This window comes from Megascapheus bottae, chromosome 12, assembly GCF_031878675.1.
Source record: "Megascapheus bottae isolate mThoBot1 chromosome 12, mThoBot2.hap1, whole genome shotgun sequence".
Lineage (NCBI taxonomy): Eukaryota > Metazoa > Chordata > Mammalia > Rodentia > Geomyidae > Megascapheus > Megascapheus bottae.
The window spans coordinates 51,647,357-51,719,445 of record NC_143520.1 but is presented as its reverse complement, the minus strand read 5'-3'; positions in this window follow the sequence as shown (position 1 = coordinate 51,719,445).

The following is a 72,089-nucleotide window of genomic DNA, read 5'->3' as shown; positions in this document are numbered from 1 at the left end:
ATCAGATGAAGAATTACTCAAAGGAGGAAGTTAAAGTGGCATTCAAAATCAATTCTTAACATCAGACAAAGTAAAGACAGGTTGTGTTCTTGCTTAAAGCTCATAAACAACTCCTTAGGCAATGTCACCTTACATTTTATCATAGCTGTGGTGAGTTATTGGCTTTTACATGAATAGATGAATGTCTAAGAAGAGGTTCTAAGTGAGGAGGAACTTGAACCTGGAGTCATACAGTATTTAATCTATGTTTCAATTTATTTGTAATGTGATCCAAGGTAGTGATGTACATTTTCCAAGTCTGTTTCCATGATGATAGAATGTGTGATGTGTGTGTATTTGTGTTTGTGTGTGTGTTTTGGTATGATTAAGATGAGATGGGATACATAACATTTCATAATAATATGCATATTATAGGTTAGGCTTTGGTTATATGAGAATATTGGTTGCTGTCACTAATACACATGATAAGATATTCTTAAAATTAGTCTTATAGTCTAAAATTGTGACAGGTGTCTTTGAAGCTAAAATAGCCTTGGGGTTTACGTGGAACAGATCTTTACTTACTTTCATGAATTTTAATGAGACCCAGATTAACATGTTATATTGTTTTACTTTTACTAAATACTCTACCAAATGAAACTCATTAAAATAATTTTACAAGAACTCTCAAGCAAGAAAAAAATCAGCTTTTATATTCAGAGTTACTGTAATTTTATGAAAATTTAAATTATGTTCTGATGCTGTTTATCACAGGTGCACATAGTTTGTATCATTGTCTCATAGCACTAATCTTAATACCTTGTAAGTACTTCTATCATTAGGCACTTAACTGACTTTTACTTTATTACTGGTAACAACAATATCAGTATCACAGAATGACTTCTAATTCAATATTTGTAGACATATTTAAATATGTTATGTAAAAGGAAAACTATCATGTGTGTCAACCTCTTTGTCTGGGATTGTATTAGTTTCGGATACAGACTTGTATTGTTGAGACAAGTGAAAAAGCTAATGACCAAGTTCTTTTGTCATTATTTTGGAACAATTTTTGGTATGACTGATACCTTTCCCTGCAAAGGTTGATTTCAATGTGAAGAGTATACTCCCACATTTTCTATTTTCTGTCCCCTCTCTACATTTCTTTCATAGTTAGAGGTCCACTATGAGATCTAACTTAACCATTCTGATTAGCTCTAAAGATGTTTTCAACCTTGCTTTTTAAATCATCTATATTTTAACAATTATGATTATGGTTTTTCTGTTTCGCTAAACAAGCCCAATCATCAATTCTTTAAGTTTTTTTAAATGGGTTCCTAAAGTCTTTCTTGTCCTCTGAATTCCTTTAGACTGAAAATGAATGATTGAAAGATGACCTTGATTGGAATGCATGCATTCCTATATTGATGAGTGAATTGAAGCTTTGTTAATATACTTAAAGACTAAGAACAATATACTTAAAAAAACAAAAACAACACACACACACAAACAAAATATAATGCCAGGTATGATGGCTCACGCCTGTAATCCTAAATAGGATGCTGAGATCTGAGGATCGCAGTTCAAAGCTAGCCTGGGCACCAAAAAGTCCATGAGACTATTATTTTTAATTAATCACAGAAAACCAGAAGTGGCACTGTGGCTCAAGGGGTAGCCTTGAGCTGAAGAGCTCAGGGACAATGCCCAGGCCAATGGGTAGGACAATAACCTTGATTTGAAGAGCTCAGGGACAGCACCCAGGTCCAGAGTGCCACGACTGACCAAAAAAGGTGGATTTAACATAGGAATATGTGCTTTTATTTTATTGGAAAGAAAAATGAAGCAACATGGTAAACACAGATATTTTCTCCAAAGTATCAAAACATTGCACAAGAATGAAAAGGATAAGCACATTTTATTCTGTTACAATAGAGGAACACCAGAGACTTAGTTGTGGAACAATGTAAACAGCAGGACAAGGAACCCTAAGCTTCACTGCCATAAGAGCCATCAAAGTCTAGAAAAGTGGCCTACTGTGACTCCTCTCAATTCTGTCTATTCCTTATGCTCTAGGCTCTCTTCAACTCAAGTAGCACATCCCACCATCTAGGGAAACCTGTCTGAGGTTAGTAATAAACATCATGATAATTGACTGGACCAATCAAAGATTAGAAGTAAATAACCAGCCAAATCAGTATTGCATAAATGATTTTTCTTTAAACTCTTGAAACTGTTGCCTTTTCAAAACTGCCTCATCTAATTGCTTTATTTTTTTCTACTTTTCCACATTGTGATCTAGAATTAATTTCTAAAGGGATTAATTTTTCACAATACTTGAATTCATGGAATAAGCCTCTTGCCATGGTAGAAATATAATTTTGAGTCTTAAGGCCAAGAGAGTATTACTGTATGGACATTTTGTATGTTTTCTCCAATGTCAAAATATTCTGAACTAAATCCTCATTGTATAATTATGTTAAGTGTGATCAGGATAAACTATAGAACCATTGACATTTTGCAACAAAAGCAAATTAACTTGCTATTCTTTCACCATTATTGTAGCTCTGTCAAAAAAATGTTCTTTTCACAGGTAAATAGCATTGTTCTAAGAAGATTTTGTGCAACTAAAACAACCAACATCTAGCATATATATATACATATATACGTATATATATATGTATATATATATAATCTGGAAAATACTGCAAAGTTTCGATGTAAGAATTTTTGTACCAACTTATTTAACATTAGAATATAACCAAAGCAGTATTTGTTCTAAGCATAACCCTTTGACAGGCCTTGGAAAAATATAGACATGAAGCAATACATGAAGGATTTAGTACCTAGAACAATAAATCCTTGAAAACATTGATACTGATAAAAGATTCTATGTCTAGTAACTAAATTAGAGTCTTCTAAAGCAAAGCATACAGTCACAGTTTTCCACTTTATGGTGTGAAAAATTTAGCTTAGATTAAGAATTTTTTGGAACACGTCACATTATGAAACCAAATATTAAAAATCCAAATTTATCCATCACAAACAACTCTGAGGAATGATGTAAAGGATAGTGGTCATAGTTATGTTTGAAAATACGTGTTGCTGGAGAAACTAGGAATCCATGGCCCATTCCTCAATATAATAGAGACTGTGTTTAACAAATCCAAAGCTAGCATTATACTTAATGGAGAAAAGCTAAAGCCATTCCCTCTAAAATCAGGAACAAGACAAGGATGACCACTCTCTCCACTCCTCTTTAACATAGTATTAGAATTCCTAGCCAGAGCAATAAGGCAAGAAGCAAGCATAAAGGGGATCCAAATAGGAAAAGAGGAAGTGAAACTTTCCCTCTTTGCAGATGACATGATTCTGTATTTAAAGGACCCTATAGACTCCACTCCCAAGTTGCTTGAGCTGATCTGAAACTTTGGCAAGGTAGCACGATATAAAATTAACCCTGAAAAATTAACTGCTTTCCTGTTTGCCAACAACGTGAGAAATGAGGCAGAAATCGGGAAAGCAACTCCTTTTGTAATAGCCTCAAAGAAAATAAAATACTTAGGAATTATCTAAAAATGTAAAGGACATCTATGATGAAAACTTTAAAAACCTAAAAAAGGAAATTAAAGCAGAACTGAGGAAATGAAAATACCTCCCATGCTCCTGGATTGGAAGAATTAACATCACAAAATTGGGAATCTTGCCAAGGACTATCTACAAATTCAATGCAATATCCATAAATATCCCAATGTCATTCTTTAAGGAAATCGAAGAAGCAATCCAAAATTTCATATGGAAGAATAAAGGACCCCATCCATATAGCAAAAACAATTCTTAGCTGAAAGAACAGTGCTGGAGGAATATCAATGCCAAACTTCATTAGCAGCTTGGTATTGGCACAAGAACAGGCCTGAGCACAGTTACATTCACCAGATTATAGTCATGCTCACTGTTATATAATATTCTGATTTTTTTTTCAGGAAAAAATTTATTCTTCTGACAACATTGTCAAGTAACTTGTATCCCTATGCCGTTTCATGTTTTCTAGACATACTTCAAGCATCTTAATGAAAATGTCATATGAATTTCAAACACAAAATCAAACAGTGTTACAGCTTTTCAGCACATATTTTCTTTATTTTTTATTGTTCAGGTAATGTATACAGGGGTTACAGTTATATTCATGAGTAAGTAGTTATATTACTTCTCACACATTGATCCCCCTTCTCATGCTTTTGTCTCCATTTCCCTCTTCCCATCCCCCAATCATCTTGTTTCCTCCCCTTTCTTTTCCTATTTCTAATATACAAATAAACGTATGTACAATATATTAAGTAACAAATCAGGGAAAAAATGGGCATGAGTAAATCCAATGTATTATTTACAGCTATTATGAAGTGTACTAGTAAGAAATCAATAATACATACTGCCAAAAATAATATTAAAGCAAATAAAAATTATGCATATGAATATATGTATAAGAAATGGTAGTCAGAGAATAAAGGACTGAAAGTGGTGATATATGTATCATCTCAAGTAAAGAAACAGACATGAGATCCAATGAGAATGCGGGATGCTGACATGAATACAAACTTAGAGAAAAGCTTAGGGAGAAGAATGTGATTTTCCTTTCTTCTTCCCTGCAACAATATACAAGACATTATGAGCAAAGAGATTTCACATCACCATTGAAATTAGAAAAAGATGATATTGAGATGTCACTGCCTTTGACAAAGTACAGACTGATTTATTTATTTAATTTATATTTTATTCTTATTTTTTGTGGGTCATGGGCCTTGAACTTGGCCTAGGGCCTGTCCCTGAGCTCTTTAGCTCAAGGGTACTGCACTACCCTTGAGCCAAGCCCCAATCCTGTTTTCTAGAGCTTAATTGGTGAGAAGAATCTCAGGTCCTTTTGTGTCCAGGCTGGCTTTGAACCTTGATCCTCAGATCTCAGCCTCCTGAGTAGCTAGGATTACAGGCATGAGCCAAAACCACTCCTGGCCAGACTGATTTATTTTTTATATAAAGACAACTTGGTCTTGCAGGAGGTATTTTATATAAAGACAACTTGGTCTTGCAGGAGGTAGCCAAGAGAAATCCAGATTTCCACCAAATCTCTAAAATTTAACATGTATAAGTGTGGCTGAATTGCCTAGAGAACGTTCTCAGAGGGATCCACCTTGGATGCTCAGAGGCAGGTGCCTTTGTTTAGCAAGAAGGAACAGCTATGGATTTGGAAGGAGAAAATATGATATATTGTTGTCCTTCATATATCAGGCGACTATATTAGAAATTACTAGGAAAATGCAAGAAAATAATCCCTGAAAACTTAATAATTCATACCATATAATAGTCATGTGTGGGATCATTCAACATGATTCTGTACATTCCAGAAGGGAATCTGTAAACATGGTATCTAGGGTAAAAAATGTGAAAAGTTTCCAGAAGTTTACAGTAACAAGGACCTCTTAACATTTATCATCTCTTTCATGTTTTTTCCTAATGTATTCCCAAGGAACTGATTCTGGGCTCCTTTTCAGGGCACTGACTCAGCTACATATTAAAACCCAGAAGATATCTTAATGTAAGTGCAAAAGATCAAGGAAACTTATCTTTAGTTTATTTTAGAAATAGACATTAAATTTCACTGTTGCAAAAGTTTAAAAGAAAAGGGAATGAAACAAGACTATTAAATGCAAGGAAATCTATTTTCTTAAAAACAGAAGAAAACAATCAAAGGCAAATATGCATAGTTTTTAACAAATTCACTGCAGAGAAAAAGAGCAAAGTTTAAAAGGCATTTGTTGTGATCTTAGTCAAATTTATAGAGCATAGACTATATGAAATGGGAGATAAGAGAAAATGACAATATGAGGTGAAAAGTTAATTGAGAAGCAAGCAGAAGTTAAAAACAACAAAGCCAGATAACACAAAGGAAGACAATTATAAAACCAAAATATGCATTAACATAATTACAAGCAATACACATTATACTAAAGAAAATGCGAATACAATTCCAAAACCGCACTAGTGCTAGAATGGGCATTTCTGTGTGCATACATTTAGTTTGTTTTGTCAAAAAGTAGCCTTAAAATCTGAGGGTCTCTCAAACTTTGGAGACAAAGTGCTGCTTCTATTTTTTCATTTTTAACAACTATTAGAAGCATTCTGCAAAAGGTTGGCCAAGTGGCTAGCAAAATACATAACTTGAACATAGAAATGATGTTTCATTGGAAAGGGAGAGGATTTAGGATGTATTTCTCATGTATGCAACACTGAGCTGGGTGGCAATGAGGATTCTGAAGAGCTGGTTGGTCCATAAAAACATAGCCAAATGGTAGCCAGTAGTGCCAAAGGTGAGGCAGGTGAGTGTCCTGTTAGAGCAATTCTCACCTAGATTTTCTTGCCTGCAGTGTCCCTGTTCTTCCCAATTGGCATGTTGCTCCATTCTTTCCTTCAGGGGGCGATTTAAATATTGGATTACGGTATCCATCGATTTATTTTCTATTTAATTCTGTAAAGAAAATTACACTGGCTTCTAAAACCAAGGAATTGGACAAAATCAAATCATTTAAAGATGATACTTCCATTGAAAGGCCACTGACATTACATTCTGAAGAAATAGGAGAAAAGGGAAAATAATAATTTGATAAGAGTTTTAGAATGTAAAGTGGTAAAGAAATTTTCTTGTGGAAAAGCTTTATGAGGTATCATGAAAAAAAAATAAAACTGCTTATAAGGTCCAAATGTTTCTTTGTTTAAACCCCTAAAACATGCTTAGTTTCTACCATAGGTATGACCCCAAAGTGAGTGGAAACTTGTGCTTGAATAGTTAAACAAGGTTTAAAAACTTTGAAAGAAGCAAAATTTGTCAGGTTTTTTTGAAAAGAATCTCCCTGGAACTTGAAGAAGTCATGTTTGTGCATGGTAGTATTTCATGAACTGCATTCTGCCTGTCACTTTATTGGACCAGATTCTTCAAATACACTTTTTGAGGATATTGTTTCGCCAATACATGAGCAAGTAGTAAAGCAAACATATCCTTGTACTTCCCATACCCTTGTACTTCCATGATAGTACTTGGTACAGAATCATTTATAAGGCAGTAATTAAGCCATTTGTGAATTTTAAGAGAAAACTGTATTTGAGAGTTTTAAAAATGTTCTCCTTATTCAAGTTACCTAAGGACATTCTTAGATTTGAATGTCTTTTTTTTTTTTTTTTTGCCAGTCCTGGGCTTGAGCTCAGGGACTGAGCACTGTCCTTGGACTTTCTCAAGGCTAGAGCTCTACCACTTGAGCCTCAGCACCACTTCCGGCTTTTTTTCTATGTATGTGGTACCAAGGAATCGAACCCAGATCTTCATGCATGCTAGGCAAGCACTTTAACCACTAGGCCAAACTCCCGGCCCCGATTTGAATGTCTTTTGTAAATGTATCCAACAACAGCTCGTTCTTGAAAATCAAAGAAAGTTTCTGTATAATTGAACAAAATTGTGATATGTTACAGGACCTAATGAACACCATTATAATAAGGAAATTAATAAATTTTTTGCTACATAAATAAAATCCTTTGTTGTTTCTCCTGTTTTATGGGACTTTTAAAAACTAGACATCATTCTGTTTATGTCATCATGAATAAAAAATGAAGAAAGTGACCAGTTGTGGTGCAACTTAGTTATAATCTCAGCTACTTGGGAGGTAGAGTTGAATGATCATGATTTGGGTCCACACTTGGTAAAAGTATAAGGCATTAACAGAAAATCGAATGGAAGCAAAAATGACTGAAAACATTGTTCAAGTAGTTACATACCAAGCAAGAGACCCTGAGAAAATACTCTAGTAACACCAAAACTAGAAATAAAATAAATAAAGGGAACATTAGGTATTATTCAGAGTTTGAGGGTAAATTTGAAGATCACTCAAATGCCTAAAAGAGGGACAGCACATAAGTATGCAGGGGGTTTACAGATGCTGAACATGTAAGTAAATCAAACTGGGAGCTAAGGGAAACGTGAAGCACGCTGAAGGCAATTCAGGGCTATTATCCTGAGATCTCCTTAAGTTTGGAGTGAATCAGAGTTTGCATGAAATCATAGTTTCCCATATTAACCATATTTTAAGCTATTTAAATATTAGAGGAAATGCATAAATTAATAAAATAACTAGCTTGCAAGCTGTGGGGTGTCAGTTGGTAAGCAGATGGATCAGGCATACATTGTAGGATGCTCTGCTTTCTAGCTAGCACTTGCTCTTAAAAAACTCCAGACCATATGCAGTGAACTCCCCCAACTCTGCTTTTATCTCCCTTTAACAAGATATGACAGCCATAACAGACTTGTTTATTCAAACTCCTCCAGAGTCAGATTGGTTGTAACGAGGTTAGGCAGAATTTGGTGCTCTCAACCAAATCGGTAGTTAACAATATCTGGCTCTAGATGATATAAGGTGTACATAAATAATTCCTTTTCTCTATCAGAGAGGTATTTAAATAGGTATTATACCTTTCTCTGACTTGTTAAAATGCAATATAAAATTCTTATCACTATGTGCCATGGGGATACAGTTTTTTTCTAAAACTGAGAGGAGTATTTCAATAGTCACATAAATATTGGACCTCATTATATAGGCATAATATTATATAGATCTGTGCATAATATCTATATGTGTGTATATAAATCCACATATGAAGACTAAAATGAAATTTATTTGATATATCTTATAATAAAAGTTCAATCATTAAAAAGAAAATAACATAGTGCCTAATGCTGATAGCATATGCCTGTACTCCTAGCCTGTTGAGATTAAGAGGATCAACGTTAAAGCCAAAAAAAGGAAGAAAAGTCCAACGAGACCCTGAATTCATATTATTCAGCAAAAAAGGCATAGTGGATGGTACAAGCTAAGTAAACTAAAGGTCTTGAATTAAAGCCCTTATACTGGAGAAAACCTCAGAAAAACATCAATACTGCTTTAGATAAAAATGTAAGTCAGTGCTTTACAGATTCCCCGGTAGAGGGAAAATGAAAGGGAGAAAATGGTAGAGACAGAGGGAGACAGAGTAGAAAGGGGAAAAGGAGATAGAAAGGAAAACAATGGAGACAGAGACCAAAAGAGATAGGGAGTAAGAAGGATGAAGCAGAGGAAAAGGAAAGGAAGAGAAGGAGAAGGGAATGAAGAAGATATGAAGGGATGAATGCAGAAAAATATTTAAGGATTAAAAGACATAAGGGGAAAAGAAAAGAAGAGGAAAAGATACAGAAGAAGAAAAGAAGGAAAAAAAGGAAGGGAGGGAGGGGGAGGAAAAGGAAGGGAAAGGAGGGAAGGAGGAAAGGAGGAAGGAAGGAAAGGGGGAAGGAAAAAAAGGAAGAAATATAGGAAGGAAGAAAGGAAGAAAAGAAGGAAGACAGGAAGGAAGACAAACAGGCAGCCTTCTGTTTCTATGGATTTCAAATTTTTCTGTAATGGTTTTATGCCTGCCCTATTCTTCAGAAGCCTCTTTCTTATTCATAAGTGCATGCACATATACCTTATTTTATGCAGCAGTTGTTCCTAAGAAATAGAATGTATATAAAATATTTCCTATACATTAAAATGTCAACTCTTCCCACTTGTCACCAACCAGTTGCCAGGTGGTAGAACATCTCAGAGGGTCTTTAAAACTTTAACTTTGCTGACAAGGTTTTTCATAAACAGAAGTCTATGTATTACATTACTTTATATTACACATGTCTATAGCTAACCATAAATTCCAGGAAAGGAGCCCAACATCTCTCCCAGAGCACAGTGTAGTTTTGAACTTGGTCTTCACCTCTCATGCTCTCCTTGTGCAAGATTCATCTATCTGGCTCCCTAGCACTACTTTCTGTCCATATATTCCTATTTATCTTTTTTTTTATAGCCATCATGTCAATGTTGTTGGCAACTACACTTGGGAGTATTTCTAGCATCTTGAAAATTCATTAATGAAAACATTTACATATTTATTTGTAATTGCACTTTTGTTCTTTATCATCGACCTCTAGCTTTATGCATGTTATACAAGGTAGCTACTGAAGTTTATTATATTCAAAGTTCCATAGGCTGTTTTGTTTAATCCATGAACTTATTTTCTACTGTGAGTGTCTACATTCCCTTGTACATTCCATTTGAAAACTTATTGATTAATTAATTACTTTTTTCATACTGGAGTGTTTAAACTCAGAACCTCATTATTTTAACTTTTTGTTGTCTTCAAATACTGTATAGGGTGTTTTACTTTGACAGGTCAGTTTATGTGAACAATGAATGCATCTTCAAAGAGATTAGCTAGACTTCATCTCAACCAACAAGTTGAGTGTGGTGGTTTCCAACTGAAATTCAAGCTATGTGAGAAGAGTAAGTAGGAAGGTAACCATCTGATGTTGGCCCCCATTTCAAGAAAGGAGTAGCCAAAGTCAAGATACATTATACTCAGAAATTAATTTGTTGAGTAGTGACATCTTTGTACAAGTACTTTAGAGATAACCATAATAAGAAAATAACTAAAGCATAAAAAAGCTGAGAATTAGAGCCAGGTGCAGTGGTTCACCCCTGCAATCCTAGCTATATGGGAAGCTGATATCTGAGGATTATAGTTCAAATCCAGCCCAGAAAACAAGGTCCATGTGACTCTTATCTTCAGTTAACCACTAGAAAACTGGAAGTGGTGCTTTGGCTCAAGGTGTAGAGCAGTAGAGTTGAGCTCAAGAGCTCAGGGAACACACCCAGGCTCAGAGTTCAAGTCTCATGACCGACCAAACAAAATGCTGAGAATGTGGTAAAATGTCACTTAGAAAGCACAAGGCAACCTAAGTGTTATAAACAAAAAAGAAGACAAATTCTTGGTATTGATCCATAGCAAGGACTAACATGTACATAAAATTTTGGAACTTTACATAAGGCTTTGACTTTTATTGTGGTTCTAGATTATTTAAGTATAAAGGATATATTGTTTTCTAAAAATTTGCATTATAACATGGAGAATACTGAGGAATAAAGTAATATTCAATACAAATACATAAAGCAAATGTGAGGTTGCTTCACTCATGATTTATAGCACTAGAAAATGTTCCTTACCATGTTGCAAGCTCTACCCACAAACATTTGATAAGACCCTATGTTTGAGGAGATGAATTTTTATTTAGCATGAATTAAAGTGTAACATTACACAGGAAATCAAACTATAAAAAGATTTCTGTGAAAATAGTGTTTGTGAATTATACAGTATTGAGTGTGACTCAAACAATTGAAAAGCTCCACTTTTATGTAATCAATTTTCTTTTCTTTTCTTTTCTTTTTTTTGCCAATCCTGGGGCTTGAACTCAGGCCCTTTCTCAAAGCTAGCACTCTGCCACTTTAGCCACAGCACCATTGCTGTTTTGTTTTGTTTTGTTTTCCATGTATGTGTTACCAAGGAATTAAACCCGGGTCTTCATGCATGTTTGGCAAGCAGTCTACCACTAGGCCATATTCCTGGCCCCTATATAATAAATTTTTATTGAATTAAGTTATTTCAATATAAATAATTTAAGATAGTAATGACAATGATAAAAACTTATTTTTTTAAAAAAAAGTAGAAGAATCTGGAGGCTGAAAGCTGAGAACAGCAGTTGAAAGACAGTCTGGACAAGAAATTTGAGATTCATCACCAATAAACCAACAAAAATCTCCACTAGATGTAAAACTGTGACTCAATGGAAAACTGCTAGCCTTGAGCACAAAATCTTAGGAACAAGTGCTCAGAATCTGAATTCAAGTCCCAGACTTGTGTGCGTGCACACACACACACTCACACACACACACACACACAAATGTTGAAAATCTCTGCTGAATGCCTGAGAGCATCAATCCAATAAATCTAGCTATTAAGGAGGCTAAGATATGGAGGATCACAGTTCAAAGTCATTCTAAGAAAAAAATAAAAGAAAATCAATCTACAATTAACCAGAATGCCAGACTGGAGGAGTGGTCTAAGTGATAGGGCACCAGTCCTGAGCAAGAAAGCCAAGCAAGAGCTCAAAAACCCAACTCCAATCCCTGGTATGGACACAGAACAAACCAACATATAGCACATAGAACTTCCCTATAGACCATCAATCCTATTCCTGGGGATTTACCCAAATAATCACACATGGCCACACTAATCCTACAAGCATAACTATGTTCACTGCAACAATATTTACCATAGATAATCCAGATGCCCTGCACTAGATGAATAGATAAAGAAAATGTAGTATATATACAAAATGGAATTCTGTTTCCATTACAAAGAATGGCATCAACTCATTTGTAAGGAAATAGAAAGATTTGAAAAAATCATATTGAATGAACTAAGCCAGACCTCCGAAAAATATACGCTGTATGGGTGCCCTTATTTGTAATGATTAGTACATACCAAGAATAGTTCTAAAGATCATATTATGCAAAAAGTAAATTAAAAATATATATTCACATGAAAAAGTATCAAGATCAGTATGAAAGCCCAAAAGTTGATGTCATAAATAGTCTATTGGATTAAACTATTGTTCATGGGAAATTCTCAAATATCCAGAAAACAATATTTAATTATTTTTGAGTAAGGAAAACCAAGATCACTGTATGCAAGATAATCCATGTCTTCCTTGAACCAGAAATTCTAGAAATCCAGGGGTTATTTGAATTTTCCCTCTATCAAACTGTTTTATTGTAATTAATAAAAGGGTTACATGATATTTTCCAGATAGAAGGTACATTTATTCCCATACATTGATACCCTTTCACACATCTTGGTCCCCGATACCCTCCCCCCAACCCCATCTTGTTTCCCCCCCTTCCCTATCCAATTTCAGTTAACCAAATACAAATATATCCAATATATCAGGTAACAAAGTGAGATACTGTAACAATATGAGATAACCAAGGGACAGCAAAAGAGATAAGAGATAACATAGTACCTTAAGAACAACAATCATTCATTATATGGCTTTTGTTTCAATATCCTAGAGGTCCTTTCATTTAGCATTATACTATATGGCCTTATGTATCTCGGTTTTGCTCTATTGCAAATCTCTGCTAGGAGAGCCTGAGGTTTATACTGATTATGACAAATGAGGGAAACCATTGAGCCTAAGTTCCTTTGAGTCTGGCTTACTTCACTCAATATGATTTTTTCTTTTTTTAAAATATTTGCTACTGTAATTAATAAAAGGGTTACATGATATTTGCCAGACAGAAGGTGCCTTTATTCACATACATTGATACCCTTTCACATGTCTTGGTCCCCATTACCCTCCCCCCCACCTCCCCATCTTGGTTTTCCCCCCTTCCCTATCCAATTTCAGTTAACCAAATACAAATATATCCAATATAACAGATAACAAAGTAAGATACTGTAACAATATGAGATAACCAAGGGACAGCAAAAGAGATGAGAGATAACATAGTACATTAAGGACAACAATCATTCATTATATGGCTTTTGATTCAATATCCTAGAGGTCCTTTCAATTAGCTTCATACTATATGGCCTTTTGTATCAAGGTTTTGCTCTATTGCAAATCTCTGCTAGTAGAGCCCAAGGTTTCTACTGATTATGACAAATGAGGGAAACCATTGAGCCTAAATTCCTTTGAGTCTGGCTTACTTCACTTAATATGATTTTTTCTAAGTCTTTCCATTTCCTAACAAATGGGGCCATGTCGTTCTTTCTGACAGCAGCATAGAATTCCATTGTGTATAAATGCCACATCTTGTTGATCCATTCATCAACTGAGGGACATCTAGGTTGGTTCCATATATTTGCTATGGTAAATAGTGCTGCAATGAACATTGTTGTGCTAGTGGATTTAGTATGTCCTTGTTTCTGGATGATTGGGTAAATGCCAAGGAGTGGAATTGCTGGGTCATAGGGGAGTTCTATGTTTAGCCTTTTGAGGAAATGCCATACTGCTTTCCATAGTGGTTGAACGAGTTTGCACTCCCACCAACAGTGTAGTAGTGATCCCTCCTGGCCACATCCCCTCCAGCATCTGTTGTTATTAGTTTTCCTGATCCTGGCCATTCTAACTGGAGTGAGGTGGAATCCTAGCACTGTTTTGATTTGCATTTCTTTTATGACCAGGTACGTTGAGCATTTCTTCATGTGGCTATAGGCCATTCTTATTTCTTCTTCAGAGAAGATTCTCTTTAAGTCTTTGCCCCATTTTTTAATGGGATGGTTGTTACTTTGGAGATTAGTTTTGGAGTGATTCAATTTTTTGAGCTGTTGATATATTTTAGATATGAAGCCTTTGTCCATTGTATGGTTAGTGAAGATCTTCTCCCACTCTGTAGGCTTCCTAATTAATTTACTAGCTATGTCCTTTGCCATACAAAAGCTCTGCAGTTTAATGCAGTCTCACTTATCCAGCCTTTCTCTCTCTATCAAACTTTCATCAATATGACTGCCTCCACTGGAAAATAGAATCAGTACTGTGAGTTCACCATACTTTGTAATATCAGAAAAGATGACACAAAATTAATCTAATAAATATTGTATTGGAGTGTAATGAATGAAGTCTTCTGCATTTTAGGTTATTCTCCTCTTCTTGTCCCACTAAAAACTGTAGGCAGTGAGAATTACTATATTGTTCTTTCAGCCACAATCCCCTCTCTCAACCTCATGGCTCAGCATTTCCTGAAACATGGCTTCCTCCTCTGCAACTACATTTTCCTGCTCCCTTTTACCTATCAAGACATCAATTACTTTGCAACTAGTTTCTGCTTGTGTTTTGTGAGCAGTAATGATATGTTACTGCCAGTCATGTCAGTAATTAATTTACTGCCTCTCAAAAACACATGAAGCCATTTTCACCTTCTTTGTCAAAACAGATTTGAGTGATATAAATATTTCTCCTGGTCTGTAGGACAATATCAGGTTTGTCAGTAGAAAGTGCATGAAGGACATAATGGGAACAAAAGGGCTTTATCCACAGGCTACTTGAGTTGTTCCTGTGCTGAATGCTAGCAAATATCCTTTGCTCCCCCTATGTTGTCAGCAGGTTCGTGGTTTTGCAGTTTTTCATGTCACCACTCTCTTCAGTTTTTTGTTGTTCTTTTTTTGTCAGTACTGTTTCTCTCTCCCCCCACCTCCCTCTCTCCCTCAGTGATAAATTGGAGAAAAGAATTTATTGAAGTTTCTTGTTCAACTGACTTCACCTGACTTCAAATTTTCATCCTTAGATCTCAGTCTCCTGAACAGGACTACAGATGTGAGTCAGCAGTGTTTGGCTCTCTCTGGGTTTTGAATGCCCCACATTATCCTAGTTATTTCACTAGATATTGTAGGATGACAACAATGCCTATCTTCTGAAGAGTTATTCCTCAATGTTTCTGTTCTTTCTCATGCTTTCTCAGGCAAGTTGAAGGGTCTTGCATGTTATGTCTGGTGTAACAAGAAAAAAATATTCCTTGTGATATTTTCCAACCATTGCTTGAAGACTAGATCAGATTTAGTTGTTGCATTTTCCTCTTGACTTAGTTCTTTTAGGTAACACAGTCGTAACAACTATGATGACAGCACAGCCTTTTTTTGCAAAGAAGCAAGCAAGCGTTTAGGAGTTATATCCAAGTATTGAATTTCAGAGGGAAAGGAGGAGACAAAGTGGGAGAGGTTCAAAATGATTAACAAAAAATGTTATTAATACGTAACTTCTGTAGCTATAATCCCTCTGTACATCATTTTTGCAATTGATTTTTAAAATAGTGAACATCAATGTGATTCTTGAGACTCCAAATATTTACAAATAGTGAAGAAGCTCGCATTTTATGTTGGAGAAAGCATGTGTCCATGTTATATGATGATAAATAAAATAAGTAATCAAATAAAAGTAAATAAGTAAAAAAATTTCCTCTAAGTTAATGTGAATTTTCTACCATTTTCTGGAGTGTTGCTTGCTGCATGTATTCAGAAACTGGGAAAAGAATCAAGGAAGGAAGCTGAATGCCATCTAGGACAGCTTGGATATGAAGTTGCGTCAAATCTATCTTAAAGCTCTACTTTCAGTTGTGAACAACAGTGGCAAGAATGCAGTGTTCTTGGGGGTACTGATTAATATTGTTTTGTTTTACTTTCTGTCACAATGATATACATCTGGGATAACCAGTTGACAAAGATAAATGGATCATTTTGACCCATTTTTGAAGGTTTCCGGGTATGACTTCTTGGCCCTGTTGCATATGTGCTGTGGTATGACAGCACATGTTGGAAAAACAATGCCCTTTTCATGGCGAGAGAGAGAGAGAGAGAGAGGGAGAGAGAGACAGAGAGAGACAGAGAGAGAGACAGAGAGAGAGACAGAGAGACAGAGACAGAGAGACAGACAGAGAGACAGAGAGAGACAGAGAGAGAGGGAGAGAGAGTGGGAGAGGCAGGTTCTCAGAACTCCCTTGGACTTTGGAAGGCACCCAGTCAATAATCTAAAAGACTTTCCACTAGGATCTACCTAGTAAATACTACACTAACTCCCAATGTCACTGTGCTGTGAACTAAGACTTCAACATGTGGGCTTTTGGAAGACACTTAAGCTCAAATATATAACAGGAGCAAAGAGGGACTATCCACTAATTACCAACAGCTCTACGTGTTGATTTTCTTCAGTGTACAATAATGAAAGTAAATAATTACCTGTTAATATTAATATTAGTAATAACAAATTGTTTGACTATTTCTTCTTCTATTTTTTGCCAGTCCTGGGGCTTGAACTCAGGGCCTGAGCACTTTATTTGGGCTTTCTCAAGGCTAGAGCTTGACCACTTAAGCTACAGCCCACTTCCAACTTTTTCTATGTATGTGGAACTGAGAAATCAAACTAGACAAACACTCTACCACTAGGCCAAACTCCTGGCTCATTTCTTCTTTAAAAGAAAGCTTGGAAGATTTACATTGTATGTGTAAGGACAGGGACCCCCTACTCCTGCAGTCAAGAGTATTTGAAATATTATAAAATTAAAAAAAAACCTAAGAAGATGTGATTCTTCCTTTTTGTGTGTGATGAATCCATCCACGGTTCCTGTTATTATACTGAACCTTTTCCTTTTATTGTAGGAAATACTTTCCTGTTTCATTCCTAGGTTCACTGTCATACAATTAGCAACTACTATGAATCCATAGTATCCATTCTGATAGATACTGTCTTTGCTAAACATTAAAACCATTCCTTTAATGCTCACACGCTGTCATTGGGACTCTACTTCTATGATATGTTATTCCCATTAAAAGCAGTATATTCATTAGTTCCTTAACCCCTGGCAAAGAAGGGAAAGACCCTACAGAGTTCCAAACATATTTATGAGCACTGAAGGTATTTTCAATGTTTCAATGAAGGAAACAGACTCTGAGCTATCTGGGTTATTCAACGACTCCATGTGCATGGGCTGGTGGATCCATACCTCTTGGTTTTTCAAAGGATGTCATCATAACTTCCCTTTATTATCAGTTATTATCAAGTAAAGACTTCAGTTAGCTAAACAATTAAGACAGTAGTACCATTTTTAGAATGCCAGGTAAGTGTACCCTTGTCATAAAATTTCTTGATATTGTGTTAGTCTATTACTTCTGGTTTAACACCCTTAGCGAGCATCTCACACATATTATTTTGCCTTTTGCTTGATTTATATCTTGCCTTTTTTATTTATTTATTTATTTTTGCCAGTCCTGGGCCATGAACTCAGGGCCTGTGCACTGTCCTTGGACTTTCTCAAGGCTAGAGCTCTACCACTTGAGTCTCAGCACCACTTCTGGCTTTTTCTGTGTATGTGGTACCAAGGAATTGAACCCGGGTCCTTGTGCATGCTAGGCAAGCACTCTACCACTAGGCTAAACTCCAGGCCCTATATCTTGCCTTTTTTTGATGGGCAAACTGTGTATTGCTTTCTTTTAAAATTATTTTAATTGACTCTGGGCTATACTACTTTCTCAGAGTTCAGTGACCCAAGGATTGTTTTGTTTCTCTAAGTGTATCAAAATAATCACAATAACTAATCCCATATCACATTGCTAATAATCACAGTCTCCAAAAACTGGAAGCAGAACCCAAGGGACCACTTCTCATTATTCTTACTATAATCAACTACAGATGAAATTTTGTTTAATTATGTTGTCATGCTGTTCCAGAGATTGAGTCAAGAGAAGAGGTGTATGGGGTGGGCATGAGGGGAGAATGCAGCTAAAGATTCAAAGTATTTTCCTATAAAATTTAAGAAAAATGAAAGAAGGAGTGGGCTGGGAGATATGGGTGAGAATGTTAAAAGAGATGAAGAAATGTTATACTCATGCACTGTTTGTTGAGTGACAACTCCTTAGTACAACTAAGGTGATTCTCTGGAGACACAGGGATCAACTTTTCAAAGGTAACAAAGGATGATCATATTTTTAAATGAGAGAGAAAAAGGAAAGAAGGAAGGAAGAAAGGAAGGAAGGAAGGAAGGAAGGAAGGAAGGAAGGAAGGAAGGAAGGAAGGAAGGGTGAGGGAGGCTGGAAGTGCAGGGAGGGAAGGAGAAAGAAAGAAAGAAAGAAAGAAAGAAAGAAAGAAAGAAAGAAAGAAAGAAAGAAAGAAAGAAAGAAAGAAAGAAAGAAAGAAAGAGAAAGAAAGAAAGAGAGAGAGAGAAAGAGAGAGAGAAAGAGAGAGAGAAAGAAAGAGAGAGAGAAAGAGAGAGAGAGAGAAAGAAAGAGAGAAAGAGAGAGAGAGAGAAAGAAAGAGAGAAAGAGAGAGAGAGAGAAAGAAAGAGAGAAAGAAAGATCCTACTGGGCAAAGACCCAGTACTGAATGCAACCACTGGGTTGCAATCTAGCCACTTCTGTCTAAACCCATGTTACAGGTTTATCTTCCTTTGATATTTCCTAAAATGAATTATGATGAAAATAAAAATTATAAGAGAAAGCATAATACACGTATTAACTAGTTATTAAATGAGGGAGTTAAGTGAAGAAGTCTAGAGAAAGAGTTGTTATCTTAGAGATAGTTACTAAGTTAAAGATAGTAACTTCAGAAAAAAATACTTAGAAGTGAAGGATCAAATAGAAAGGCGATATTTTGCAAATCTAACAACTTTTGGCAGAGACTGCAAATCCATTGTGCCATGAAACTCAGAACCATGGGCTATGGCTCTGTTCTGCTACTCTTTACATCTGTGAGGAATATGCACCCATGCTAGTTCTGCAAAAGTTACACAAACAGCACAGTGGATTTAGCATTCGTAAGAACAACTGTGGCTGCGTTAAGAACTTTTTCTACGGTACAGTCAGGAAAGAGCTTGTCTCTTGATTCCCTGTCTGCTGAACAGCTTCTCTCTTGTGCTGCTACTGTCAAGGACTAAAAGGATCCAGCTTGCAAGATAAGTATGATTTTCATACTGCCAGCATTAATATCAATAGGGTGGAGGGAGAATGTGTTTTTGGAAGTATAAAACCATTAAAAAAAAACCATTTCTCCATAATTAACCTAAGAAGAATAGAGTATATCCACTGTGAATTGTGTATCGTCAAGAGAGTAAGTGAACTGTCTGGAGAAGAGATAAGGAAACATGTCCTGAATAGTACTGAGATTATTTGATATATATAGGAAGTCGTTTGGAGGAGCTGTGCAGGTGGTGAAATACTTTGGAGATGTGGAGCTGAACATGCATCGATTTGGTGATTCTCTGGAGACACAGGGATCCACTTCTCAAAGGTAACAAAAGATGGTCATATTTTTAAATGAGCTGCCCAAGCAGATGGAAAATTTAACAGACATCCAAAGGCCCCATTTCAGGATATTGTTAAAGCAATTACTTTTGTGAATGTCATATTTAAAAACTCAATGGGTTTAATTTAGATACAGGGCTTTTTTTAGTAGCAGATGACTCTCGACATCCTACTCTATTCCACTGCTTGTTTGGAAGAACACTCACAGCTGGTAGGGATGGAAGTGTCCATTGTTCCTTACTTATAGCAGACCAATCAGACCTGATTGGACTGATATGTAAGGAGGCAAGCTTCTTTTGTGTTAACCCACTAAAATGTTGTTAGCACTGATAGCATTATCCTACCAAATTTAGAAATTTATTACACATGTGCTTCAATGAATGAAGTAATGTATGGTATTCAAAACACCAAGAACTTATTCAGGAGAAAAGTAAAAGAGATGTGGATAGAAATGTCCTACTTATATATGAATAGGCAATACAAAATAATCATGGGACCAGGGAAAGATCTTTATGAAAGGAAAAGAAAATGCGTACATGTTTCAGAGAAAATAGTTTTTGACAAAATTCACCTCTAGGAAATGAAATAACTCTAAGATATTTGTTTACTCAATAACTAAAATTAATTAAGCAATACATAAAGTTAGGTTGTTCAGAATTTATGCTAAGATTATGTATCTTTATGACCTAATACAATAATTTATTTATAATCAATGATTTGCATGATCACATCATTATAAATCATAAATATAGGCATGAAACTAGTGAAATACCTCTGGAAAGACAAATAGTGGCAAAATAAATGTATGAAGTTGTAGAATATTAGAAGATACTGAAATGAAAGAGATAATTTTCCAAGAGAAAAATAGGTGTAATCATTATACTAAAGCAATGTGTATATAAAACATGTTCTTGTAGGTCCCCAAGAAAGTTAGGAGTAATAGACATAAGTTTAATATTATTGAACATTTACTTACCTGTAAGCCTAATAAAATAACTCTTATAAACATTTGGACAAGGCCAAAGTACCAAATGGCAAAGTAGGTTATTTTAGAATTCTATACAGCATTACTGTTTCCATATTCCAGAAAAAATACAGCTGAATAAACAGAATGAAATGTGAATTGAATTTATTGGCATCTACTACATCATTTTGTCTTGTTACTACAAAGACGTTACAAATATGAAAAAAAATACATACTTGATCAGGCATGGTGGCTCACACTTGTAACTAGCTACTGAGAAGGCTGAGGTTTGAGAATCCCAACTCAAAGCCAGCCTGGGCACTAAAGCCCATGAGACTCTTATCTCCAATTAACCACTAGAAAAAAGGAAGTAGCACTTTGGCTCAAGGGGTAGGTTGGTAGCCTTGAGCTGAAGAGCTCAGAGACAGCACACAGGCCCAGAGTTCAAGCCCAATGACCCACAAAAAATTATATATATATTATGTGTGTATATATATATATACACACATAATATATATATGTGTGTGTATGAAAAAAATGGAGAAATAGACATTTTAAGTACAAATTAAAGAATAAAACCTATATGATGTTGGAGGGCATCAAGGGAGGGCGTAGATGAATGGCAAGACTAAATGGAGAACACAACATTAAATTCCATGTGTATGTATGAAAATGCAATCCCACAACTTGTGGGGTTGAGTTAGGAGGGAAAAAAATGGGAAAGATGGAACAGGTGACATCAATAAAGATGTATTAAAAAGATTTGTCTAATTGAAACCTCTTTGTCCTACTACTTACAGGTAATAATAATACTAGATAGAAAAAAATGGGATATTTTCACTTGGAAAAATATTCAAAAAAACCCTTTTCCATCTAAAAAAATGAAGTCACATTTCTATGAGACATTACAATATGCCATGCAAATGTTATTCCTAAAATAATTGTCATATGACCAAAATAATAATCATTGGGTTTTGGAAAAAACTCCATTTGATGCCAATAAAAGCAGCAGGTTTGGGGGTGGCTGGTGTGGGGGGGACTATAAATATGCTGACTTCCTCATCATCACGAGGGGGAGTAAACCACTATTATTCCATTTCTGAAACTGATAAATATGGAAGCATAAATTTAGAAACTTTTCATAAAATCATGGCTATCTTACTCTGGGGGAAATGAATTATAGTTATATACTTGGCAGAAGGGAGTAATACTGATGTCACATCTTTTAGGAATTAGTATACAAATGCAAGGAAAAATATTTCTTCTCAACTTTTTGATTTGGATAAGGTCAGTACATAAGAATGACCTTTATTATGTGTACATCATCCCAACAAATAAATAAATAAATAAATAAATAAATAAATAAATAAATAAATAAAAATGAGCTGTATTAATGGTAAGTTACCCTCTCCTTTCCTTTAACTGCTTCTCATACAAGTTCCCCCATACTAGAGCACTCTTGTCAGTCTGTGTGTAGGAAGATGGAAATACTGAAATCTTAAGATAGAACACATTTCATGTGAACATTTTTTCCCATTTTAGGGGTGATTTTGTTAAGAATACAAGGTGTTTTTGTTTGTTTATTCTTTTTCACACTGAACCTTTCAGAACGTGGATGTTTTATCATAGCTAGTAGGAAAAGGTTTATCAATACTATAATGCTGAATACCACACTTGGTTGCACTATTTTGGCTCTAGTATTTTAAAACAAGCTTAACAGTCTAACATCTTATCCTCGGTATCATATCAAAGTCTCAAAAAGTGCTTGTCTTCTGCACTTTTATCTTTATTTTCTGTTTTTGTTCAACAATTCACTTTTATCATTTTTTGCATTTGTTTCCATTGCTCGTTTGCTTTCTCTTGATTTCTCTGTGAGCAACTTGTGGTTTTTGCATGTTAGAATTTACACATTTTAAAAACATAGACTTTAGTAGTAGTTATTCTAAAAATTCCATTACTGCCCCAAATGGAAAGAAGGACAGAAGGAAGAAAAGAAAGAAGGAAGGAAAGAAGCAAGCAAGGAAGGAAGGAAGGATTGGAGGGTTGGAAGGTGATAGAACCAAAAGCCATGTAAAGGATTGGAGGGTTGGAAGATGATAGAAGCAAAAGCCATATAATGAGTGATTGTTGTCCTTAATGTACTATGTTATCTCTCATCTCTGTTGCTGTCCCTTGGTTACCACATATTGTTACAGTATTTTACCTTGTTATCCGATATATTGTATATATACTTATTTGGTTATTTGAAGGGAACGGGGAAAACACGATAAAGGGCAGGGGTGCGGGGAGGGAAATGTGGACCAAGACATGAGAAAGGGTATCAATATTTCTGAAGTAATGCACCCTCTATCTGGTGAATATAATGTAACCCTTCTATTAATTACAAAAAATATGAAAAAAGAAAAAGATAACGATAGGAAATGGAGAGGAGGCAAATTCTAAGAAATTTTGGTTTTTAGGTTTCCCAAATTTCATCTTTTCCTAAAATTATACAAGTATATATGCATATATAATATGTCACACATGTTTTGTGTGTGTGTGTGTGTGTGTGTGTGTGTGTGTGTGTGTGTGTACATGTGTATTAGTGCCAATCTTCATAAATCATTCTGGAAGGAGTAATGGCTAGTGTTTGGATTCCATGATTTTGTATCTTAGAGATGGGACTTATAAGTGCTAGTTCTACCTTTTATATGTTACAATGTAGGGAAATATGTATTCTTTAGCCAGAAGTTAACAGCTGTCAGACTAAGGTTCAAAACTTGGTCATAGATACACTACATGTAGTAAATAAGTTGTTTTCCTTTTTCTTTATTTAAAACTTTGGTTAAAATGTAAACAGTGACCCAAAATGTTTCTGATATATTACCATGATACTAGGAAAGTATTAGCATTTAGACCTCTCTTTCCAATATAAATATTTATATTCTTGTCACAGTATATGGTAAATAAATAAGTTTTTTTATTTCCTTCTTGCTCACCAATATTAAGTATATTAATATATTTTATCAAGTGTTATTTTAATGAGTTATCGCATTTGTTTTCTGTATTTTCAGAGATTTTAGTTTATATATTAGGGTACTGTCTTGACTCTGCTTGCTACTTTTGGATTTGGTATTTTTACTAATATTCAGAAGTTAGATTAGTTCTTAGTTCTCTTAGTGTGCCATCTTTATTCTATTTTTTTGGTTAATACAATCTGTTCATTGAGCTTCTTTCTCGTAAAATAGGAAATCACAGGGGAATTATAATTTCTCCTGAAAAATTTTAATGTTGGAAAACCCATAAGCTAACGTTTAACATTTAAAATAAACAACTCAGTTCATTTATTGCTATTTTGGTTTTGGACAGTATTCACTTCAATTTGTTTCAAAAATTAATTTTATCATGCCAAAAGAACCTTTATCCCATATGGCATTTATGAGCTTACATTAGGGAACATCTGGAAATCATGGTATATTTTATTCTCTGTACACTCTAAGTTATTGTGGACATTGTATATGAAGACATTGTAGACGATGATAACTTTAGTGTCTCACTATTTTCACTTAGCATGATATTTTGTGTGGTACATCTATATACTATAGCAGAATTTTTATTCTTCATGATATAATATTTTGTAGTATACACCACAATTTATTGATCATTGATAAAGTTTATGGATATTAGAGATGCTGCCATATTTTGACTATGAGTAGTGCTGGTGTGATCATGAGTCTACATACATATTTCTTTGAATCGAGTCTTCCATTTTAATTCTTTGGGATTCATAACTAAAAACTAGAATTGCTGGGAAACAAATAGTTCTGTGCTTAACTTTTTGAGAACTATGAATCTACTTACATTCCCACCAGAATTCTAATTTCTTCACATTTTCAGCAACCTTCTAAAAAGTTTTCTTTATGAAATGTTGGAATGGGAATGAGCTAATGACATGTTGTTTTGATTTTCACTTCCTATTGCCTTGTGTTTGTGGCTAATTTACATTTTTTTTTTTTTTGCCAGTCCTGGGCTTGAGCTCAGGGTCTGAGCACTGTCCTTGGACTTCATTTTGCTCAAGGCTAACACTCTACCACTTGAGCCTCAGCGCCACTTCCGACTTTTTTTTCTATGTATGTGGTACAGAGGAATCGAACCCCGGTCTTTGTGCATGGTAGGCAAGCACTCTACCACTAGGCCAAACTCCCAACCCCTGTGGTTAATTTATATATGTTCTTCGGGAAATATCTGTTGAAATCATTTTCATTTGAGCTCTTTTTTTTTCTGCTTTGTCAAGTTACAATAGAGTTCTTTATTTTGTTTTGTATGACAGTCCTCCTTTAGTCAGTTTGGTGTGTGATAAAAAAAGATCAGAAACTGGATGACATAAACAGTAAACAATTATTTTTCACAGTTTGTGATTCTGGGAGTATAAATCAACGTGGTGATATTTAGTGTCTGAGGAAGGAAGACCCCCCTTTCTGGTATACAAATAACTATCTTCATAATCTACCCTTGACATTGTAGTAGAGAGTAGGATCTACAATTGTTGTTCCATTCTGATGATTTCATCTAAACCTAATTCCATTACAAAGTCAGCACCTCCACTTGAGAAGTGGGGCATAAAATTTTAAGTGATGTACTCCTACATTGTAGAGTCTCTTTTCTCTTCTATTTAATATTTTTAATGATCAACATTGATTCTTTTTTCTGCTCAAAGCAGACCCTCAGGTACTAGAACAAGATCCTTAATTCCAATAGTAATGAGTTTTACAAATTTTCTTAAAAGGAAAATATAAATTAGCATCAATTGAGTGTACTTGAGCCACAATTGATTTATTAGTTAGACAGGACTCTAAAGTGAAAGGTATCCAATCGGTTGTACTCTGCATTGAAGGCTTTAAGCTCTCAGAGACAGGATATAGAAGAATTAACTTGATTATCTATGGGACATTCCTTGCCTTAGTTGGCTATCCCATTGACTTGTGCTTGGCTGAAATTCAACTGCTTGTGATGGACTAGGCACTGATTCGAACATTGTATAAAATCCCCTACATTTGTTTACATATTTGGTTAGGAAGCAATTCTGAGACATTTAAAGGATAGAGACATATTCATGCTGTTGTCAAGTCCTCTGCTTATTTAAATGAACATGTCTAATATATAGTGTTTTTTCCTTTAATTGTTTAGGCTTTTGGTGTGAAATTGAGCATACTATGGCCAAAATTGAACCTGTGAAGATACACTCTTTTGCATGTTTTCTTCTAATAATTTTCTTAATTTTATACTTCATGTTTATTGTTCACCATGAAGTTTGTTTATTTATCATCCTATTGTCCCTGAACCATTATTAGCATGCTTTTTATTTTTTCCTGTTAAACAAATTTGGTACACTTGTGAAAAATATAATCATAAATATGATTTTAAGTATTCACTTTGATTCCATTTTTCTACATTGGTTTCTTTAGGTCAGTGCTATACTACTGGAAACACTATAGTTATATAATATTTAAACTGAAAAAAAATGGTAAACTTTCAACCTCGCTCTCTGGCAAAATTTACTATCCAGAGCACTTTTCAGTTCCATTGTACATGTGAGGATAAGCTTTGTCCTTTGAGCATAACTACCCATTGGATTTCTAACAGAATTGCAGTGGATTTATAAATTGCTTTCAGATTTATTGTTATGAAAGAATATTGTCTTCCAACTCAGAAAAGTGTCATGAAGTTTGATTCACTATGTGTCTTTAAAATTTCCAAAAAGCAATGCATTATGGTTTTTACTGTACATATCTTTGACCATTATTAGTCCTTTAGTCTTACTTTAGTTTTTGCATGTAATTATAAATATAATTATTTTCTAATTTTCTCATTTTTGCTTCCTGTTAATTAGTGGTGTTTAAACACATCCTGTACTGTTTATATGTTGATTATAAAGCTTTCTGATGCCCTCTATAAGTTATAATCATCATTTTGTAGGTTAATTTAAGAACATCTATGCCGAGGTTCATGTTACATGAAAATAAAACATATATTTTTTTAAATAAAAAATACATATTGTTTGTCAGTTGTAAGACTTGAACTCTGGGCTCTTACAGCTCAAGACTACTACATTACCACTTGAACCATAGTGCCACTTCTGGCTTTCTGGAGGTTAATTGGAGATAAGAGTCTTGGGAGTTTAGTGCCTGGGATGGCTTTGAACCTCGATCCTCAGAACTCAGCCTCCTCAGTAGCTACGATTACAGGCATGAACCACTAAGCCCCGCAGTCTTTCCTGAGGCTTGAATTTGGCCTAGTTGCTGTCCCTGAGCTCTTCAGCTCAAAGCTAATGCTCTACCACTTTGAGCCACAGTGCCATGTCTAGTTTTCTGGTGGATTAATTGGAGGAAGGGGTGGTTAAGTGCCTCACAGACTTTCCTGCCCAGGCTGCCTTTGAACTGCAGTCCTCAGATCTCAGCCTCCTGATTAGCTAAATTACAGGCATGAGCCAGTGGTGCCAGGCTGATATTGATTTTTTTCTGTTGGCTAATTAATCTGAATCAGTCTTTCACTCATGGATTGATTCTAGGAATGATTCCAGACTAACACAAAATTTATCACAGTGAAGAAGGTAACACAAATATTGTAGTTTTCAATGCATTTAAAAGCTAAGTTTACAGAAAATAGTTATAAATCATTCATCAGCCACATATTTAAAAGAGTACATAATTTAGCTAAAAATTCTTTATTACTAATGAATGGCAATGATCACTGGAATAATTTAAAAATGTCATTGATTCGGATCCCCCCACTGTCGCTGCCATGTCTTCAGGGCCAGCGTCAGCACCCTGCAGCACCTGGTGGAGCAGCTCAAACTGGAGGCCGGCGTGGAGGCAGCTGCAGAACTTCAGCAATACTGCATACAGAATGCCTGCAAGGATGTCCTGCCGGTGGGAGTTTCAGCAGGAAGCAATCCCTTCTGGGAACCCAGGTCCTGTGCTTTATTTTAAAGACTGCAATGAAGAAATTCATTGAGGAATGCCTTCAAGTACAAAGTGACAAATGCCTCCAAGTCTCAAGAAATCACTTTTCTCTAGCCAAATGACTATTAGATAGTTCAGATCTTTTCTGTGTCCTGCTTACATAGCCAGAGTTATGTAGAAATTAATGGTTTTCTACTCAACTAAGGTACTGAGTCAAAGAATACAGTTATAAATAATAATGACCTACTTCTTTTGCTGAAATGCTTTTGTATTAAGACAAACAACCACCCTTACCAGCAAATATACCAAAATGCACCTCTTTCATTAGTGAATTTCTGGTTTTGCTATATTTGGAATATTATATATGTGTTATTTACTGGTTGTTTACGTTTAGGAAGGAAAGCATTGTTTATGAAAACAATTGAGTATTTGTAATTTGTTCCTAAGACTTTTATACTACAATGAAATGTGTTCTTTTCACAAACTTGCAGTTACTAAGTGAAGATAAAGTATAAAATTAAGAACAGGCTTTACTAACCAAAAGATGTATTTTTTTACATGAGATTTTCATTTTTAAAAGAGAATATCATTTGTTAAACACTAAACTTGGGAGATGTATCTTAATAAATTTGGAAAGATTCATGTTAATGATGTGTATTAGGTTCCCCATCTTGTATGAAGCAAATCTGATCTTTTTCTTAAGTTCTTTTCCTTTATAGTTATGGTGATACCTTAAACCAAAACTACTTAATTTCTGTCTTTAAAAAATGTTTAAATTGTGACCTACAAACAGGACATTGAAAATGGTTAAAACAAAGTAATGTGAAAATTTTACAACTAAAAGAATTCTTCATGTTACAAAGGTTTTGCTTGGATGATGTGCCTTTCATTTGTTTTCGGGATTTTTAGAATGAGACTTTGTTTGTACTCATCGTTGAAGAGCTTGGAAATAAAATCTCTGCCTAATTCAAAAAATAATGTCATTGATTAAATTTCTCACCTTCAATGTGAGGAAAGGCAATATCTTCAAAATGTAAGAATGTACAGTAAAATGAGACATTTCTGAACGACAAGGATTCTTAGCTAATACATCTAATTAGGGATTGAGTTTTCAGTCTTTTACTATTAAATTCAAGTTTTAATCATGCCTTTATCTGGTATTCAAGGCCTCCATCTTGCTCAGCTTTCTTATTAAATATGCCCCTCATTCTCACTATTTGAGCCATGTTTCCAGCTCTTGTTGGTAATTTTGAAGAGATCTTCTTGTAAAAACTTTGTGCTCAAGCTAGCCTCCAGCCATGATCTTTTGGATCTTGGCTTCCTTAAGAGCTAGAATTAGAATTGTAAGATAATGCTAAATGACTTGTGTCTTAAAAAAAAGTTATTTTCCCTCTTACTCAACTTGATAAATGTTTTACCATGAAACAATGTTTCGTATGTAAAATGCTTACTTTCAACAATTGAAATACTGCGTTTTAGACCTCTTGTGGAAATAAGTCCTGTTTGAAACTACATGGTAATCTTGAATTTGTAAGTTATCCATTGCTGTTGATTAAATCCTATTTTCCTGAGTAAAATATAGTAGCTATTCTGCAAATATGTTTCTTCTTTTTTGAAAGAGATAGATGTCAAAATATTTTCTAAAATTATCATATCACTTTCGTCTTCAATAATCAGTTTTATTTTGTCTGTGGTTTCAGCTGGAGTAGTTTATTGTTAGAAAAAGAGAAATTGGGCTTAATAATCACTTCATTGTTTATAACATTCTAATTTTTTATTGTATTTTATTGTCAGGGTAATGTATAGAGGGGTTACAATTGCATTCATCAGGTAGTGGGTGTATTACTTCTCAAAAAATTGATCTTTTAAAATCATATACTTTTGTTTTTCTAAAACACATTTTACTGCACTTCTTATTTGTATAGAATTGCAAATTTACATGGATTAACAAATAATGGAGATTCAAAATCTACCCTAAATTAATAAGTATTGATAGTGTTTCCTCATTTGTAATTTTGCTTCATATATATATATTAAGAAACACTTAAATTATGTTATAATTTTGGTTTCAATAAAACAGATTAGCAGCCTCAAAAGAGGGAAGATTATTGTTTTTATTATCCTCTTCCATATTCTCTTTTATTTCTGATTTTTCAAGAATATTTATCATGTTCTCTGTGTGAGTACTTTATTCAACTATTACTTTAGAGTAGTGATAACAATTTGCTCAGCTTTCCTTCATCTTGGGCATATTTTGATATATTTTTATTCCTTGAGGATATTTTCACTGAAAACAAAATTTGGTATTGACAGTCCATTTGTTTTATTACCTGAAAAAAATGTTATGTCATTTCCAACTGGGCTGCTGAAAAATATTCTGTCTTTTAAATTGCTTTTCCCTGTGGGTTATATATTGTTCTCTTACTACATCAGTCTGTTATTCATATCTATAATGAGATACCTGAAGAGGCTAACTCTATCACAAAACAGTGTTAACACTGCATTTGAGTTTTCAGTCTGGAAGATAGAAAGGCATGATGCAAGCCTCAGCTTAGCTCTGAGGGACTCAACAGGTGAAAGGAATTTTGGTGTCAAAGTCAACACATACAGTATAGGAAACCAGATATAGTGAATCTCACTCAAAACCACTTCCTCAAGGACAGGAAGCCTTTCCACTGAGTTCTTCCTAGTTTCCAGTCCACCATGTCCACATTGAAACCCAAGCACCCAGTGAAACAACACTCAAAACATAACCATTTGCTTCAAGTCTTTTCCTTCTTCTATGACTTTGGGAAATTGGAAAACAGAAGATCTGAACATGGATACATTATGCTTAGGGTGTGTATCTCTGAGTGTTGTTTAACTGAGACAGAATGATCATTATCTGTCCCTTTCCACTTCTGTGGCACCAACAGCAGGCATTTAAGGAATTTTTTTATACCTCCGATGTTTCACCTTTGTGAGGGACATAGAAGGATGAAAGACAAATGGAGGAACAGCCCACAGTGCTGTTTGGTTTCTAAAGTGTCTAGAAAATATACAAATATATTTTAGCCTCTGTGTGTGTGTGTGTGTGTGTGTGTGTGTGTGTGTGTGTGTGTGTATGAGCGTGTGAGAGAGAGTGTAAATTAAACTCAGAGACTCACACAGGCTTGACTTTCTAGCTCACAATTGGTGTTTAACCATTTTATGCCTCCAGCATACCTTTTTGATGGTTAGTCAGAAATGGAGTCTCATGAACTTCTATGCCTATTCATGAGTTATCTGCCTCCTGAGTAGCTACCACTATGTGCATATGACAATGGTATTTTGCATAATTTTGTAGTTTTTTAAATTCATAGTTCTTTTTTTAATTAAAGAATTTATTAACATTGATTTTTACATCATATTTCAAATGTCATGTTTAACAAATAAGCATTCAAGAAGGGAATCTCTATATACAATCACTGGCACTTTGATTTGAGAACATAATTAAAATTAAGCTGAGGGTTTGTATGTCATAAGTACATACTAATGTATGCAATAAAATATTATGTCTATAGAGTATAAAGACCATCAGGTATTTTTATATCTATGTAGTTATGTTTATATCTCCAAGACCATGTCAATGACAGTGGTTACCCAAATAGTGAGTTATTACTCTTGTACTATTTGGGTCTAATATCCACAAGTTTTAATTTAAATTTTTATTGATTTAATTTTGTAGTTTTAGTTATTCTGGGGATTGAACTCAAGGCCATGTGCTTGCTCACTAGGTAACACTTTGAGGCTCTCCAACAGCTCCCTTTCACATCCTTTTGAAATTAAATCAACAAATAAATGATCCACTTTTCCTTTGGTAAATTTTAAAATAGTTTGAAGTTTTCAGTGTTTAATCTAACAATTAAATGTAAATAGATGCATCAAATCGCATATACTGTCAGGAAGGATAACTGCGACCTGGAAGCAGTAAATTTGGATTAGGTTTGTCATTAATAAAAATATATGAAAATCTGTCATATTGTTATTATTGTTGGGTTTATTTTTACTTTTTATTTTTTGGTACTGCATTTGAATCTTAGGCCTTCTATTTTCTGGGCATGTTCTTTAGTACTTGAGCTATGCACATAGGTTTTGTTTATACTTGGTTTATGAGCTAGATTCTATTCAGTTTTGCCTGTGCTAATCTTGTTCCTATAATTCTTTGGCTATGCATCCTAAATTCATATTGAAAAATATGTTCTATCATATAAACTATATGTTTCCTTATCATATTATTTTTGATATATTGCCGGGGCCAGCCGGCAGCAAACCAGGGTTCGCAGATTGGGGTTCCTGAAATAGGGGGCAAGGACTAGGAAGAAACAGAAGAGAGACAGACACACCGGGTCCAGGTAAAGACTGCCGCGTTTATTTTCCACTCCAGCTTCTTCCCTTCTTGAGACCCAGGGAACTTCCAGGTGTTACATTCATATGGTAAATCTCAGGTCATTTAAACAGAATAAGTCCAGAAAACAATAAGACAATAAAGCCATTGTCTGATGCAAATCAAGGTACAGTTTGATTCCACTCTGGCTCCCGACAATATATGTTAATCTCTAGATGTATGTTGAGCTACACTTTGCATGATATTGTCCACTGAAATGCAATTGAAAATTCATAACAATATTCATATGAATTCAATTTTATTTAAAATTTAAACTGCTAAAATTATCAATATAATTTATTCAGCTTCAGGTGGACAGTCAGAATGCAGAGTAATGCTCTGAATAGATTTTGTGCTCTGGCCATTTGCTAATATGACAACTATAACTGTATCTTTGATACTTTTCAATATTGTGTAAATCAGAAGTAGGATACTTTAAGCCAATAAAAGACTCCTCACATATTAGGTTAAAGACATAAAGAGGCTGTAATATCAGGGTAAAGATAAACTAGACATGAATCCTATAAAGGTTCATAAAATATAACATAAGGTAAGCATAAATATGGCCCAAAATTGCATAGGAAGGAAAAAGGCATTCTGAGGTATGATAACTGAATTCACTTTGTGTCTGGACTCAAAGAACACAAAGAAATAGAAAAAAAAGCCACAAATAATGAAATTCAAAATCCTAACTGTGTACAAATCTACCTGAGAATTGGGCACTGGTGTCTCACATATCTAATCCTAGCTATTTAGCAAGCTGAAATCAACTTCATCTCCATTAGGAAACAGTGACTTATCAGTGGATACCTGTCAGCCAAGCTAAAGTGAGAAGCAACCCTGAAAGGATGAGTGTAAACCTGTGCTCAGATAAGAGCAATGTCTTATCTCCAAAATCATCAGCATAATGGAAGGATGGAGAATATACCTCCATAGGCAGCTACTTGAAACCATGATGCCTTCAGTACAAAACTTAGAACCATCAAATCCAAACAAACAACCTAAATTCACAGGCCAAATATCTTCAAATAGATTTAAAGTCATACCACTAAGCAGATAATCTAAAACAAGAATAAGAAATGATGAAGACAGACTGTGAAGAAACACCAGAAGAATGTTCCAGATTATAGCAGTCAAGGAAATGAAAGGATGTGAGAAGAAGTTCACAGTTGGAAGAGATCAGCAGTATATGCCCTGGTCTCAAGGATCATATAAAACTAAATTATCAGCTAATTGTGTAGTACATAACATGTATTATATTTTAATGCCCATATAAAAACAACCTAGTATGAGGTAGATTACAGATAAACTGTGCAAACACTAATCAGAAGACTATAGCTTTATTAACTAAAAAAAGATAAAAGCATTATTGCTCATAAAAATCATCATTTCTTTGTAAGTAAACATTAATATGCATAACAATTATTTGTAATCACCTAATAGCCTGTTTGGAAAACTAAAATCCAATATTTAACAAAAAAGGAAGAATAAAAATATTTGTTTTTAATAGCTCAGAAAATTATTCCTACCATGCACGTGTCCCTCTGATTCACCTTCCTCTCCAAGACAAATTCATGATCAGAGTGAGGGGTTTCATAAGCTTTTTTCAGTAAAACAGTCAAGTAGACAGAGCATCAGCCCACATACAGAAGTCAAAATAGAAGACAAATCCAAAATGTGGTCACCCTTCTACAACATGGCTATACATATAAGCTATATGTTTCTGAAAGGAGTTCTTCCTGACCTTACAATGACACAATTGACCATCTGTAAGCTTTCTACCAAAAGAAGTACATGTTTGAACAACATGGAGTTTTAAGGTAAAGATCCAGGAAACGTAGACCCATGTTTTAGAGTCGAAAAGGAAGACATGTACTCCTGCCTTCTGGTGACATCCAGAAAGGAATGAAAATTCCAGAACTCATGGTTGCTGAAATACAATCAAACCCGAAGGGATAGAAGTTCCTAAACCCAGAAGCAGAAATACAATGGAAATGGGTTTGTTCTCCTGCAATGAAGTTCCACAGAAGCTGAGACCAGATCACCTCTTCATTAGCCAGGCAATTTTAAACTTTTACCAAAAAAGTTTCTCCTGATTACTTGAAAGTAGTACAGTACAGTGGATCAAGTGAACGAGAACTAGCATTGAAAACGAAGAGGTTCAGGGACAGTGCCCATGCTATCAGTTCAGGCCCTGCAATTAACAAAAGAAAAAAAAATCTTTTTTTTTAACTTTAGCAAAAAAAATATTTTCCCTGACCATTAACATCTATCTCACCCAGATTACTGTGAAATGACCTAGAGGGATATGTTTTAGTATTCCCTATTTCTGTGAATGTCTATATACCTTATGTCCAAGAGAGAGAATGATAGGTAATATCTGTTCATTTTTCCTTGTCCATAAACAATGTGTAGAAATGTGTATTTTAAAGTACAATACATTTAGAAAAATTAATTATTGATTACAATATGAATAACTTAACAAATTTCAAATTACATAGAATATAGAACACAGAGATGAAAATGTCACCAACATGCATAAGCACAAAAATGATTATTATAAGTAGTTGTACATTTGGAGTTATAAAACAGTACAAAAGGGAATTGTGTCAGGCTAGGATTGAGAAAAATAAATTTTCAGTTTTTTGTTTGTTTTGCCAGTCTGGGGCTTGAGCTCAAGGACTGAGCATTGTCCTTGGGCTTTTTCAAGGTTAGAGCTATACCACTTGAGCCTCAGCACCACTTCCAGCCTTTTATCTATGTATGTGGTACCAAGGAATTGAACTTGCATCTTCATGAATACTAGGCAAGTACTCTACCACTAGGCAACACTCCCAGCCCCCAAATCCTATTCAGAAGGTGAAGATTAGAAAGTGTTATAGTTCAAGACAGTCAAGGAAATCTTAATGAGACCTTATTTCAACAGTATCTCACTTTGTTATCTGATACATTGGATATATTTGTATTTGATTATTTGAAATCGGATAGGGAAGGGGGGAAAACAAGATGAGGGGTGGGGGTGGGGGGAGGGAAATGGGGACCAAGACATGAGAAAGGGTATCAATGTATGTGAATTAATGCACCTCCTATCTGGCAAATATAATGTAACCCTTCTATTAATTACAATAAAATATATGAAAAAAATTTCAAACAAGAAACATGAACAATCACACATAGTGCACATGGAAAGAGAGAGAGAGGTACAAACACAGAGACTGATACAAGGAATGTAACAGAATTTTAATACCAAAGTGATGTAAGGAAATCAGCAACTCTAATATTTGATACTGAGAGTGTGTCTTCTGTCTGAATTCATTTGTGCATCAATGCTTATATAATTTCATCCCTTGACAAGATAGAGTTCTGTTGTGGGCCCTAAATAACATAGCCTTATTTGAAATAGTGTCACCAATGATAGCAACTGCTTTCTCAGATTAGATAAAATGAAATCAACACTGAAATATTTCAGATTATTTGGTATGGATTTCAGGATTTGGTAACTATATAGATGTAACTTAAACAAAACCTAATTTTACTGTTTTTGTGGTCCCATTATAACTTTCCACTCTTATTAGTGACAATTAGGCTTGTTTGGATAATTTTTACCACACAGATATATTAACTGGTAGCCATAAAAATCCCTGTGCCCTTCTGTGTATATCTCATCCTTGCTCCTGAGTGCCTTTTACCTAGTTCTTTTACAACTAATTTTCACTTTGCAAAAGTTTTTTATTTATTTTTAATATTCAGGGCCTTGACACAGTACTGTGTTTTTATTTCCTCAAACCTGGTACTCTACCAATTAAGCCAAAGTTCCATTCCATTTCCAATGTTTTGTTGGTTAATGGGCAGTAAGAATTTCATAGATTTTTCAGACTTACCTGGCTTCGAACTACAGTCCTCAGTCCTCAGCTTTCTGAGTAGTTAGGTTTACAGGCACAAATCACTGTGCCCAGATGAAAAAGTATAATTTTAAGAATATGGGCTACTTTTCACTAGTTTTTTTCATATATTTTATTGTAATTAATAGAAGGGTTACATGATATTTGCCTGAAAGAAAGTGCATTAATTCACAGACATTGATACCCTTTCACATGTCTTGGTCCCCATTTCCCTCCCCCCATCCCCACCCCTCATCTTGTTTTCCCCCCTTCCCTATCCAATTTCAAATAACCAAATACAAATATATCCAATATATCAGGTAACAAAGTGAGATACTGTAACAATATGAGATAACCAAGGGACAGCAAAAGAGATGAGAAATAACAGTATTATCGGTAAGTAGTTTTACAAAGAGATTTCAAATCAACATAGGTTTCTTCTTGATTCATAAACATCCTTTATATGACTTGAGCATAAGTATATTTTTTAACAGTCCTGGGCTTAAGTTCAGGGCCAGAGGACTGTCCTTGGATTTTTCTCAAGGCCTCAGCACCACTTCTGGCTTTTCCTAAGTGTGTGGTACCAAGGAATCAAGCCCCGGTCTTCGTGAATGCTAGGCAAGCACTCTACCACTAGGCCAAACTCCCAGCCCGAGCATAAGTATTTCTTGTGTGCATTTCATTAAGTGATGCTTTTAGAAAAACAAATGGTTAAGTATGTTGCAAAAATTATCTTTCTTATTATGATCTATAGTTTTGCCTTTATAAATTAATCTAAAAACATATCTTTAATTAATTTTGAAGAATAGACAAAACTTTAGTTTTGTTATATATCAGTGGTTCCAGAAGCACTTACTGGAAACAATGCCATTTTTCCTATTTTCCTATTTTCAAGGCTACATTTATCTTAATTTGATAACCTTTCCAGGAGGTTATCCCATTAGTTTGTCTAAATTGTGTCATTATCTTCTATTTTACTATGACTTCATGAGAAATTCTAACATTGAATGGAGAAGTGTGTGGTGTGCATGTGAGTGTGTGTGTGTGTGTGTGTAGACATATACATTTATCTTCAATCATGCAGACAGTCTTCTTGAATGGCTTGGTTACCCTTATAAACTCACATTTCTATGTGGAACTTGATTAGGTTTGTAGAAAATGTTTTCAGGAACTAGAGGCATGGCTGAAATGTCAGAGTGACAGCCTTGCAATCATGAATCCAGGACATCAATCTCTATTGGTGTTAAAACATTTTTTTTTCAGTTAAAACTGAAAGCGATTTCTGAATACTGTGACCAAACCTTTCTTGGCATCCAACTTTGGGATTTGTTCACTTGGAGGTACAGAACAACGAAGTTAAGGTAGTGATGAGTACGAGCATCCTTGCATGGCCAGCTGTTTTTTCTCTATATTTTCATGATTCTGTTGCTTCTGGATGGCCTTTACTTCCAATGCAGAGTTTTCTCTTCTACTTACCTTTTCTGGGATTCAAAATGGTCTCCTTCCTTTGTCTTTCAGAGAAATTTTATGAGATATATAGACCAATGACATCATAGTAAAATGTTACAGTACCAACAGAATTCCTGGTAATTGTAACATATAAATTAATTTTAATGAACACGATTAAATATCATTTTCCCTCAGAATAATTGTTTCATTCAAAGGTGTATCTATCCAAGACTTCTTTTTCATGATTCATGTTTTGTGTGCTAATGTTTACAGTTTTCATTTCATATTAAAGTTGAGAGTATACTTCACATTGTTCCAAGTAATGGTGTGACATAGGATTTCTTTTTGTATTATATTTAATGGTTTCCATAAATCAAAGTTGGCCTATTATTTTCTACTCTTCGAATTTGTGTGGGGGGGTGTTTTTTTTTTCCTTTGTCAGTCGTGGGGCTTGAACTCTGAGCCTGGGCACTGTCCCTGAGCTCTTCAGTGCAGGTCCTCTACTCCAGGAATCACAACCCAGCCTTTTTACAGACAAATATGTATGCGTATAGATATATGAAGATAGGTATATGGATGCTTATTTATTTATATATAATTATATGCATACATGTATGATGTAATAAATTATATACCATGTAATATGTTATACATTTAAAATATACATAATACATTAATTATATGTATATACATGTAGATAAATATAGATGCATATGTATATACACATTTATACACATATGCATATATAACTATATATACATGTATGATATAATAAACATTGGATATGTTATACATGTATAATATGCATTATATATTAGTTATGTGTGTATACATGCAATGATATATATCAGTCACCTACATATATAATACACACACACACACACACACACACACACACACACACACACACACACATATATATATCTCAAACTTAAAACCAGACAGGTCAGTTAAGAAGTAAATCGAGACAAAGAAAGTGATCTAATTTGAAAAGCGAGGTCAATGAAAAGAAAGGAGGACTCTTGGCTCTTGGCCCAAAGCCTTCTTGCTGTATGCTCATACAATTCATCCGGGTTATTGATAACCATTGGTTGACACTAATGTGCTTGTTCTCACAGGGTTGGGCCTTACGAAGAGCAATTACATTGTTGAAATCTCTGAAACACAATGGATATTTCCTTGTCATACATTATCTCTTGGATAGGGTACAATGTAGTGTAAGAGAGCCCAAGGCCCCTTGCTGTTTGCTAAGCTTTTCACTCTGAACAAAATCTTTGTGCTAAGATTCATTCTCAATACAAATTCCCATTCCTGTCTCTCTTTTTTTTTTGCTCAGTTTCCACTCTGCTTATCATTTCAATCTGTACTCCTATGAGTCAGACTTTGTTACTTTCTATATGAGTTTAAGAAAGCAGAATTTGTGTTTCCATGTCTACTTCATTTTGCTTAATTCTCTGTCAGTTACTTTCATTTGCAAATGACAGGATTTGAGTCATTATTATAGCTGAATAGTATTCCATTGTGCTCATAAGGCAAACTCTATTCATTGGAGAATTCATTATTTATTATTGGTAATTTCAGGACAAGGTGGAAGGTGGTGGAACAATATCTCTCTGCAAAGGGGCAGAAATAATATGAGAAATAAGTTTGAAGAATTTTAACAACATATGAAACATAGGCAAATGTATCAGAAATGAAGAAGACAATTATGAAGGATTTCATTAACTTAATCAACTTACATACTTCTTAGTACAGATCAGTAAAACTCGGGAGGCCTTTTTTTAACTTGATCAGTCTATATGTTAATTACATATTTATCTATTTGTCATATGCATTTGTTTCCCTTTTTTAATTTTGTAATGTTTGGTTTTTATTTTCACTGAAGTGTTTTGTTATCTGTACTTTTAGTCTAAATCTTATGGTGATTGGGGAACAAATTGTATATCTCAGTCCATAATGATAAACAATTTTTGAAAAGATTCAGAATTCATTCCAAATTGACTAGTATCTCAGGAATTATTTTTACAATGAAAGAAAGGGAGTGGGTAGGGATAAAATCAACAATACAACCACTGAGAATTAGTTTTCAAGGTAAAACAGTTTAGCAGTGTAACCATCTGTCTTTATAGTGTTTACCAAAGATGGGATTGGCTGGTATATAGGAGTGGTTATTTCTGAGAAGTTAAATTGGATTAAAATGAATTCTTCTTCTGGATTCTTTAGCTTGCCATAACACAGAGATACACTGGCAATGATTAGAAAGTCAAAACCCATAAATAAATTTAGTTACAAAAATACTGGGCACTGTGATATTTTATATTTCAATATGTTTTTTTTTTGCTAGTGGCATTTCTACTTATGCCAAAAGATCCATATTTCTCTAAACCAAGGAAACATTTAATATCTAAAATTTTAAAGCTCTCTTTTTATAAACAAATGTTCTCAGGCTCTTAACAAATAAAGAAAACAGATATTTGCTGAACCAATAAGAATGTAATTTGTTGAAAAGAAATACTTCCAAGCTCCACAGAGAAGTAGGGGCTGGGAATACACAAACACAGCCATTCTTTTTCTCTTTTTCCTTTCTGTAATGACACATACCCTACCCTTTTATAGAGATATGTGGCAAAATATGATTAAAAAGTATTCTGTTAATTAATTTCCATGAAATTGTGGTAATATTTATTGAATACTCTGAAGGAAAAAAAGTTGTTTTTGAATCTAAGACTATTGTAGCTGTTGAAGAAACAAACTCCTTGCCAAAATGTATCTGCAAAGAACTATAAAGACTACTTTTGAATATTAGCTATGAGTACATGTTATTTTCTAAATTATCTTAGTTATATTGTACAAATTCTGTACTCTGTTTTTGCCAGGTGTAGCATCCAGTGGGATAGATTAGCCATTATACACATTTTATTTTAGTTGATTTAACTGAAAATATCCTCTTTTCACGATTTCTAGCTTATTCAATACAGGATTTATTTCTTCCTAGGAAGGGAGTGACTGTGAAAAGAACATGAAGTCTGAATGTGATCAGTCTGACTTCCACATATTGGCTTAAGGGGAAACACTTCATATTTTTAGTGCTACCATGATCAAGCAGAATGTAAAACCTCATAACACTGAGTATAAAATAGTTTAATATTTATATATTATTAACATGTTTAATAATATTTGGCTTTGTTTTAAATTATAGTCATTATTTAAACATATACAAATATGAATTATAAAGCAGATGTTATATAATTTTGTGAAGACTGCATAAAATATGCTAAATACCTGTAACTTCATTTGTTCTCTTAATTTTTTTTGCATTTTGGAAATCTTCTTATATTTTTCCATCCCAGAAATAATAGTCCATTAAACGTTCTTAGAATACAAATTACAAATATGCAGTATTTCTTGATTGATGAGTTTCAGCAATAGCAGATCATGCCAAAGAACCCAGGAAATGAGCAGATGCTCTCATAGGATGCCTTTTTTAAAATGAAAATAAAAGCACTAGTATTTAATGGACTTCCAGAACATTTTGCAATATGTCACATCTGGCTCACAAGATAAATCTATATCCAGGCTCCATATGTAGGCAAGGAAACAGGTTTGCCATTGAAGCCATCCCAAAACTTCTCTGCATAATTAACTTACTTCACCTCTTCATCTTTTAGAAACTGAATAAATATGTGAATGTCTCACAAGACTTGGACTTTAATTGACAGAACCTGGGTTATTCCTCATCTTGCAGTAAACACAGAGGAAAAAGTTCTACAGAAAGATAAGTATTACACAACGGAAGACTGCTATGTGAGTTCATTATGCTTTCCATGTAACAATGACTCAATAATTTAGGTGGTGGCTCTCCTACTGATCTTTATGTCTTTTAAATCTGAAAGATTTAAGTCTGAGATATCTATTTGATTTTAATTTTTTTTGTCTTTCTCTAAGACAATCAGTATATTGGTCACTAGAAAAGGACCAGGAAATGTATTCATTAGATAGATAACAGCTCAACCTTTGCAGTTCCCAAGGCATGGCTTACATGGCACAGAACCTATCTGGCTAGTTTAAGGCCCGGAGTTCAAATCTCCTTACTACCTTTCAAATACCTTGGCAGATCTGTTTCTATTTTGTATGTCTTTATTAAAATGATGATGGCTTTCTTCACTACACACTTACTGAAGGTATGAAATACTGAAATAAATTGGAAGATAAGATATTTTTGCCAATCTATTAAATACAGATATGTAAGTACCATAGATGTTGATGGTATAAAATAATACACACACACAAACACACACACACACACACACACACACACACACACACACACACTTACTTAGAAAACACTTCCAGGCATGGATTCAGTGTGATCAAGGACCTTATCTAATAATGACTGATTAGAACATATGACATCTGTGATAGTTGGCCATATCTGCAAATATTCTGACTAGGATGTTTCCCAGACTTCAGAATAATGACTTGACTACTAGTTGATTTCATTCATATTGTCTCCTTCATGCCACATTTTCCACTCAGACTGCAAATTATTATATCTATTTAAAGTTCCGGAGATTTTCCACTTTTAAATTTTGCCACTTCCAAGTTGTAAGTAGGGCAACTATATCCTTATTTACTTGGGGCCAGTTCCCTTCTTTTGCCCTAAATTTCTTCTCATCTGTTCTGTTTCGCTTCCATCTTCTGCTCTCAACATGACCTATGAAGACTCTGTAACTCGATCAAATCCACCCCATCTCTTGGCCATTTTGCCTTGCTCTTACCAAACCAATCTCAGCTGACTTCATGGTACCATTTTTATAGTAGCTTGACTGCAATGATCCTTTAGGACATGCTGAGCATTTTATTTTATTTTATATCTTGCTGGTCCTGGTGCTTGAACTCAGCACTCAGTTGCTGTCGCTGTGCTTCTTTTGTTTAAGGGTAACACTCTGCCAGTGGACCCACAGCTCCACTTCCAACTGGAAGTGATTACTTGTAGAAGAATCTGATGGACTTTTTTTCCAAGACTTGGTTTCAATCAGGAGCCTCAAATCTCAGCCTTCTAATTAGATACAATAAGAGATGTGAGCTAGTTGTGTCCTTTCAGCATTGCCTTTATTGTGCAAACCAAGACAGTTCAACGTCCTCTTGTTGAAAGACTATAAGATAGTATAATTGAACTTCAAAATTTGATTCAATAAAAAAGCTTAGAAATTCAGCTACAGAGTTCAGGTAATGAGGACTTCGAACTTACCCGAATTGTTACCGCTCTGAATGGTATTCCTTTATTTGCAAAATATTAAATACCAATTAATGATTGGAAGTTACATGCTGGGCATTTAACATCATGATCTCTTCAAATAATTTTATGGAATCTATGTGAACTTATATCCAGGTTTTACAGATGAGAAAAATAAGTTACCCAACTTTATTGCAGACATGTGTACAACATGCTCTTGAGCCATGATTCATACCCAGTTATTCCCAGTTGCCAAATTCTTATTTGTTTCACCATAAATCAGTCTCATTTATCAATTAAATCAAATCACACTAAATCCATCCTCTATCATTTGAGTTATGCCCTTCATTGTTCTAGAAGAACCTAACAGTGATTATGCTGATATTGTTGTTCATATCCTTCCTAGATCAAGAAATAAGATAGGACTCAAGGCACAAGAAACAAGATAGGAACAGAAGGCATAAGAGTTGTGCAAACTCTAATGATGATATACAAACATGAAGGAGCAAAAAGCTTTCTATATTGACAGCTGGCATTCAATTCATCTGGAAGACAATGTGCTCAGTCCAGCTGCTGAGGCTGAAACCAGATCTGAGTGTAGCAGGAGATAAAAGAAGATAGAATGCTGAGACATTTGGATAGCATTCAGTGCCAGGTTAATCCTATGTGGGCAGAACAGCTTTAGTTTTGTTGGGGAAATATAATTCAACAACAAACCCCCAAAGACCTATGTTCCTTGGGAATGACTTCTAATTTTTTGATTAGGATATTGTCCCTTTCTATATGGAGGGATAAGACTCATAAGGAAGGAACATTTTTTTCCCTCACAGACAGCACAATGCTGCTGTCACTAATTTTTAAGGGAGGAAATAAAACTGTTTGGTGTGACTGTCACTGCATCTGTAATGAGATCCTTTGATGTCCTAGTGCTTCTGTGTATTGCTCCTGGGCCAAGCCTATGTGAACTATGTTAATGAATTGTTTAAATTCTACAACTAATTTCCAAAGGAGGTTAAATACATTGTCAGGTTAATATTCAAACAAAAACAGGGCTGGGAATGAGTGAGCTTTTTTTTGAAGTACTCCTCTTCCCTTGATTCATCTTTAACTATGACAGGATGGGATTATCAAAACACGGTCCCCTAATCTGGTGTTGAATTTATAGTTAACTTTCAGCTAGACAGAGCTGCTTCTACAATATATGTGAATAAAAAAACAACAATAAAAAGGAAAGCAAATCATAAACTTTACTATCATTACACAGAATATCCATTACACAGAAATATGATTTTTTTTACAAAAGGGTCATATATTTTAATGTAATTAATAGAAGGGTTACATTATATTCACCAGATAGAAGGTACATTACTTCACATACATTAATACTCTTTCTCATGTCTTGGTCCCCATTTCCCTCCCTCCACTCCCACCTCTCAAAGTGATTTACTCTAACAATATAATTTTTGTATGTCCTAGGTCTTGAACATAGGGCCGGGTTACTATCCTTGATCTTATTCATTCAAGGCTAGCACTGTACCATTCCAGCCCTCAGGATTAACTGAAAATATGAGTCTCTTCTCATGTACTTTCCTGCATGAACCTGCTTTGACTTAGCTCAAATCTTAGCCTCTGAGTTTATATAGGCACAAACCACTGGCATCTGACTAAATAAAAAAGTGCTGGGCCAGGGAGTTTGGCCTAGTGGTAGAGAGCTTGTCTAACATGAATGAAGCCCTTGGTTTGATTCCCTGGTATCACATATATTGAAAAAGCCGGAAGTGGTGCTGTGGCTCAAGTAGTAAAGTGCTAGCCTTGAGAAAGCCCAAGGACAGTGCCCAGGCCCTGAGCATAAGCCCCAAGACAACAAACAAACATACAACTATTCTTTAGGTTTATTTTATCCCATCAAAAAGTAATGCATACCTATATAGCTGTCACAGAAAGCAGTTTCAAACCAATGTCTCAAGAGTTCTTGGTTTTTGGTCTGTGTAGTTTATTTTCGGTATATCCGTAATATTGAATTATCTCCATTTCCTGGTGGAGGCCATTGACCTCTGGATTTATATATATATTTTTTAAATGATTGGGAGAATATAGTAGCTCACAAAATGAATTACCAGTTATGAATGCTTTATATTTTCACAGTTTTCCATTCATTAAGACTGCTTTGTCATTTTCTGTTAAATGATGTTTGTGTAGACCCAGTTTTAATAATTCCTTCCTAATTAACTCCAATATATGTCTTTGCCAGAAAAGTCAGGGTGAAGCACAGTTTGTAATATAAAATCTTCAAAATTGCAAGATTTTGATTATAATACTTTTATATATGTATATACATATATAAATGTGTATATATGTTTACATATATGTATACACATATATACATACATACATATGTGAACACATATATACATGTCAATTATTATATATTATGCATAATAATTGAAGGGAGACTTTTTTCCACTAAATTTAAATGTAGTTTTAATCTATACCGAAAAAGCATAAAGGAAAAAATTAATTTCATTTAATTTGTTTTGCATGTGTTCTGGATATGACATAATATCTACAGTGTATTGCTTCTGAAATTTTGTTTCATATATGCTAGGATACAAATTATTTATAAATTTTATGATGAAGATTTTATTTTAAAGATGGAAGAATATAAAATAAGTCTCAGTCCTATTCAGCTTTCTGATCCTGATTATTGGATTCTTTTTCACAAGTATCTGTAGATCCAGAAAGCAAAATTAATTCAAGAACTAATGAGTTTGGATCCAAATTTTGAGGGTTATAAGAATGTAGTCCAATTAACAAAGTGCTATGGTGTAAAACAAAAGTTTTCTTACATGAAAATAGAAATACATGTTTAATAATAAATATATGACTTTAATGTAAGAAATGTATCTTGTCTTGGTGGTTAGAGGAGGGATGGATGAGAATTTTGAAAGAGGTGATATTGATCAAGATACATTGTATTGGGGCTCGAAGTTTGGCCTAGTGGTAGAGTGCTTGCCTATCATGCAAGAAGACCCGAGTTCTTTTCCTTAGTACCACACACCTAGAAAAATCCGGAAGTGATGCTGTGACTCAAGAAGTAGAGTTCTATCCTTGAGAAAACCCAAGGAGAGTGCTCAGCCTCTGAGTTAAAGTCCCAGGACTGGCAAAAAAAAAAATGACTTATTAAGGACTTTGATAAATGGCAAGTCTGTTGTACAACTACTTAAAGTTAGTAGTAGTAATGGTCATAAAAATTTATTTTGAGCTGAGTATGGTTGGCTCACATCTGTAATCCTAGCTACTCAGGAGGCTGATATCTGAGGATCATGGTTTAAAGCTAGCCGGGCACAAAAGACCTTGAGACTCTTTTCTCCAATTAACCTCTAGAAAACCAGAAGTGGTGTTGTGGCTCAGTGGTAGATTGCTAGACATGAGCTGAATTGCTCAGGGACAGCATCCAGACCCAGAGTTAAAGCTCTGCAACTAACAACAACAACAACAATGTATCTGTATATTGCAAGTATCAAGTCAGAGACATTAATTTTCAGTGAGGAAGTCTAGTTCTTTGAAACAACAAAGGATTATTTCTTAATTACATGGCACATCCACACAAAGGTAAGGCCTGCTTCCATATGGTTTTATTATGCTTGGGTAGGCACTCTTGTACATTGCCTATCTCCATGCAATTCCTGTTTGCAGTGTTGAAATATTCTTCTCCTACTTACATGAAGTAGGCTAAAATTTAGAGGGATGAGGAAGCGTCTCCAAGAACAGAACAAAAGCTCTGAAACTGCCATCAATATTTCCATATCTCCATATCTCCTATCTCTTATCATCTCTGGATTTCAGTAATCACAGCTGATCAGTTCACACTACTATAGGCACAAGCTACAAACCCAGGAAGCAGGATTAAAATCATATCCATACTGTTTCCTTCTCAACTAACACAACAATACCTGGGACCACTTTTTTTATGAAAGTTCCCAGCTCATATTTTAAAGCACAGTTGTTTTTGCTCTTCAGTATAATGTGAACTTAGCATACATACACTTGCTACATACATGCTGGGTTGTTTCGTTATTATCAAAGTAAAAACTTGTCCGGACCACAGTAAAACTGAGAAAAGGCAATCAAATGACTGGAAAATATTTGAAAATCATTTTTCTAAAAATTATAACATTTTTTTAAATTAATGGGGATTAAATTCAAAGGCTTTTTTGCTCAAAGCTGATACTTCTTCCACTTGAGCTACGGCTTCACTTATAGCTTCTTGCTGGTTAATTGACGATGAGTCTCATAACTTTTCTGCTCAGCCTGTCTTGGAACCAAGATCATTAGATCTCAGTCTCCTGAGATTTCAGGATTACAGGTATGAGCCACTAGTACCTGGCTAAGACTTGTTTCTTGAATATAATAATAATAATCATCATCATCATCATCATCATCATCATCATCAACCATTTGAGTCTTATAGTATAAAGATATATAGTCTAATCTTAAAGTAGGAAAATATTTTCAATATATGAAAGGCTGATATGCACATAAAATGCTTTCTAATATCTTTTTTTTTTTTTGCCAGTCCTGGGCTTGAGCTCAGGGCCTGAGCACTGTCCTTGGACTTTCTCAAGGCTAGAGCTCTACCACTTGAGCCTCAGCACCACTTCTGGCTTTTTTCTATGTATGTAGTACCGAGGAATCAAACCCAGGCCTTCATGAATGCTAGGCAAGCACTTTAACCACTAGGCCAAACTCCCGGCCCGCTTTCCAATATCTTTAGGTCTATGCAAAAGTATAATAAAATAGTTTTATACATATATAATAAGACATCTATAATAATAGTGATTATAATGCCAATAGAAAGCCAGTTACTTTGTTATGGAGATACACAGGAACTAATGGCTCATGCTTGTTATCCTAACTATTCAGGAAGCTGAAACCTGGATTGAAGTCCAAAGTATACCTAGTTAGAAGAGTCTTCAAGACTCTGTCTCCAATTCACATGAAAAAAAGGTTGAGACATGGCTCAAGCGATCAAGTGCCAGTCATGAAAAAGTCAAGGAAAATAGTGAGTTTTTGAGTTCAAACCCAGGTACTCTCAACAAAAAGGGGAGTGATAGAAGTTGTGTACTTTATAATTTTCTCCTTTAGTTCACTTTGGAAAACTATATGAAATAGCTCAAAAATGTTAAATTAAACCAATTCACAAAAAAGCGCTTTCTTATCAAGGTACATACTCATGAGCATAAAAATATATGTTCACACAAAAGTATCAATTTTTACAGCAGTACCATTATAATAAGCTCAAAGAGGGAAAAATTCAAATATAAAACATTAATAAATGGATAACTACAATGTCATGCATCTCTACATGGGTTAGTATTAATCCATAAACAGGATTAAAGAGTTGGTATGTTCTTTGATGTGCTACAAGCATGTCAGGAAATGAAAAAAGTCCTGTCCAAGACAGAACACTTGTGCAGTGTCTGCTTAAATTAAAGGTGGAAAGTAGTGGAAAGCCATTTCTTTTTGGTAGTAATAAGTACAATCTAAAATTAGAGTATAGTACAAATATATGTCTTGAAATAGACAAAATATATACTTTTATATTTGAAAGGAATAACTTGACATATACATTGTATTTTAAAAACTTGTTGAATATGGAGAGTTTTTGCTTGGGGTTGGGAAGTCTCTATCATTTGTCAGCAATAAACTCTTCATTAAATATCTATCCACTAGAGCCAAAAGTACTAGGATGGAGATTTCTCAGTGTGATTATTTCTGCTTGAAAATTATAATTTAAAAACCAGAAATGAATCTTTTTTGTGAATTTATTGACTGAAAATAATCTAATAATAGAGGAGTTTAATAAAATTTGAATTTATCAGAAATACATTATTAGCTTGTTTTCTAAATGTTACCATATACATTTCTACTGAATTTGATCACTCTTCATTAGCATGTTTATCAGAAGGAATATAGGACTTGCAACTGAGCCCCTTAAGAATAAAAGAACCTGCCTTCAGTATTTATATGTACCTAAGTTGTTTTAGAGTATTGGAAGTGAGAACAGAGACTAATTATACTTTAATCATGTTCAATAATTGAACTACTCTGCAAATATCATTTCTAACCTGTCCCAAAGCACCATGACAATATAAAATTATCCTAATACTGATTATTTCTGGCTCTTCAAATGGTAAAGGAGATTGTCTCTTCAAAGGCAGACTATTCTGAATAGCTAATATTTTGCATCATTTAAGTGGAACATAAACATTTGAAATCACATTAGAAATCAGGAAAAATATTGACTATGATTGAAATTTTTTCTATTACATTTGTTTATTTCCTTAGTTCTCAAAAGGGATATGAATTTTGACAAAAACCTTTCATTTGAATTGCTTATCTTCAATGCTATTTAGTCTAACAAGTATTTTAGAGTATTCCATATATATGTATATATGTAAATGTATATGTATTTCCTATCTGAATTTTATTTAATTTTGTGGTCTTACTGCATCTTAAGATCATGGTCTTAAAATCTTGATTGGCCTTTTATTTACTAAAGTTTTGCACTCTAATACTTGAGCAACACTTACACTTCTGGTATTTTATTACTTGAGTAGAGGTAAGAGAGCCTTTGACTTTTCTGCTTGAGTACAGATAAGAGAACTCAAAATCTTGAGTAGCTTGCATTGCCCACATAAGCCCCTGATACAAGGCAGCTAGCTTTTGTTTTTAATGAAGTCTTTTTTTTTTTAGAGAAGTTCTAAGTGTATTCTTTTGAGAAACCCCCATACTGCATTCCAGAGTGGTTAAACCAATTTACATTCCCACAAACATTGTAGTAGCATTGTTATTTGGACACATCACTACCAGCATCTGTTATTGTTTTCTTGAAAATGGTCATTCTAACTGGGTTGAGATGGCATGTCATATTATGATTTGCATTTCTTTTATGGGCAGAGATGTTGATCTGTCTATTGGCCATTCTTACCTCTTCTGAAAAGTCTCTCTTCAAGTCTTTACTCCAGTCCTAGAGCTTAAACTCAGAGTCTGGGCATAGTCTTTGAATTTTCTCAAGGCTAACACTCTACCACTTGAACCATAGCACCACTTTGGCATTTCCTTTGTATGTACCAAGAAAATCCAGGACTTCATACATTCTAGGCAAGCATTCTACAACTAGGCCACGTTCCTGACTGTACACCGTTTATTAATTGAATTGTTGTTTCTTTGATGATTGGTTTTGGGAGGTTTATTTTTTTTAAATATTTTTGTGTGCCAGTTCTAGACCTTGAACTCAGGGCCTGACCACTATCCCTGGACTTTCTCAAGGCTAGAGCTCTACCACTTGAGCCACAACACAACTTCTAGCTTGTTTCAATGTATATAGTACTAAGGAATTCCACCTAGGTCTTCATGAATGCTAGGCAAGTACTCTACTACTAGGCCAAACTCCAGATCCCAGGGTTTAATTCTTTTTTTTGTTTTTCATATATTTTTATTTTAATTAATACAAGGGTGATATGATATTTGCCAGATAGATGGTACATTAATTCCCATACATTGATACCCTGTCACATTTGGTGGTCCCCATTGCCCTCCCCCCACCTCCACGCCTCATCTTGTTTTCCCCCCTTCCCTATCCAATTTCAAATAACCAAATACAAATATATCCGATATATCAGGTAACAAAGTGAGATACTGTAACAATGTGGGATAACCAAGGGACAGCAAAAGAGATGAGAGATAACATAGTACCTTAAGAACAACAATCATTCATTATATGGCTTCTGTTTCTATATCCTAGAGATCCTTTCATTTAGCGTCCTACTATATGGCCTTTTGTATCAAGGCTTTGCTCTATTGCAAATCTCTGCTAGGAGAGACCAAGATTTCTACTGATTATGCCAAATGAGGGAAACCATTGAGCCTAAGTTCCTTTGAGGCTGGCTTACTTCACTTAATGTGATCTTTTCTAAGTCTTTCCATTTCCTAACAAATAATGACCAAGAATCACAACAAATAAGAGAAAGCCTGGATAAGTGGGACTGCATTAAACTGCAGAGCTTTTGTATGGCAAAGGACATAGCTAGTAAACTAATTAGGAAGCCTACAGAGTGGGAGAAGATCTTCACCATCCATACAACAGACAAAGGCCTCATATCTAAAATATATCAACAACTCAAAAAATTGAATCACTCCAAAACTAATCTCCAAAGTAACAACCATCACATTAAAAAATGGGCCAAAGACTTAAAGAGAATCTTCTCTGAAGAAGAAACAAAAATGGCCTATAGACACATGAAGAAATGCTCCACATCTCTGGTCATAAAAGAAATGCAAATCAAAACAACTCTAAGATTCCACCTCACTCCAGTTAGAATGGCCAGGATCAGGAAAACGAATAATAACAGATGCTGGAGGGGATGTGGCCAGGAGGGATCACTACTACACTGTTGGTGGGAGTGCAAACTCATTCAACCACTATGGAAAGCACTATGGCAGTTCCTCAAAAGGCTAAACATAGAGCTCCCCTATGACCCAGCAATTCCACTACTTGGCATTTACCCAACCATCCAGAAACAAGGGCATACTAAATCCACTAGCACAACAATGTTCATTGCAGCACTAATCACCATAGCAAAGATATGGAACAACCTAGATGTCCCTCAGTTGATGAGTGGATCAACAAGTTGTGGTATTTGTACAAAATGGAATTCTATGCTGCTGTCAGAAAGAATGACATCGCCCCATTTGTTAGGAAATAGAAAGACTTAGACGAAATCATATTAAGTGAAGTAAGCCAGACTCAAAGAAACTTAGGCTCAATGGTTTCCCTCATTCATCATAATCAGTAGAAACCTTGGGCTCTACTAGCAGAGATCTGCAATAGAGCAAAATCTTGATTACATAAGGCCATATAGTATGAAGCTAATTGAAAGGACCTCCAGGATATTGAAACAAAAGCCATATAATGAGTGATTGTTGTCCTTAATGTACTATGTTATCTCTCATCTCTTTTGCTGTCTCTTGGTTATCTCATATTGTTACAGTATCTCACTTTGTTATCTGATATATTGGATATATTTGTATTTGGTTATTTGAAATTTGATAGGGAAGGGGGGAAAACCAAGACGGGTGGGGGGTGTGGGGGGGGGAGGGAAATGGGTACCAAGACATGTGAAAGAGTATCAATGTACGTGAATTAATGCACCTTCTATCTGGCAAATATCATGTAACCCTTTTACTAATTACAATTTAAAAAAAAGAAAATATCAAAAAAAAAAGACTAAACATAGAGCTCCCCTATGAACCAGCAATTCCACTACTTGGCATTTACCCAATCATCCAGAAACAAAGACATACTAAATCCACCTGCACACCAATGTTCATTGCAGCACTATTTCCATAGTTCCCTCAGTTGATGAGTGGATCAACAAGATGTGGTATTTATACACAATGGAATGTAATGAAGTCTTTTTAGGATAGTATTTTTTTGTTTTATGGTAAAATTGAATTTTGGGTTTACTCTATTATGAAACTCAACTGACTTTAATTCTTATGGCCACTACCACATCCAGGAAGCTAACCAATCTGCCATCCCATAGTATGCCCTCATGTTTCTTCTCTCCTCTCCTGCAGGCCCTCTTACCCAGAAGAGAATTTCTCACAGTTTCCTCATGATACCAGTACTGTATTTTTTGAAATATTATTTAAATAAAAACCATAAGGTATATGCCATTTTGGAACTGGTATTCTTTATTCAGTGATATGACTTTGTAAGTATCTAAGTTGTATATCTCAATCATTCATTCCTATTTGTTCCTTGGCAATGTACAGATGCTCACTATTTATCTTTTCAAACACAAGAGGACATTTAGTTTATTTCTAATTTGAAATGATCATAAAATAGCTACTACACAAATTTTTGGAATATATAGCACTTTCTTGAATAAAAGACCAAAAATGCATTCACTGGGTTGTACACTAACAATATGCAATACATTATAAGAAGCCACAAATCTATTTTTTTGGCTCGCTTGTCAAAGATTAGGTGGCCATAGGTCTCTGGTTTAATATCTGGGTCCTCAGTTCTATTCCATTGGTCTTCAGGCCTGTTTTTGAGCCAGTACCAAGCTTTTTTGATAATTACAGCTCTGTAATAGAGTCTAAAGTTTGGTATTGAAATTCATCCTGGCTGTTCTTTCTGCTAAGAAGTGTTTTTGCTATACGGGGTCTTTTCTTATTCCATATGAAATTTTGAATTACCTCTTCTATTTCTTTAAAGAATGCCATTGGGATATTGATGGGTATTGCATTGAATTTGTAGATAGCTCTTGGCAAGATTGTCATTTTCACGATGTTGATTCTTCCAATCTAGGACATGGGAGGTTTTTCCATTTCCTCAGTTCTGCTTTAATTTCCTTTTTCAGGGTTTTAAAGTTTTCAACAAAAAGGTCCTTTATATTCTTAGTTAATGTAATTTCTAGTTACTTTACTTTCTTTAGGTTATTGCAAAAGGATTTACTTTCGTGATTGTTGCCTCATTCCTCTAACTGTTGGCGTAGAGGAAGGCAGTTGATCTTTGAGGGTTAATTTTATACCCTGCTAACCTTCCAAAGTTTTGAATCAGCTCAAGGAGCTTGGGAGTAGAGTCTGTAGGATTCTTTAAATACAGAATAATGCCATCTGCAAAGAGGGAAAGTTTTACTTCCTCTTTCCCTATTTGGATGCACTTTATGCTTGCTTCTTACCTTATTGCACTGGCTAGGAATTCTAGTACTATGTTAAAGAGGACTGGAGATAGAGGGCATCCTTGTCTTGTTCCTGATTTTTAGAGGGAATGGCTTTAGCTTTTTACCAGTAAGTATAACACTAGCTGTGGGTTTGTCATACACAGCCTTTATTATACTGAGGAATGTTCCATGGATTCCTTGTTTCTCCAGAGCTTTTTAGCATATAGGGGTGTTGGATCTTGTCAAATGCCTTTTCTTCATCTATTGAGACAATCATGTGATTTTTGTCCTTGCTCCTGCTGATGTGTTGAATTGTCTTAATTGATTTGCGTATGTCGAACCAGCTTTGCCTCCCTGTGATGAAGAATGATAGCCTCTTCAACAACTGATGCTGGCAGAACTGGTTAAGCACCTGCAGAAAACTGAAGTTGGATCCTTCTTTGTCACCCTGCAATAGAATTAACTCCAAATGGATCAAAGACCTCGAGGTAAAAGCCAACACACTGAAAACTTTACAAGAAGGAATAGGAGATTCACTAGGCCTCCTTGGCACAGGTCAAAACTTTCTCAATAAGGACAAGAATCACAACAAATCAGAGAAAGCCTGGATAAGTGGGACTGCATTAAACTGCAGAGCTTTTGTATGGCAAAGGACATAGCTAGTAAACAAATTAGGAAGCCTAGAGGGTGGGACAAGATCTTCACCATCCATACAACAGACAAAGGCCTCATATCTAAAATATATCAACAGCTCAAAAAATTGAATCACTCCAAAACTAATCTCCAAAGAAACAACCATCCCATTAAAAGATGGACCAAAGACTTAAAGAGAGTCTTCGCTGAAGAAGAAACAAAAATGGGCTATAGACACATGAAGAAATGCTCAACATCTATGGCCATAACAGAAATGCAAATCAAAATAACTCTAAGATTCTACCTCACTCCAGTTAGAATGGCCAAGATAAAGAAAACTAATAACAACAGATGCTGGAGGGGAATCAGCCAGGAGGGATCACTACCACACTGTTTGTGGGAGTGCAAACTCGTTCAACCACTATGGGAAACAGTATGGCAGTTCCTCAAAAGACTAAACATAGAGCTTCCCTATGACCCAGCAATTCCACTACTTGGCGTTCACTCAAATGTCCAGAAACAAGGACATATTAAATCCACTAACACAACGATGTTCATTGCAGCACTATTTACCATAGGAAAGATATGGAACCAACCCAGATGTCCCTCAGTTGATGAGTGGATCAACAAGATGTGGTATTTATACACAATGGAATTCTATGCTGCTGTCAGAAAGAATGACATTGCCCTATTTGTTAGGAAATGGAAAGAGTTAGAAAAAGTCATATTAAGTGAAGTAAGCCAGACTCAAAGTAGCTTAGGCTCAATGGTTTCCCTCATTTGTCATAATCAGTAGAAACCTTGGGCTTTCCTAGCAGAGACTTGCAATAGAGCAAAACCTAGATAAATAAGGCCATATAGTATGACGCTTAATGAAAGGACCTCTACGATATAGAAACAAAAGCCATATAATGAGTGATTGTTGTCCTTAATGTACTATGTTATCTCTCGTCTCTTTTGCTGTCCCTTGGTTATCTCATATTGTTACAGTATCTCACTTTCTAATCTGATATATTGGATATATTTGTATTTGGTTGTTTGAAATTGGATAGGGAAGGGAGGGGTAGGAGTGAGGGGAGGGAAATGGGGACTCAGACATAAGAAAGGTATCAATGTATGTGAATTAATGCACCTTCTATCTAGCAAATATATTGTAACCCTTCTATTAATTACAATAAAAATATATGAAAAAAGAAGCCACCACTTAAATTGCATGTATATATTTTTCATTCCTAGTTGAGATTGTTATATTTCTTACTAATTTTTGTTAATTTATTATCCTTTCCACTATTGTCCACATTTCTATCCTATGTCATCAGACTGGTATTAGTATACATAACGATCTGTCTCTGTTATAGATATATATGTATATATACATATATACATATACATATATGCCTATATAAGCAGACATATATACACATTCATAATATACATTCATATGTATATTGTGCATATACATACATATAGGTAATAAACCTGTGCATATGCATGTACATATATATATATATATGTAAATACTATATCTTGCTTTGGGTTTTATTTTTTTTAAGGTAGCATGTTGCTGACTTTGAAATGCTCAGCATTGTACTGTAGATCTTCTTACTTCTGTCCTCTTTTAAGATTATAACTATGAGGCCTCATATCACACCAAGGTGATTTTAATTCTGTTGTTTGATTTGGTTCCATTTGCAATATTAAGGATTGAGTTTTGTATGTGATTGCATAGTGCTTTACCTCTTTAGCTACAATACCAACTTACATATTATTTAAAATTGCCATATACTGGTTGATATAAAGATACATTATCAGCTGTTTAATGACAATGGCTTTCTGTGAAGGGGAATTGTGTTGTCAACTTAACTGGATTAAAAGACATTCAGAGAATGGACTGACAAACTTCACGTTTGTTCCAGTGATGATATTTTCATGGAAAATAGGTTTGCAAGTCTATGAGCTGACATGGGAAGACCTGGTGTGAATACCCATGGCATCCTCTTCCTGCTGGACTCATCAACGGTGGAGAAAGCAGAATAAGGGGAGGTTCTTTGTGCTGACCTGCTAGACTCTTCTTGAGCAAGTGTATATTTTCTTTTTTGTCATTCCTGGGTGTTAGAGCTGAATTTTTCAGACTTTGAACGAAGAATTTCACAAAAGACTCTCCATGAGCCTTCCAAATTTTCAGCCTTAGACTGTTCCCTACTATCTTCAGGCTTCCAGTTATTTGCTTAGGCTGACTAGTTACTGCTTTCCTTTGGTCTCCTGCCTGTAGACCATCCTTATGGAACTATTCAACCTCTGATTTCCCTATATATACAAATATATATGCATATACATATGTATGCACATTCAATATTCTGTTGGTTGTTTCTCTGGAGAACTCTGACTGTTTCCTCAGCTTTTGTATCTGTATGTTAAGTGAGAATTGAGATACTTTTTCTAGTTTGCCCATCTTTATATTGGGGAATCAAAATGAGTACAAAATAATCAGAAAATTAATGATGTACACATGTAAATTAACTCATAGGTATGGTAAAGCTTGCCTATAAGCCCAGCTACATAGGACTAAGAGGCAGTACAATTACAATTTCTCAGCCAAGCTAGGCAACGTTAAAGAGATCTTGTCTGAGAAACAGTACAAACTAAGGGCTGAGGCTTCGCAAAGTAGAAGATATTGTTACCTAACATGTGTGAAGTTTTAGGTTCAAGCTTGGTACCAAATAACAACAACAAAACACTGATGTATGCTAAATGACTACTGTATATGTATGTAAGTGGGTGTATATATTAATATAGACATGCAAATATATATATATAACATGATTTTAAGATATTTGATGATAACTGTCAATTCTTTTAGAAAGAAGCATGAATGATCATCCATAAGTATGACAAATGAACTTATGCAACTTTACAGAAAGAGGCTGAAGATGTTTTAATGTTACTTACTATACTTTATAAAGTTTTTATATTTATTTACTTATGACTTGGGTACTGTCCCTCAGCTTTGTTGCTCAATGCTAGCACTATTGATTCTTGAGTCAGAGCTCTTCTTCCAGCTTCATTTTTAGTGGTTATTTGGAGATAAATGCGTTCCTGCTTGGGCTGGCTGACTTTGAATTATGACTTGTAAAATGTCAGCCTCTGGCTCAAGTTTCCTTTTTCGTTTTTTTTTCTTTCTAATATTTTTATTATCTTCTAGTAGTTGTAGAATGGAAGTGCCATGTAACAAATCAATATTTAAATATAATGTATCTTGATCAGTGTCATCTTTTTCAACATTTTCATCCTCCCTCAACCCACTCCTTCCCTTACTTTTTACGTGTGTGTGTGTGTGTGTGTGTGTGTGTGTGTGTGTGTGTGTGTCTGTGTCTGTGTCTGTGTGTCCGTGTGTCTGTGTGGTATATGCAAAGAATTCTTAACTGTAGTAGACATTTGTTTCCCCGTCATTTGTATATTCATTCCTCTACCTTGCCCCCTGCCATCCTCCCCACCTATATGGAGGTACCCATTTCCTGGTGCTAATTTTGCTGGGCTTTGATCTAGGCTTTTTAAATATACTATTTGAGTACTCCATGGAGTCTACTATACTTCAGTTAATTCATTTATAATCATTTGTGTATGACTAGCCCAATGTGTTTACTTACTTATTTATAGGTATATTCTACTTACCACAAATTAAGGAAACCATGTAACCTTTGTTCCTTTAGTTCTGCCTTACTTTTTCCAGCTCTTATTATTTCCTTACAAAAGACAAAATGTAATTCTTTCTTATAGATGAATAAAATTTGAGTATGTATTTATACCACATTTTCTTGATCCATTCATCTATTGAGGAGCATCTGGGTTAATTACATACCTTGGCCATGATGAGTGTTACGATGATTGTACAGATGGCTTTACTACAAATCTTACTTGTATTCTATTGAATAAATGCCTAGGAGTGGGATTTCAGGGCAGTTTTATGATTTGTTTTTGAGTAATCTCCAAATTGGTTTTCTCAGTGGTTGAACAAGCTTATCTTCCCACCAACAGTCTATTAGAATTCCTTTTTGGCCACATTCTTGTCAGCATTTGTTGTTACTTGCTTTCTTGGTAATGATATGACCATTGTAACTAAGGTTAGGTGCATTTCCTTTGTGGCTAGTATTTCTTCACATGTCTATTGGGCATTGCTCTCTTTAAGTCATTAGCCTTTTTAAAATTTTACTTGTAATTTTGATTTAATCTAGGATGAATATCTATTTCTAACATGGGATGGGTAACAATGTTCAACAAGAAATATACTCACTACCTAACTGTATAACAGCAACAAATCTGTACATCATCCTGACAATAAAATTAAATTTAAAAATCTTTTTAGACAGTGAGCAAACAAGTAAAACATGGGATCCAAAGATATTTTATACATGCTCGAACAGTGTCACGGTTGTACCCCTAGATTTAGAGATATATAAGCACACACTTCCACAAAAACACAAACTCTTTTTCCTGTTACATAAGGAACATGTATAAAAATGTGAGAAATATGGTTATCCGGATCGCCACAATTTACTTTCTTTGCAGTTGATAATAGAGGGAAAGAGTCTGGAATATAATGTCACCATTCTGCCTAGCATAAGTTAGTTCTAAATTATCATAGAGGAAATAAGAGCATTAAAAGGGGTATTTTCTGTGAATGTGTGTGTAAGGGTCAAGTCGAAAAACCTATTTTGCTCATCAATATTTCATTGCATACAATGCCTATGCATGCTAAGTATTTTACTCTGGCCTTTAAAAGACATTACTTTTTATTTCCTTAGTTTTTTACTTACAGAGAAATTGTTGTTCAAAGAAATTTGTCATTCTTCAAATCAGGTTATAAAATTTACTACCACTACTGCTTTAGCATTATATGTCACCCAATTTATCATGTATTTCATCACAAAGCCCATTTTCTTATTTTTTTGCCTGAAATAATGTCTTGGTTAAGATGCTTTTGATCAAATCAATTACGTTAAAATTTTCTATATATTATCCACCCTGCTATCCTAAAGCTTCTGTGAAAACAAAAATATTTTATGAAAATCTATAAACTTATGGCAGACACAAATTTGTAATAGAAATAAATTATTATTGTAATTATTGCTACTGCCAATTCTTTTTGGGTGATCTTTCATTTCAAATTAAACACATAACATTTACCAGGCACCTGTATTATTCTGAATTAAAGCAATCTGAATTTAGTTTGAAATTATAGCTTTGAGGCATTGGTTTCCAAATTCTCAAATTTCACTTAACTAATTCACTAGACAAACTAAACTAATTCACTAATCAGAACAATTAAAAAGCATTAATAGAGAATCTGCACCAATCAATTGTAAAAGTGAAGATGATATGATTCGTATCAAAATTTGTTGCAAAATGCAGGTTTAGAAAGTATGTGTGTAATGATTAAAATGTTAATTCAGAATCTTTCATAAGATTATCTTTCATCTCTCACAAGAATTACTTGATTATTATTTACACTTCTATTCTTAAATTCCAAATTAATATTTATAAAACTCTTCTATAAGTAGTATGAGATTATATTTAAAGTTGACTGAGACTCAGATCTTGCTGTGTTGATATTGTTGGCAGAGATTTGCAGGTTGCAATGAAAAGCTAAATCATGTGTCAGACATGCTTATGTGGTTAAGGTAGTTACATGAATCATGCTTTGAGAACATTTATTTCTAATTTACTTATTTTTGTTCATTAATTCATTCACACATTCATTATTCTTGAATTCCTAATTAACTAGTGGACAAAATTCTGGGTACTTCTGTTACTTAGTTTTTTCTATTCTATAAAAACCTATTCCAAAGTGGACCCCAGTGACTTACGCCTATTATCGTAGCTACTCTGGAGGCTGAGATCTGAAAATCTCACTTTAGAGCAATCCCAGGCAAGAAAGTCCCATTAGACTCTTATCTCCAATTAAACACTAGAAAACCAGAAGTGGCACTGTGGGTCAAGGGGTAGAGTGGTAGCACTGAGCTGAAGAGCTGAAGAACAGAGCCCAGGCTCAGAGTTCAAGCCTCACAATTAACAAAACAACAACAACAACAAACCTATTCTATAGAAACCAGGTTGGGGTATGATTAGTGGAAATAACTACTACTATCACTTGGAAATATTAAGTTTTGCTATTTCTTTCTTTAAAAATGTCTGAAACAAGCAATATTGATACACTTCAAAATTTCAAACCTAAGTATATTCTTGTTAAATCTATAGTGGAGATGCAATCTAAGAAAACTTAATGTACATTCCAATGAACAATATAAGAATTAATGAAAAATTTTGCAGTTTCAAACTATCCTAACTCACTAGGTCAAGTAATCATAAAATGTGGTAAGATCCAGAGGTCACTCAGTGGAGCTATAAAGTTGCCCAGAGCACTTCACCCAGGAATGGAAGCTAGAGCTTACAAGCACTGGCAAGAGCCCATGTGGTAACACAATCCATGCATTTGTAATGAGGAAAAAGACAAAACAATAAACATGCAAATGTATTTCCAGTTTTCATGCATGCATTTTTATATTTTCTTCAGCACAGTAATAGAGGAGAAAGAAACAGAGACAAAAGTGAACTTTAATAATCTCTGGGAAATAATAAGAAAACTTGAACACTATCTATTTGTATTTTGAAAAGTACTGCCTAAAAATAGTAGTCTATCAGGATAACAAAAGTATCTTACATTATAATCAGCTATGAATCATTTCTTCCTAATGTAAATTTAAAAAAACCCTGAAACTATTTGCATTCCTGAAAGCTCTAAAAATAAGAAAATATAGTAAGAATGACTTTCTTACAGGTACAGTGGCTCAAGCCTGTAATCTTAGTCACATGGGAGATAAACAATGGGAGACTGCAGTTAGATGTTAACCTGAATATAAAATTTTGTGAGACTTTGTCTGAACCCAAGGCCAGAGATCATGGTGGATTGTTATCTTAGCTATATGGAAGCATGATGGATGAGGACAGTAGCACATGGACAGTGTCATGAGGGCCACAGGCTGGTCAGTCATAAAGCAAATGCTACCACAAAATTAACCAAGGAAAAAGCAGCTGGAAGTGTAATTTAAATGAAAGCATAGCTGTCTAGCAGGAACAAGGCCTTGATTTCATTCGCCAGTACAACTGGAGGGTAAAACAATCAACTAATTTCTTAGATATGTATTTGAAGGTATTTAAATCAATAGATTCTTGTTTATGTAGCTCTAATAGCAAAATGGCAACAGTCAATGAATGCATAAAAGAAATATTATATATGTATATGTGTATTTGTTTACATATGCATAATATAAACATATATATACATGGCCAAGTCACACATGCGTATATGCTATGTATACATATATAGTATACACATCCATATAAAATATGTATATATGTGCTACTCAGCCATAAAGAAAAATGACATGATGTTGTTTACAAGAAACGGGATGGAGCTTAATATCATAATTTTGAGCTAGATAAGACAAGTTTCCACAACTAAATACTGATTGTCCTCACTCTATTCTGAAAGCTCAACTCAAGCTAGTGCTGCTGCTAATAATAACAGTAATAATAATAACAACAACAACAACAATATAATATAAACATAAAGTAGGGGAACTTTAGTAGTGCCAACAGGAAGAAAGTAGAAGTTATAATTAGATAGGGAAGTGAACGAAATTCCTTGAGAGGATAATAGAACCCACTAAATCCTGTTTGAAAGTAGGAAAAGGGGTTAAAAAAAGGACTGTAATAGATGGAGTTAACTTGTTTAAACTGAATTGTATTTATGTATGGAATTATTAGTGAAACCTCTGTGGACTATTCATGTAATTCATATTACAGGAAAGGATTATAGGAAAGGATATGGGAAACACTAGGGCTCCATGACACATATCAAAATTTCCTAAGTAAAAATTCAGAATCACAACAAATCAAGGAAAGTATAGATAACTGGGATTGCATCAAAAAAGTTTCTGTATAGCAAAGGACATAGCTAGTATCATAAATACAAAGCCCACAGAATCGGAGCAGATCCTTACGAGGTATGCATCAGACAAGGGCCTCATATTTAAAATATACTGAGCCCCCCAAGTTAAAACCCCCCAAATCCTCAAAGAAACAATAAGCCAATTAATAAGTAGATTAACACTTGAATAGAGACTTCTCAAAAGCAGACGTAACTACGGGCAATAGACATGTGGAAAGATGTTCAGCACCTCTGACCATAAAAAGTAATGCAAATGAAAACAACTTTGAGATTCCACCTCAGCTGAGTTAAAATGGCCATGATAAAAAAAAAACTAACAATAATAGATACTGGTGGAGATGTGGCCAAAAGAGAATGATACTACACTATTGAGGGAAATGTAAACTTATTCATATACTCTGGAAAGCAGTATGAAGGTTCCTCAAAAGACTCAAAAGACTAAATATAGAGCTCCCCTATGATCCAGAAATCTGACTCCTGGGCATTTACCCTACTCACTGTAAATAATACCACATTAAGCCTACCCGCACAACCAAATTCATTGTGACTTTGTTTACCATAGCTAGAATATGGACCCCCCCTCAGTGGACGAGTGGATCAAAAAAATAAGGTATATTTATACAATGGAATTCTAGTCTTCCATTAAATGGAATGACACTCCACTAATAAGGAAATTGAAATACTTGGAAAAAATTACAATAGACAAAGTAAGCCAGACTCAAAGAAACATAGGTTGCATGTTATTCCTCATTTTTTGAATGCACAAATAATCACAATGCATGGTAAAAGACAAAATAATTACACTTGTACATGATAAACAGGATTCTAAACATTCACTCAGTGACACCAAAGGTAGATGTATTTAGGAACACAGAGGCTGATAAACATTTGCACATGATCACTTAAAAGGATTTTGGTAGAAATGACTCCAAGAAATGGACACGAGAGGTTTTTGCATTTTGTTCTTGTTTTTGTATTAGTTTGTTTTTCTCCTTTGTTGCCACTACTTTATTTCTGTGCCTTTTGTTTTGGATGGAAGTTTATCTGTTTGGGGGAGGGGGAAGGGAAGCACAGAAGTTGAACCAACTCAGCAGCAATATTCACTGGACAGGATGTTCAAAATGACCTATACAACTTGTGGGGGAGGAGGGTCAGTAGAAAAACACGCTGGGAGAACATGTGGGATGGGATGCGGCTGTTCAATAAGAAATACACTCATTACTTCACTTACGCAACTGTAGCCCTTCTGTATATTACCTTTACAATAAAAATAAAAAATTAAAGAGAAATTGTAACATTAAAAGACGACTACCATTTTAAATAAAAGGATGTCTAGAATTTGTACCATTTAAATCTTAATCAAATGAACTACACAACTTATTTTGTTGGTCTTATTTTGTTTCCTCTATTGCAAGTCTCTTCTCGAGAGCCCAAGGTTCCTAATGACTATGACAAATGAGGGAAACCATTAAGCCTATGTTCCTTTGAGTATGGCTTACTCCACTTAATATGATTTTTTCTAAGTCCTTCCATTTCCTTACAAATGGGGCGATGTTGTTTTATCTGACATTAGCATAGAATTCCAGTGTGTATAAATACCACATCTTGTTGATCCACTCATCAACTGAGGGACATCTGGGTTGGTTCCATATCTTTGCTATGGTAAATAGTACTGCAATGAACATCATTGTGCTATTGGATTTAGTATGTCATTGTTTCTGGATGATTGGGTAAATGCCAAGTGGTGGAATTGCTGGGTCATAGGGGAGCTCTATGTTTAGTCTTTTGAGGAACTGCCATAGTCCTTTCCATAGTGGCTGAACTAGTTTGCACTCCCACGAACAGTGTAGTAGTGATCCCTCCTGGCTGCTTCCCCTCCAGCATCTGGTGTTATTCGATTTTTTTGATTATGGCCATTCTAACTGGAGAGAGGTGGGATCTTAGAGTAGTTTTGATTTGCATTTCTTTTATGGCCATAGATGTTGAGCATTTCTTCATCTGTCTATAGGCCATTTTTGTTTCTTCTTCAGAGAAGACCCTCTTTAAGTCTTTGGCCCATCTTTTAATGGGATGGTTGTTTCTTTGGAGATTAGTTTTGGAGTGATTCAATTTTTTAAGCTGTTGATATATTTTAGGTATGAGGCCTTTGTCAGTTGTATGGTTAGAGAAGACATTCTCCCACTCTGTAGGCTTTCTAGTTAATTTGCTTGCTATGTCCTTTGCCATACAGAGGCTCTGCAGTTTAATGCAGTACCACTTATCCAGAATTTATCTGATTTGTTGTGTTTCTTGGTCTTACTAAGAAAGTTTTGACCTGTGCCAAGGAGGCCTAGTGTATCTCCTATTCCTTCTTGTAAAGTTTTCAGTGTATCTGCTTTTACCTCAATTTCTTTGATCCATTTGTAGTTAATTCTAGTGCAGGGTGATAAAGAAGGCTCCAACTTTAGTTTTATGCAGGTGCGTATACAGTTCTGCCAGCAAATTTGTCAAGAGACTGTTTTTCTTCTAATCTATTTTTTTGGCTCCCTTATCAAATATAGGTGGCCATAGGTCCGTGGTTTAATATCTGTGTCCTCAGTTCTATTCTATTGGTCTTCAGGCCTCTTCTTGTGCCAGTACCAAGCTCTTTTGGTCACTATTGCTCTGTAATAGAGTCTAAACTTTGGTATTGAAATTTCTCCTGTGCTTTTCTTTTTGCTTTTAGCATAAAGGGGTGTTGGATCTTGTCAAATGCCTTTTCTGCATCTATTGTGACAATCATGTGATTCTTGTCCTTGCCCAGTTGATGTGTTGAATTATATTAATTGATTTGTGTATGATGAATCCTGTTTAATCATAGTGTATAATTTTTTTTTTGATGAGCTGTTGAAGACCATTGGCCAGTATATTATTGAGAAGTTTTGGATCAATATTCATAAAAGAAATGAGTTGATAATTCTCTTTCTTTGATGAATCTCTGTCTTGTTTGGGGATGAGGGTTATACTGGTTTCATAGAATGAATTTGGCAAGAGCCTTTCTTTTTAATTTCATTGAAGAGCTTGAGGAGTATTGGTGTGGGCTCTGCTTTTAAGACCTTATAGAATTCAGCTATAAATCCATCTGGCCCTGGGCTTTTCGTGGATGGAAGGGCTCTTATTGCCATTTGTATTTCAGTGCTTGAAATAAGGTCTGTTTAGTTGGATGAGGTCTTCTCGGTTCAATGTGGGTAAGTTAATAATGATGCTGTGGATCTTGGTAATTTCTGTCGTGATAGTACCATTCTCGTCTGTGATTTTGTTTATTTGGGTTTGTTCCCTTCTTTTTTTGGTAAGATTTGCTAAGGGTCTGTCAATTTTGTTAATTTTTCAAAGAACCAACTCCTTGTTTTGTTGATTCTTTCTATGTTTTTGGACTCCAATTCATTTAATTCTGCTTTGATTTTAATAATTTGCTTCCTTCTACTGGGATAAGAGTTGGTTTGCTGCTCTTTTTCCAGGAGCTTAAGGTGACACATTAAAGTGTTGGTTTGTGATTTTTTCCAAATTGTTATTGTAAGCACTTAGAGCTATAAATTTTCCTCTGAGTTCTGCCTTTGCTGTGTCCCAAAGGAGTTGGTATTTTGTGTGCTCCTTTTTGTTAAATTTCATAAACTGTTGAATTTCTTTTCTGATCTCCTTGATGACCCATTGGTGATTCAACAATGTGTTGTTCAATCTCCATGAATTACAATGTTTTTGTTGGTGGAGATAGGTATTCATTTCCAATTTGATGCCCTTGAGGTCTGAGAGAATGCAAGGAATTATTCAGTGTTTCAGAATCTGCACAAGTTTTGTTTAATGCCCTGAAATATGGTCTATTTTGGAAAATGTTCCATGTGCTGTTGAAAAAAAGTATATTGTGTTTTTGCTAGGGGAAATAATCTACAGATGTCTGTTAGATCTAATTGGTCTAAACAGTTGTTCTATTCTGAGGTTCTCTGTTGAGTTTTTGCCTGATTGATCTGTACATAGGAGAGAGTGGTGTGTTAAAGTCACCAACAATCACTGTGTTTTGATCTATGTGTGGTTTTAGTGAAAGTAAAGTTTACTTAATGAAGTTCCATGCTCCGGGATTAGGTGTGTTGATATTTAGGATGGTTATGTCCTCCTGTAGGAGAGATCCTGTTATTGGTATGTAGTGCATTACATCTCAACCATTGATACCCCTTCTCATGTTTTTGTCTCCTCTTCCCTCCTTCACCCCTCCCAATCATCTTGTTTTCCCGCGTTCCTTATTTTGAATAAACACATATATAGATGCAAGCTATGTGCTGGTGGCTCATGCCTATAATCCTAACTACACTGGGAGCTGTGATCTGAAAATTGTGGTTCAAAGTCAGCCTTGGATAGAAAGCCCATAAATTCATATCTCTTATTGAGATTATTTCTCAACTGATAATCTTCCAGCATTGAGCACAAAGCTTATGGACAGTGCCCAGGCCAATTTGGTTCCTCCCCCTCTTCTCTCTCTCTGGATTAAAGTGAATGATATAATGGTATCAGTAAAAAAAAAATGTCAGAGTTGGAATACATGTCAGACATTTAACAAGCAAGAAATACAAAAAAAGAGAGAAAGGAAGAAAGGCACGCAGGAAGGCAGGCATGCAGGAAGGCATAAAGGAGGAAGGAAAGAAGGAAGGAAGGATGCCAAGCATGGAAGCAAAAGGAAGGATAGGGAAGGGAAGATAAAGGAAGGTTAAAAAGCCAAAAGAAGGATACCTATCAGGACTTTTTTATTCTTTAGCTGTACAAAAGAATTGCTTCCAACAAGGTAGTCTATGAATAGATAGAATCTTGACCAATCTCACCCTTTCATTTTTCTCCCCTATATATCCCAACCTCACACCTTTCCCTCAGTTTTCTTGACTTTGTAGGATCTGCATTGATTATAAAACTGGATTCCTAACCCCACTTCATCTCCTCATTGGTATATCTCTATCCCCCATGACTCAATTTTGCAATATGTAGAAGAATATCAGTGTCCCCTTGATTTCCTCCTCATCTTTGGAGTACTCTTTTCTGGTATTAACGTTCTTGGACTGAAAGTTGTCCCTTGTAAGAAATTACATCCTTTATAGCTATTGCCTCAATCCACCACATTTCACTAAACATACTATGTCTGCTTGCTTACTACCCCAAAGTGGACTGAAAAATAGTCCAAGCATTCTATCAGCCAAGCAAATATATAGCCCAAGAAAAAGCAGTTTGGAAGATGGCATAAAGTTTTCTGGTATTTTCTTTCACACATGTATTATCTGCTTACCAGAACAGGTGCAGTGTCTGTCTTGAACAGTAAGATTAGCTCCAGTTTTTCCCTTTCAAGGGGAAGAAGCAGAGCAGATGGTATTCTAAGTAGGCTGGGAATCACCCAAAGCACTGAAGTGGGAGGTTTTCCTTTGATTTGAATAAATCCTGTAGCAAACAGGTAGACAGCTCAAAGGTGAGACCAGAGTGAAGGAAATCCCTGGAGAATAGAGTAGGCATTAGCTTCAGGAAACCCTGGGGCAAGACCCTGAAGAAAGAGGACATCCAAAAAGAGCCACATAAGTGAACTGAAATGAATGACACTATAAAGCCCAAGCACACAGGGTACTGGAATTTTTCTGAGATTATCTTCTTTCACTTCAGGCAGAACCTGGGCTTAGATAAATCCTAGTTGAGGTGTGAGGGAATTTTCTAGCACTGATATAGTCAGCTAAAAAAATGGGCCATTCAATTTTTTCACCTTTTGCCTCCTGCTTCTATTTTTTTATTTACTTTGTGTAGCTTTTTGCAGCTCAAAGAAATTTCTGTGTAAACATTAGCTGACTATTAGCTAAAGGAGCAGAGACTCCACTTACGGAATAATTGTGTTGGCTCAAAAAAAAAGATTGGAAAAGTCTCAAGCCAAAAGTCCTTCCAATATAAAAAAATTATTAGTTTAAAAATCATTAAAAGGAAAAGTGATCTCAAGAATTACCTCATAATACCAGTTAAATGTCTACTTCAAGAGAGTTCATGAAATCAGAAATAAAACCTTCAGGTAAGCATAACTAATTAAAAGGAATATAGGACATGAAGAGAAATTATCACTGAAGAATCCTGACACATGAATTAAAGCAAAATTTATATAACTGATGGGTATTCCAAGAGAAGTAAAGCAAAATCTTAAAGACAAACTAAGGAAAATCAGGTATATGATAGAAATATTATGAAAAGAAATAGAAAATAAATTACTGAAATAAAATTGACCTGGTTGCTAATACTTGTCATCCCACCTAAATTGGAGGCTTAGGTACACTGTGATTCCAACAAACTCTAAGCTAAAGCTCCAGACTCTGCCTGAAAAACAAAAGCTTAAGAAGGCTGTGGTATGGTTCAACTGGTAGATTATCTGCCTTGCGCCCTGATACCTGGAATTCAAAGCCTACAATTTCCCAAAGTAAAAAAAAAAATCAAAAAACAAAACAAACAAACAACCTATTGAGTTGATAATTAAGACAATTAAATTGAAATATTGTCAGGGAATGGGAGGGAAATGGGGACAAAAACATGAGAACGGCGTATAAATGTGCAAAAAGTAATTGGCGAATGTAACTGTAACCCTTCTATACATTACAATAAATAAATAAAAAAATAAAACTAAAAAAGAAATATTGCCAGGTAGTTCATAAGAAGATTTAAGTATCCTCATAAATGGGACAAAAATTGAAATTAATATGTATAAATAACCATAAAAACAATTGCTAAAGAAATATGAACAGATACACAAGGATTTGTGAGATACCTTAAAGCTAACAACATAAGCAATTAGGGAGTCTCAATAACATAATAAATAGGAGGGAGAGTTAAATAACTTGAAGTAATATGTGATGATTTCCTACCTTTGATGGACAGATATGAACATACAAACTTACAAATCTACTGGGAACTCTGAGTAGGATAAATTCTAAGAGCAAATTCTGGGATCTAGTAAAATAAGTTTGCAAAAGCCAAAGCTCATTCCTGTAATCCTAACTACACAGAAGGCTGAGATCTTAGGATCCAGATTCTAAGCCAACCCAGGCAGGAAGATTAGATCTCTAATTAATATCAGAAGACAGAAGTGGTTCTGTGGATCCAGTGGTAGAATACTAACCTTGAGCAAAAGGAGCTTAGTGAAAGCACTCAACCCCAGATTTCAAGGACCAGTACCAGAAAAAGAAAAAAATGAGACAGTTTCAGAATGAGCAAGACAGAAAGAATATCTATAGCATGACCACAATCATGTTATCAGTAAATTTATCATTAGTAACCAAGGTCAGAAAGCAGTGAGATTGGATACTTAAAGTACTGAAGAAAAAAAAATTGAAACAATTCAAAGCAAACAAAAATTTCTGTTTAAACTAAGGTGGAAAGCTTCCCATGCTCCTGGATGGGAAGAAGTAGCATCGTGAAAAAGACAATCATACCACGGGCTATCTAGAAATTCACTGTAATATCCATCAATATCCCAATGTCATTCTTTAAGGAAACAGAAGAAGCAATCCAAAATTTCATATGGAATAAGAGACCTGTATAGTGGAAGGAGGGAAGATAGCATTGAGATAATAAAGACCCAGCCTAGCTCTCTCACAAAAAGAGAGAATCAAGGAATCCCACGAGCCATCTATCTTAAGAAACCCACAACTACAAATTCAGGAAGCAATGAAAAACTACACAAACTAGAAAAGAAATCCAGATAAAGAATCCAAAGCAGGGTGGAATCTAGTCAATGTCCCACACAAAGCCCAAAGGGAAACAAGAGTGAAGGGATGAGAGAGATGTCACCATCCCAAGAAATGACACCTGAAGAGACACAAAATATGGCTCTAGTCAAGGAGATGATTTTGGATATGATTAATGAAATTAAAGCAGAATTCCAAAAACAAAAGCAGGAAATTACCAAGGAGCTCCTCAAATTCAAAAGAGAAATGGAAGAAAAGATTACTACCCTCTCAGCAGATATGATCAGCTCAGTGTCCACAATTGAAGCAAAAGTTGATGCATTAAGCAACAGATTGATTGAGATGGAGAATAGGACATCAAGAACAGAAGATAAAACACAAGAGCTGGAACAGAGAATCATTAGTCCAGAGAAATCAGTAAGAATTTAGCAAAGATAACTCCGGGACCTGGCAGACACAGCCAAGAAATCTAATCTTCGTATAATAAGGATCAATGAAGGGGCGAAGTTCCTTGATAAAGGAATGCAACCATTATTCACTAAAATCATAGCAGAGAACTTTCCCAACCTTAAAAGGGAAAATATTCACATTATTGAAGGTTTCAGAACTCCAAGCAAGCAAGATCCTAGAAGGAACTTGTCTAGACACATCATAGTAAAAACACTAGACCTGAATACCAAGGAGCTGATTTTAAATGCTACAAAAACAAACAAAGACCTATACTACAATGGGAAAAAATTAGAATAACTGTAGACCTCTCCACGCAAACCCTTAATACAAAAAAAGGCTTGGAAAAATGTCATTCATGCCCTGAAGACAAACAATTGCTGAAAATTCCAGCAAAATTAGCATTTACATTTGAGGGAGAAACAAGAATTTCATTCCAAAGAGAAGCTACATGAATACATGCACACTAAACCAGCATTACAAAAAATATTAAATCATCAAGAACAAATTGCAGAACAGCAAGAACCCCCATCAAGAAGCAATTACCTATAAATCACTAAACACAAAGAGGAAAAAAGAGAGAGAAAGAAACTCAGAAGTAAAAATAATAATGACAAAGTACACTGACCACTTCTCCATAATTTCCCTAAATGTGAACAGGCTGAACAATCCAATCAAAAGACACAGAGGAGCAGACTGGATTAAGAAACACCACCTATCCATATGTTGCCTCCAAGAGACCCACCTCACTGCCAAAGACAGAAACAAACCCCAAGTGAAAGGATGGAAAAGAATTTTCCACACCAACGCACCAGGCAAAAAGCAGGAGTAGCAATCTTAATCTCTGACAAAATTAACTTCTCAGTAAAATCAGTACATAAAGATAAAGATGGCGACTACATATTAGTAAAGGTTACCATCCATACACATAATATTACAGTTCTAAACATTTACTCCCCAACACGGGAGCACCCAAATTCTTCAAGCAAACTCTCTTAGAATTACAGAACATGATAGACTCAAACACAAGCATAGTGGGAGACTTCAATACGCCACTCTCAACAAATGACAGGTCAACTCAACAAAAGTTGAGCAAAAACACCATCGACTTAAACGACACCATAACCCAGCTGGGCTTAACAGATATATACAGTCTTCCATCCAACAACAAAACTTTATGCATTTTTCTCAGCAGCACATGGAAGACATTCCAAAATAGATCATATAATAGTTCATACGGAAAACTTAAGCAGATACAAGAGAACTGATATAATCCCATGCATTCTATTTGATCACAGTGGAGTCAGACCAGTTCTGAATAATGCAGTAAAAGTCAAACATCATTCAAACACATGGAAGCTGAACAACACACTTCTGAATAACTCCTAGGTTACAGATCGGATCAAAGAAAAAATTCAAAACTTTCTTGAATATAATGGCAATCAAGAGACATCACAAAGGAACGTATGGGACACAGGAAAGGCAGTCCTAAGGGGCAAATTTATCGTGCTAGGAGCCCATATTAAAAAGGCAGAAGAAGAGCATGTAGATAACCTAAAGAAGAAATTGAAGCCTCTTGAGGAGCAAGAAAAATTAATTCTAGAACAACCAGAAGGATAGAAATAACAAATATAAAATCAGAAATATCAGGGATTGAAATAAGATCCACTATAAACAAAATTAATAAATCAAAAAGTTGGTTCTTTGAATTGATAGACCCGTGGCAAGATTAATCAAAAAGCAGAGGGGAGACTCAAATAAACAAGATTAGAGTCCACACAGGAACAATCTCATCCAATATGCAAGAAATTCAGTCCATTATGAATAAGTACTACTAGGGCCTATATTCAAAGAAACAAGAAAATCTAGTAGAAATGGATGACTTCTTCACTAAATATAGGCTACCACATTGAACAATGATGAGGTAAACAAATTGAACAAACCAATTTCATACAAAGAAACAGCAGAAGCAATCCAGGAAATGC